At 43.6% G+C, this 60,151-nt stretch overlaps 2 protein-coding genes and 1 long non-coding RNA gene across 5 annotated transcripts; all 3 read right to left on the reverse strand.

The window, feature by feature from the left end:
* Window positions 1-380: 380 nt before the first annotated feature.
* On the reverse strand, window positions 381-18,659 carry LOC308386375. 2 transcript variants are annotated; one of them, XR_013969784.1, is made up of 5 exons: window positions 18,313-18,652; window positions 17,840-18,025; window positions 1,123-1,411; window positions 924-983; window positions 381-850 (listed from the first exon to the last, which is right to left on the reverse strand). It is a non-coding gene; the product is annotated as an uncharacterized lncRNA (long non-coding RNA). The 2 variants fall into 2 exon arrangements; XR_013969783.1 differs by having other exon boundaries at window positions 924-1,411; window positions 18,313-18,659.
* A 1,538-nt stretch (window positions 18,660-20,197) lies between these two features.
* chrnd (cholinergic receptor, nicotinic, delta (muscle)) lies at window positions 20,198-33,530 on the reverse strand. Its single transcript, XM_080865855.1, has 12 exons — window positions 33,395-33,530; window positions 31,442-31,587; window positions 31,275-31,319; window positions 31,034-31,143; window positions 29,946-30,101; window positions 29,677-29,789; window positions 28,617-28,817; window positions 28,056-28,167; window positions 27,079-27,193; window positions 25,621-25,831; window positions 25,229-25,347; window positions 20,198-22,197 (listed from the first exon to the last, which is right to left on the reverse strand). The coding sequence occupies exons 1-12, from the start codon at window positions 33,450-33,452 to the stop codon at window positions 22,015-22,017; spliced, it is 1,569 nt and encodes a 522-aa protein (XP_080721981.1). The 5' UTR covers window positions 33,453-33,530; the 3' UTR covers window positions 20,198-22,014.
* Window positions 33,531-35,571: 2,041 nt separating this feature from the next.
* cip2a (cellular inhibitor of PP2A) lies at window positions 35,572-54,513 on the reverse strand. 2 transcript variants are annotated; one of them, XM_080865845.1, is made up of 22 exons: window positions 54,386-54,513; window positions 54,062-54,194; window positions 53,696-53,843; window positions 49,034-49,146; window positions 48,377-48,471; window positions 48,171-48,267; window positions 47,814-47,936; window positions 47,262-47,407; window positions 47,111-47,186; window positions 43,398-43,619; window positions 43,094-43,256; window positions 42,215-42,362; window positions 40,452-40,551; window positions 40,210-40,328; window positions 39,938-40,118; window positions 38,645-38,719; window positions 38,309-38,419; window positions 37,657-37,853; window positions 37,067-37,180; window positions 36,893-36,975; window positions 36,443-36,582; window positions 35,572-35,869 (listed from the first exon to the last, which is right to left on the reverse strand). In XM_080865845.1, the coding sequence occupies exons 2-22, from the start codon at window positions 54,161-54,163 to the stop codon at window positions 35,723-35,725; spliced, it is 2,700 nt and encodes an 899-aa protein (XP_080721971.1). In that variant the 5' UTR covers window positions 54,164-54,194; window positions 54,386-54,513; the 3' UTR covers window positions 35,572-35,722. The 2 variants fall into 2 exon arrangements, with proteins under 2 accessions (XP_080721971.1, XP_080721972.1); XM_080865846.1 differs by having other exon boundaries at window positions 54,062-54,183; window positions 54,386-54,486.
* Between the last annotated feature and the right edge of the window lie 5,638 nt (window positions 54,514-60,151).

The following is a 60,151-nucleotide window of genomic DNA, read 5'->3' on the forward strand; positions in this document are numbered from 1 at the left end:
CCACATACAAATGATTTAACTCCAGAGTGGATGAGCTGATGCATTTTTAACCTACTAATCCCAGTAAAAGAATTTCCACACAGATCACAGACAAATGATTTACCTCCAACATGGATCATATAATGTCTGTTAAAGTGAGTTTTTAGAGTAAAAGACTTTCCACACTGATCACAGCTGAATGGTTTCACACCGGTGTGGATCAGCTGATGTCTTTTTAAGCTGGCTCTATGAGTAAAGGTCTTCCCACATTGATCACAGCTGAATGGTTTCACCCCTGTGTGGATCAGCTGATGTGATTTTAAGTGACCAATCTGAGTAAAAGACTTTCCACACAGATCACAGCTGAAAGCTTTAACTTCAGTGTGGATGACCTGATGTAATTTTAAGCTCCATCTATGAGTAAAGGTCTTCCCACATTGATCACAGCTGAATGGTTTCACCCCTGTGTGGATCAGCTGATGTGCTTTTAAGTGACCAATCTGAGTAAAAGACTTTCCACACTGATCACAGCTGAATGGTTTCACACCGGTGTGGATCAGCTGATGTGATTTTAAGTTGCATCTTAGAGTAAAGGTCTTTCCACACTGATCACAGCTGAATGGTTTCACACCGGTGTGGATCAGCTGATGTGATTTTAAGCTACCAATCAGAGTAAAGGTCTTTCCACACTGGTCACAGCTCAAGCTTCTCTCCTCCCCGTTGGCGCGCTTGCGTCTTCTGGGCTGCTTCATAGCAGGAAAAGTCTTTTCCACAGGGATCGCCGCTGGCTCATCTTTACTTTCTGGTGCTGGATGTTTTTGGTTGATGTCATCCATGTGCTGAGGTTTCGGCCTGCTTTCACTTCTTTCTCCTGTAATGACAAAGAACCCAAACAGTGACATCAGGTCTATACCTTCAGCTCATCCACAAGTGCCCCCTCTTACCTCACAAAGATAAACAGTTTCACCATCTGCCAAACGTCTCAGGTGCCTGGGGACGCTATGCTGTGGTAAACATTCGAAGTGAGCTCATTTTGGGGATAAAAGTAGTAAAAGTTCAAGATTGTGAATAAAATTTTGGCTTGTGTGACTTCAAAGTTTTTTAGTTTTTACTTTGTTCAAATTTGAAGAACATCACACTTACAATGTGCAGTTCAGGTTGTATGTGTGAGAGCTGTACAACCAAATCCACACTGACTCAGATTTCCCTCTGATTAACCACGAGGGTGACACACAGTTATCAAAGTCTGCAGACACTGTCAGCTGCAATCAACACCTTTGTGGTGGAGGTGTGGTCCGGGGCGCGGCTGCAGGGGAGGAGTGGTGCAGTGAGCTCGACGGGGCGGTGCTGGTAAGAACAGCTGATGGCGATTTTGGACTGATGGTGGTTTTCCTTCCCTTTATATAGTGAGGCGGAGAGGAGTGCAGGAGCGCTAAGGGAAAAGAGACACACATCAGCTGGGATCGAGAGCTGTCAGTCTGTGCGTCATATTGTCTGCTGTGTAAATATCAATAAATGTGGTTCTTGGCAATACGGATCTGCGTGTGTGTGTGCTTGGGCCTGGTATACTCCACAAGTGGTGCCGAAACCCAGGAGCCTGCCGGTGTGGGGATGTCCGACCCGCAGGCTGCGCCGCCCGCCCAGCCTTTGCAGTATTTGGCGCAGATGCTGGCGGAGATGGCAAAGATGAGCCACGACCAGGCACGACCCGCCGAAGCCCCCACCGCTGTCGGTGGCGGTGCCCCGGATGGGGGACGGGGACGACCCCCAGGTTTTTCTGGAGACTTTTCATGCCACGGCGGAGGCCTGCCAGTGGCCGCAGGCAGAGTGGGCTCCGCGTTTGCTGCCTCTGTTGTCAGGGGAGGCTCGGACGGCGGCCCTGGGTCTGCCGCCGGCTTCGAGGGGCAGCTTCCAGGACGTGAGCCGGGCGGTGGTGGACAGGTTGGGGCTCACCGCTGAAGATCATCGCCGGCGATTCCGGGCCTGTTGGCTGGCCGTGGCGGATCGGCCGTTTGCTTGGGCCCGGAAGCTGCATGACGCGGCCGTAGGCTGGCTGCAGCCGGGATCGTCAGAAGGCGAGACGCTGCTGGTGGGCAAAGTGGTGCTGGAGCAGTTTGTGGAGGGGCTGCCTGCAGAGACGGCGAGATGGGTCAGGTGCCACCGTCCCGCGAGTCTGGAGGTGGCGGTGACGTTGGCGGAGGACCACCTTGCCGCTAGAGCGGGGGAGCCCCGGGACAGCGGCCGGAGGCCGAACAGACAAGCCCCGGTGCCGGCACCGAGGCGCCGGATGCCTGTGCCAGGGCAGGCAGAGCGGACGCTGGCGTTGAGCCCTACTAATCCTTTTGCTGCGTTTGTGCCTTCCCAGGGACCGGACCTAAGCAGCGCTGCCCCTGAGCCACGGAGAGCAGCACAGACGCCGGGGCAGGAGTGCTGGAAGTGCGGACAGCCGGGACACCTGAGGAGGGACTGTCCTCTGATGGAGGTGGGGCAGGTGTTCCGCGTTGCCGGTGCTCCAGCGCCCTCTCCCGGTCCGGGAGGGACATACAGCATTCCGGTAAGGACTCGAGGGGGTATACGCCATGCTTTGGTGGACACAGGCTGCACGCAGACCCTCGTGCACCAAAGTTTGGTTCGCCCCGGGGCATTGCTGGAGGCAGAATGGGTGGAGGTGAGGTGTGTGCATGGTGATGTTCACAGGTATCCCATAGTGCCGCTGTTATTGAAGTATAAGGGTAAAACGCATAGAATAACGGCTGCGGTTAGCCCGCGCCTGTCGCATCCCCTAATTCTGGGCACAAATTGGCCGGGGTTTTGTCATCTGTTGGGACAGTACGCGGGGGTGCGGTCACGACCGCTAGTAGCATGTAGTGTCTGCGCGGCGCTCAGTGGTGACGCGGGGTTGTCCGACACTGACTCTGGGGAGGGGGAGACGGCGAGTCCTTCACAGGTAGTCCCGCCGGCTCCGGAAGTTCCCCCCACGGGTGATTTCCCACTGGAGCAGTCTCGTGACGATACCCTACGCTCAGCCTTTGACCAAGTGATTGAGATTGATGGTCACGTGGTGCGCCCTGAAGCCGTGCGGACCTACCCACGCTTCATTTTGTCGAAAGATAGGTTATACCGAGTGAGTCGTGACGCTCGCACGGAGGTGATGCACACCCAGCTGTTGGTGCCGCAGGGCCGCCGGGAAACGATTTTCCAGGCGGCTCATTATAACCCCATGGCAGGGCATATGGGATACGAAAAAACTCTGGAGTGAATAACGGCCCGATTTTATTGGCCGGGCATCCGAGCGGATGTGCGCCGCTGGTGCGCGTCCTGCCCGGACTGCCAACTTGTTAATCTGCCGGCCATACCAAAAGCGCCTTTGCGTTCGCTTCCACTCATAGAGGTCCCGTTCGAGCGCATTGGCATGGACCTCATCGGGCCGTTTCACCGGAGTGCACGCGGCTACCGCTTTGTGTTAGTCCTGGTGGATTATGCAACGCGGTACCCGGAAGCAGTCCCGCTGCGCACCATCTCTGCAAAGAGTGTGGCGCAGGCACTGTTTCAGGTCATCTCCCGAGTCGGAATCCCGAAAGAGATACTGACTGACCAGGGCACGTCGTTTATGTCTCGTACACTGCGGGAACTATACGAATTACTGGGCATTAAATCTATTCGGACCAGCGTCTACCACCCTCAGAAGGACGGGCTGGTGGAGCGGCTGAATAAGACCTTAAAGTCCATGATTCGTAAGTTCATTAACGAGGATGAACGCAATTGGGATCACTGGCTAGACCCTCTGTTATTCGCAGTGCGGGAGGTGCCCCAGGCCTCTACGGGATTTTCTCCCTTTGAACTGCTGTTCGGCAGGAGGCCACGTGGGGTGCTCGACCTGATTAAAGAAAGCTGGGAGGACGGTCCGAGCCCCGCCAAGAATGAGATTCAGTACGTGTTAGACCTGAGAGCAAAACTCCACACTTTGGGGAGGTTGTCACGGGAGAATTTGCTCCAGGCTCAGCAGCGTCAGCAACGCCTGTATGACAGAGGGGCTAGACTTAGGCAATTTTCACCGGGAGACAAAGTGCTTGTATTACTCCCTTCTTCCAGCTCGAAGTTGCTCGCCAAGTGGCAAGGACCCTTTGTGGTCACACGGCGAGTCGGGGACGTTGACTTAGAGCTGGGCGATAGAACGATAACGATATGTATCGCGATATAACTTTTACTCGATAGAGAAATTAAGCTATCGCGATAGACCTCGCCGCTCTTGTCCTCTTAAAAAAAAAAAAAAAAGGTCAGCCAATCCAAATTAAGTAGCACAGAGCCGAACCAATCACAGCCGCAGCGTCACGTCGCGTGACTTGTTACTTACAGCACACGTGCCAAGCCGCACGTGTGTTTGTTTGGGAAGCAGCCAGCGGGTAATGGAGCCAGCGCGTAATGGAGGAAATGAGTGTGCCAACTAGAAAAGTCAACCGAGCGTGACCGAAGAGAAAACAGATGATGGTTCCAATGCCGGAGAGATTGTCGAACGGAAGAGCCATAGAAGTTCCGTAGTGTGAAGGTATTTCGGCTATTTCAAGTCTGACAAAAAACAGAGTAGCGTGCACTGTAAATTGTGCCGAAAGCAAGTCTGGAAATACAATAAACTGGTGCATGCGTCACACTATTGTCTGCTGTGTAAATATCAATAAATGTGGTCCTTGGCAATACGGATCTGCGTGTGTGTGTGTGCGCTTGGGCCTGGTATACTCCACAACCTTTTATTATAATGCACAGGTGATGTTGTGGATAGGTGTAGCTTTGGGTCACGTGGTGCCGGTAATAGTAATAGTGATTGCTATATCACCTGTTCACATCCCGAGGGAATTTTTGTGAATGAGTGGGTGATGGAGGAAGTCGACCATTGCTGACCGCTCAAGCTTAGAATGTTTTTTTGATCACTGTTTTTCTACAGATTTTAAGGATTTGATAACAAACAAAGAAGTTTTTAATCTGGAACTTTGACATACGTTTTGAACTGCGGGCGCGTCAACATTATTCCCCTATTCAGCTGCTCGGCAACTCAAAGGCTTGACAGTCGCCAATATTTGTCAGCAAAAACGTGCGACGGCAATGGAGCCTCCCGCAATCAGCGCTGAATAAACGCCGACGCGAGCCCACACGCCATCGCCACTACACCCATAAAATCGGCTAGTCTGACAGATAAGGAGAAGACGACGGTGGTATGTAAACTGTGTTATTGTGCTGCGTGTTGTTTGTTTGAACGCAGTTTGGATTCTGACCATACGAAGATGTTTTCGTGACACGCCCACCGCTACGTTTGCTGTTGGATTTGGTGTGTGTGTGTGTGCTGTGGCTCTGCAGGCATTCAACTGAGTTTGAAGGAATCGCTGTTGCCTTTGTTTTGGATTTTGGCATGCTGCTTATGTTGAATGCTTAAAATGACTGGATCGCAGGCTGCATCTGTTGTTGGAAAAACTGAAAAGGATAAAAGATTAATTTCCCTCACTGAGAAAGCTCTTGCAAACAAAATTGAAACCATCCAAACAGATCGGAAAAGGCATGTAAACAAAATAAAAAGTGTTATTATGGCACTTAAAGAGGTAATGAAAGGTGATAAAAATCATTCACAAGTCAAAAAACAGTTTGATGAGTTAACACATCTGTTTAAGGATGCCAGTGCATTGCATGAATCTTTACTTTCTCTAATCTCATTTGATGAGAAAGATAAACAAAATACATGGTTCTCAAGCATCGCTAAATACAATAAAGGGTTTATGGAGGATGTTAAGATATGGCTTTCTGAAACGTTCGGGGAGGCCATCATCTGACAAAGCACAGTCACAGGAAACTTCCCTGGGAGGAGAAGTGGAGGTGCGAGAACACATTGGAAAATCAAGATGGCGGCGCGCACGGGTGCAGCTCTCCAGTTTGGTGCTCATTTTTACTTTTAATGTGGATATTTTTTAATGTTTGCAACGCCGCCATCTCTTACAGTCGCCAGAACCTAATTGACCTAGGTTTTAAATATAGTTTGTCTGTTTCTGGCGACTATCAGCGAACACAAAACATCCTGGAGGAGATAGCGAGACCGCCGGGGTCACCGTGGATGGTCTGCCCGCCCAGCAAGCGTAGAAGGCGACGGAGGGAAAGAAAGAAGAGGGGATGCCGGTCGGGCTCAGACGCTAGGCTACGCAAACATCCACACCGGCCAGCACTTCCGAGCCTTTTCCTATCGAACGCCAGATCCATCACCCACAAATTGGAGCTACAGATAGCCACCACGAGCTTTGCACGTAACTGCAGCATTATTCTTATTACGGAGACGTGGCTTCACCCGCTGATTCCCGACGCTGCAGTCGAGTTAGCAGGCCGCACGCTACACCGGCATGACAGAAACAGCAACTCAGGTAAAAGCAGAGGAGGGGGGCTATGTGTTTACGTGCATAACGAGTGGTGTTGTAACAGCAGGATCATTCACACACACTGCTCTCCTGATTTGGAGGTTCTGGCAGTCTCGTACAGACCTTTTTACATCCCGAGGGAGTTTAGAGTAGTCATTGTGATAGCTGTTTATATACCGCCGGATGCTAACGTTAGCACGGCTCTTTGCCTCTTGCTCTACACCATAAACAAACAACAGCTTGCCCACCCCGATGGGGTTTTTATTGTCGCCGGCGACTTTAACAAAGCGTGCCTAAAGACTGTGCTTCCTAAATTTGCCCAGTTTGTGGACTTTCCTACGAGAGGAGAACCCACTTTGGACCATGTCTATAGAGATTGACAGACCACGTGACTTTCGCGCATTGCAAAACAATCCAAGTACCGCATCAAATGCAAGCATTTGCAGCACCGCAAAACGTTCATTCTTCGGTTCCAATAAATTCTTGCTTTTTCTTTGCCCCCCAAAAAGGTATGTACAAAACGAAGGAGAACAATCCCGGTCCGTACAAAGACAGACTTGATGAAAAGTCAAAGAAAAGATACGAGGAAAAAAATCAAACCAGTGAAAGGGTTAGACCCTTACGAGCACACAGAGGGACAAAATACGTTAGCATGCTGCCCAACTTTCACCATGCTCATATTTATAATTATACGGTTCTTGGAGTGAGTGCATACACTCGTGAAGTTTAGTACCGTATTTTCACGACCATAAGGCGCACTGTGCTAAAAGGCGCAGTCTCAGTTATGTGTGCCCTTACTGTATTTAACACACACATAAGGCGCACTGGACCATAGGGCGCATACAAGTACCGTATGCGTATTTAAAAATAAAGCGGGAGCAAACCTGAATTCGGTACCTTACTCACATTTCTATTGCCGGTAATCGTCATCATCAACAACACACAAGCATACAAGTGTGCGTATTTAAAAATAAAGCAGGAGCAAAACTGAGTTTGGTACTCACATTTTTATCATCAATCAAACCCATCGAAGTCCTCATCCTCTGTGTCTGAATTGAACTGCTGCGCTAAATCTCCATCAAACATGCCAGGTTCACTGTCTTCACTGTCAGAGTCACTTTCCGTGCCGTGCGGCTCCTCGGAAACGATGCCGGCTTTTGCGAAAGCTCGAACAACAGTGCCAGCAGACATGTTAGCCCAAGCATCTACAATCCATTGGCAAATTGTGGCGTAACTCGCCCGGCGCCGCCTTCCACTCTTAGTGAAACTGCGTGGAAAAAACCACCTGGTCTCCTTACATACACCTCCCTCAGCCAGTCTTTCATCATTTCCTCATCCATCCAGCCCTTTTCATTTGCCTTAATGATGATTCCTGCTGGAAACTTCTCTTTAGGCAAAGTCTTTCGCTTAAAAATCACCATAGGCGGCAGTTTCTGTCCATTAGCATGGCAGCCAAGCACAACAGTAAAAGAAGACTTTTCATACCCGTTGTGCGTATCGCTACCGTGCTGGTCCCCTTCTTCTCCACAGTGTGACTCACCGGGATGTCAAAAGTGAGCGGGACCTCGTCCATGTTTGTGATGTGGCTGGGCTGGATGTTTTTGTCGCCGATGTGTTTGCTGCAGTAGGAGCGGAAGATGGCCAGCTTTTCCTTATAATCCGCTGGAAGTTGCTGCGCTACCGTAGTCCTGGTCCGGATGGAAAAATGGCACCGTTTCATAAAACGAAAGCACCAAGACGGACCTCCTTGGAAATGTTCAATGTTCATCTCTTCAGCTAGTGAAACTGCTTTTAGCCGAATGGTGACCGTCGAAACGCTTCTCCCGCTCGCTCTTTGCTCGATGATCCACCGCTCGAGTCTTTCCTCCAACTCGGGCCACCTCGCCTTATGTCCGCGGAAACTCAGCTGCGTTTTCTTGACCTGCCGGAGCTCGTTTTCCAGCTTCCTCCATTTGCGAACCATCGATTCGTTAATCTTAAATTCTCTCGCCGCTGCTCGATTTCCATGTTCCTCCGCGTAGCTGATTGCCTTCAGTTTAAACTGTGCTTCGTAAGCGTGTCTCTTTGCCATTTTCAGGGTTGTTAAAACAACGATGTCCTGCATAATGCACATACCTGTTCTTTTATACAGGTATGTGCGATTGTCCCGGTATATACGATCAACGCCCACACTTCACCCTTTAGCGTTCTCATGGTGTTCTCTACTACGTCCTCCTTACAACACATAGGGCGCACCGCGCTATAGGGCGCGCCGCACTTTTTGAAGAAAATCTAAGACTTTTAAGTGCGCCTTATGGTCGTGAAAATACGGTAACTTCAGGTCACTGCAACAAGCCCAGGTACAGTTTACCGACAGATGGGTGCAGGACCTTGAAATGCACCGTGTAGAACGAAAGACCATCGTACGTATCATAAGTTTACCAGTCTTACAAATCGTCGTCATAAATACACATTCGTTAACAGTTTATTAATAGGACCTTTGAGCTCAACAATAATTAATTAGTAGTGGAAATAATTTCTGGTACGCATCACAGAAATGTAGCAGTGACAAATATTGTATGCTGTAATCGTACTGGGCAATTAGTGATACAAAACAACTGTTTTATCCTGTGAATAAAAGTATATGTTTTTGTCAATGTACCATGGTAATAACAGAAGCGAAACGCAATATTGTGTCAGGACAATTCACTATTTATGCACAATAAACAAAGGAGCATAGCGCGATAATTTCTGTTCAGCGCCAGACTTGCTTGTAACCTATATCACTAATTATGTTAAGAAAAATGACGCATTAACTACAACAGCAGACTGACCTTTGTGGAAATGCTTGGAGCAGACTAACCTGTGAGCTGGAGTGTTCTGGGACGTTATATTTGGTCTTTGAATGGCTGTAATCCAGTCGCCTCTTTGTTACTTCGGAAACATGGCTCGAACAATTTCTCTTCAACGACGTAATCCGATAAAAACCGATCTCTTTACCCGTCGGCTTCCCGTGGCTGTCATGCGACCGGCTATTGCAGTTAATAATACAACAGCTTCTTGCCATTTTTTGTGTTTCTTTTTATCGCTGTATAACCGATTTCAATTGAAAGCCTGCGTGCGCTAGTACCTCTTGCCACGAGTTCCCAGAATTCTTTACGGTTTTACCCCTGAATGACGTCACATTTTCAATCTCTATTCAAACATCAGGCATGCTTTCAGAGCGACACCCCTCCCCCACCTGGCTGGATCTGACCACCTCTGCATGTCCCTCACCCCCACCTACACCCCCCTGCTGAGAAAAATAAAGCCCCAGACAAAGACAATAAAAACCTGGCCTGAAGGAGCCCTTTCTCAACTGCAGGACTGCTTCTCAACAACTGTATGGGATTTATTCTGCAGCCACAACCTCCAGGAGTACACGGACACTGTACTCTCGTACATCAGGAACTGTGTTGACAATGTCACCGTCAACAAAAGGGTCAGGGTGTTTCCAAATCAAAAACCCTGGATGAATAGCAAAGTGCAATCCCTCCTAAAAAGCCGCAACACTGCCTTCAAGTCAGGGGACAGGGCTGCATATAGGGCGGCCAGGGCAGACAGGAGTAGAGGAATCAGAAAAGCTAAGGCTGCCTATAGGAGGAGGATTGAAGATCACTTTGCTGACAACGACCCCAGAAAAATGTGGCAGGGGATCAATCACATTACCAACTACAGAAGCAATAACCAGGCGACATCTAGGACTGATGCCTCGCTGGCTGAGGATCTAAACCGTTTCTTCGCCCGCTTTGAGACGACCAGGCCCCCAGCTGCCACACCACTTCCACCCGCCCCCAGCACTGGCACACTAACACTCAGGGAGCATCAAGTGAGGTGTGTTCTAAGGTCAGTGAATCCCAGGAAGGCGGCAGGTCCTGATGGAATACATGGAAAGGTTCTCAGAGCATGTGCTGACGAACTGACCGGAGTCTTCACTAAAATCTTCAACCTTTCCTTGTCATCAAACACCATCCCGCCCTGCCTCAAAACCTCCACCATCATCCCCATCGCCAAGAAGACAGCTGTGGCCAGCCCAAATGACTACAGGCCTGTTACACTTACGCCTGTAGTGATGAAGTGCTTTGAGAGACTGGTCTGTCAGCACATCAGGGCCAGTCTGCCTCCCACTCTGGACCCCCACCAATTTGCCTAGAGGACAAATCGATCCACCGAGGACGCTATCACCATAGCGCTCCACACTGCGCTGAGTCACCTGGCGCACCAAGGAAGCTATGTGAGAATGCTCTTCCTGGACTTCAGCTCAGCATTCAATCATATCATCCCGGAGATCCTGGTCCAGAAACTGTCTCACCTGGGACTCTCCACCCCCATCTGCCTCTGGATCAAGGACTTCCTGACAAATAGACCACAGTCTGTCAGACTCGGCCCCCACCAGCACCATCACACTCAGCACCGGGTCTCCACAAGGATGTGTTTTGAGTCCCCTCTTGTTTATGCTCTACACATCCGACTGCTCCCCTACCCATCTCTCAAACACCATCATAAAGTTCGCGGATGACACCACTGTGCTTGGACTCATCTCAAGGGGGGATGAGTCGGACTACAGAGATGAGGTCAACAGACTGACTAAGTGGTGTTCAGTTAACAACCTCCAACTGAACACCACGAAAACTAAAGAACTTATCTTGGACTTCAGGAAGGACAGAGCAGACCCGGCCCCACTCTACATCCACGGGAACTGTGTGGAGAGGGTACACTCCATGAGGTTTCTGGGCGTGCACATCTCTGATGACCTCTCCTGGACTGCAAATACCACAGCGGTGGTTAAAAAGGCCCAGCAGCGTCTCCACTATCTGAAAGTGCTCAGGAGGAACAACCTGGAGGAGAGGCTGCTGGTGACATTTTACAGAGCCACCATAGAGAGCGTCCTAACGTACGGCATAACATCATGGTATGCAGGATGCTCAGCTGCGGACAGGAAAGTACTGCAGAGGGTCATCAACACAGCCCAGAACATCACTGGCTGCTCTCTGCCCAGCCTGGAGGTCACTGCAAACTCTCGGTACCTCAGCAGAGCTGGCAATATCATCAAGGACCACTCTCACCCCAGCAACCAACTGTTTGAACTATTACCGTCAGGCCGACGGTACAGGTCACATAAAACCAGGACAAACAGATTCAGGGATAGCTTCTTTCCCAGAGCTATCACCGTAGTAAATAAGCACAAAAACAATTGAACCATAGCTATTCCATACAGTCACTGTCATTATATTATGCTGCTATTCATGCTGTCATTATATTAATGCTGCTATCCTGTATATATTGTACATACTATTGTTTGAGTACTTACGATTGTTTTTTTTTTCGTACTTTTTATATTTTACATTTATATTTATTATTGAAACTTGCACCAAGGGAGTGGCACTCCAATTTTGTTGTACTCTGTATAATGACAATAAAGGCTATTCTATTCTATTCTGAAAAGAACCTCAATCATCTCTTAATCCCCAGAATGATGTTAATGATAAAGTGTCGCCATCCGACAGTGTGTCAAATAAAGGCAGTAGGTCAAGCTCAAGAGTATCATCTACTTCATCTGCACGTCTCAGGGCAGAAGCTGAAATGGCCGCCTTGCTCGCACATCAACATGTGCTGAAAGAAAAACACTCTCTTGAAGAACAAGAGGAACTGAGGAGAAAGAACAACTTCAGCTTGAAGCAGATATAGCTGCAACTGTTGCAAAGGTGAACGTGCTAAGAACTGGATCCACTATGCGGAGCGTCACTTCACGGAAATCTAATGGAATGGAATCATATTTTAAAACAAAGGGAAAACGGCCTTGAAATTCTTAATGCGGATGCAGAGACTTTTGTTCCACAGACGCTTACAAAAGGAAATGCAATCACTGGGAATGCAGAGCTTCAAGTAAAAACAGTGCAACAGAATATGAAAAGGGAAAGGCCTGCACCAGCTCTTATGGGCCTTCTGACGCTTTTGGATCAATTCCACCTTTGCCTAAGCCACAAGCTGCTCATCCAGTAGCCAATGAAAATCTGTTGTCCATTATGGAAAAACAAAATGAATTAACTTGTATGTTGGTCCATCAGCAAAGTCTTTCTTCACTGCCCAAAAGGGAGATTCAAACCTTTGATGGTGACCCTTTACATTTTCAGGCTTTTATGCGCTCGTTTGAACAGGTCATAGAAGCAAAGACTGGCGATGCTGGCGACTGCCTGCATTATCTTGCAAAGTACACCAAGGGGCAGCCCAATGAACTTGTTAAAAGCTGTCAACATATGTCTGGAAGTGCTGGATATGTAAAGGCAAAGACTCTGCTGTATGAGCACTTTGGGAATGGACATGTGATTGCATCTGCTTGTTTGAACAAAGTTCACTCATGGTCACTGATTAGATCGGAAGATGGAAAAGCTCTTCAGGCATATTGTTTGTTCTTACGTGGATGCTGCAATGCAATGGAAGAGATTAATGATCTCTCTGAATTAAATACACCTGCCAATATGCTTGCTGTGATTAGAAGACTGCCATATAAGTTAAAAGACAAATGGCGAACAGTACCATGTGACATTCAGGAGAGGCAACATCGCAGAGCCGCATTCATTGACATTGTTTCCTTCCTTGAGCGTCAAGTTAAAATTGCAACAGATCCTGTCTTTGGAAATCTATGTGACATTCCAGCAACACATCTAACAGCCAAGGGCAGCAATGGAGGGAAACGTTCTCCACATCTAAGAGCTAAAGGAAGTAGCTTTGCCACAACAGTCTCTGATGTTGAGAGACAGAATCAGACAGGGGCTCAAGATCGTCACAGCACTGTGAAGGCTTGTTTTTTTCTGCAAAGGCAGACACACACTGGAGTCATGTGCTCTGCTTGATAAGAAACCTCATAATAAGAAGATTTCTTTTCTTAAAAAGAATAGCATCTGTTTTGGCTGTTTGTATACTGGGCACATAAACAAAGAATGCAGAAAACGCCTTTCATGTAAAATCTGTGGTCTCTGACATGCAAGTATACTCCATATCCACCACAAAGAGAAGAATGAAGTCAAACCTAATAATGAGGCAGATAACATTCCTGTTACGATCCAGACTAGTGGTCTTACTGGGGCCGGTGAACAGGACTGTAAGCTTGCCATTGTGCCAGTTAAAGTAAAATCAAAGAGAGGTCAAAGAATAGTGGAAACGTATGCCTTTCTGGACCAAGGGAGTTCAGCATCCTTTTGTACAGTGGGTCTTATGGACAAGCTGAATTTTTCTGGGAGGAGGACAAAGATTCTCCTGCGCACCATGGGACAGGAGAAAGTGGTGGACAGTTTCATTGTACCTGAACTTGAAGTTGCTGGATTGGACAGTGACATGTACTGTGATATGCCTAACCTCTTCACTCAGCATAAAATGCCTGTAGATATTGGTAACATCCCAAATCAACAGGACCTGGATGACTGGCCACATTTGAAGCATGTTCATTTGCCAGAAATTAAGGCCAATGTGGAGCTTTTGATTGGCATGAATATGCCCAGAGCTCTAGAACCTTTGGAGGTCATCCGGAGTGTAGGTGATGGACCTTTTGCCATTAGGACTGTGCTTGGCTGGACAGTGAATGGGCCACTTAATCGAGAATGCTGTGGAAGGCCAGGATGTTTGGCAACAGTTACTGCCAACAGAGTTTCTGCTGTCAACCTGGACAAGCTATGGAAACAGCAGTTCAAGATGGACTTTCCAGAGAGCAGCGATGATGAACAGATGGGGCTGTCAAAGGAAGACTTGAAGTTCCTGGAATTGGCCAGCAAGTCGGTGACTTTGGGGGATTGGCACTACAGCATTGCCCTGCCACTGAAAGACCGAGACATAAGAATGCCTGACAACCGTGCAATCGCTGAGCAACGAGCCTTAGGTTTGAAGAAAAGGTTAATCAGAGATAAAGACTTTCACAAAGACTACACTGCCTTCATGACAGATCTCATATCTAAAGGATATGCAAAGAGAGTGCCAGTCGCAGAATTAGAGCGCAGTGATTGGAAGCTTTGGTATATCCCTCACCATGGGGTTTACCATCCTACCAAGGGGAAGATGCGGGTCGTCTTTGACTGTGCAGCATCATTCCAGGGTGTCTCTCTTAATGCGCAGCTCCTGAGTGGTCCTGACTTAACAAACTGTTTGGTTGGCGTACTGACGAGGTTCAGAAAAGAGCCTATTGTTTTGATGTCTGACATCGAGGCTATGTTTCACCAGGTGCATGTGCCAGAGGAAGATGCTGACCTTTTGAGGTTTCTTTGGTGGCCCGGTGGTGATTACAATCAGAGCATGCAGGAGTACAGGATGGGTGTTCATTTGTTTGGGGCAACGTCCTCTCTGAGCTGTGCTAACTACGCCCTGCGGAAATGCGCAGAGGACAACAAAGCATACTTCAGCCAGCAGGTGACTGACACCATTCTGTATAGTTTTTATGTGGATGACTGCCTTGCTTCAATATGCTCTGAAGAAGAAGCCATCAATCTTTACTCAGACCTCAGAGACATTTGCACCAAGGGTGGTTTCCACTTAACAAAGTGGATCAGCAATAGCCGCAGCGTTTTGGCAGTTATACCTGAGGAGGAAAGAGCAAATGAAGTTAAGGACCTAGACCTGGATTGTGACCTTTTACCTATTGAGCGGGCATTGGGAGTGAAGTGGTGCCTGCAGTCAGATGCATATAAGTTCTGCATATCCATCCCAAACAGACCATTGACTGGGAGAGCGATCCTATCCACAGTAAGCTCCTTCTATGACCCTCTGGGGTTCCTTGCTCCTGTTATCTTCACAGCCAAGAGAATCCTTCAAGATCTGTGCCAGAGGGGGATAGGATGGGATGATGCTATACCATCAGCAGTTGCTCAAGAGTGGAAAAGCTGGGTAGAAGAATTGCATCTGTTGAACAACATCAGCACGGGACGATGTTTAAAACCTTCTGATTTTGGACAGACGACCACTGCTCAGTTGCACCACTTTGCAGATGCGAGTGAGTGAGAAGGGCTATGGGGCCGTTACCTACCTGTTGCTGTACAACAGTCGCTCACAGATGCACAGTTCCTTCATAATGGGAAAATCCAGGGTGGCACCTTTAAAACCAGTCACAATCCCTCGCATGGAATTGACGGCAGCAGTGGTAGCAGTTTGCATGGATAGAATGTGGAGGAGGGAGTTGAGACTACCTCTCCTAAACTGTCTTTTGGACGGACAGCACCGCAGTGTTGAAATATATAAACAATGAGACTTCCAGGTTCCGTGTTTTTGTGGCGAACAGAGTGTCAGAAATCCTCAAGGCTTCTAGTGCCTCCCAATGGAGGTATGTGAACACCACACATAACCCTGCGGACCTTGCCTCCAGAGGTATGAAGGCAGAGACCTTTTTACGTGACACTGAATGGATATCTGGTCCTGCATTTCTTACACAGCCAGAGAACAATTGGCCTGTGAACCCAGAAAACTTGCAAGAACTTCCACATGAAGATCCTGAAGTTAAGGTGTCTGCTGCCATCGAGGTCTTACAAGCACACGATGATGATCATCCTCTGACCCTTTTAATCCATCGTGCCTCATACTGGACTCGTCTCATCAGGGTGATGGGTTGGATTTTGAGGTTCAAGACATTGGACGAGGAAGGGCTCCAAACTGCTCTTTGTGAAGTGGAGTCAATCCTCAACAGTAGACCCATTACGCTGGAATCCACTGATCCAAATTATTTGGAAGCATTAACACCAAACCATCTCCTTCTCAAGTCCAACCCGTCATTACCACCTGGCCTGTTCCGCCTGTTCTACGCACGTAAACGATGGAAGCAAGTTCAATATATATCTGACCTGTTTTGGAACAGATGGACTAAAGAGTACTTGCCACAACTTCAGCAGCGCCAGAAATGGGGAAGGATTAAATGCAACTTTGTTCCTGGAGATGTGGTCCTTATAGTGGATGATTCTGCACCTCGTGGTTCATGGATCATTGGGAGAGTCACCGGAGCTGCACCAGATGAAAAGGGGCTTGTGCGTCAGGTCTGGATTAAGACCCCAACCAGCCATGTGTGCAGACCCGTCACAAAGATATGCCTTCTTCAGGAGGCCTCTGACCCATGACGATGACATTTTTGACACAGAGTGACATAACTAACTTTGAATTGACTTTAATGTTATGAGATGTACATCACAGACTGACTATATTTAGGCTAAGTGCTGGTAACCTCTGGCCTATGAATGACTGACCGTGTGCAGACAGAAGAAAAGAAGAGAAGAAATGAGAAAATAACTTTGGTGGACTTTTGAGTATGTTACGTTGTCTCACTGGGTGTCTGTGATGTGATGAAGTGTGTCTGTGATGTGATGAAGTGTGTCTGTGATGTGATGAAGTGTGTGTTGTGAGTTATGGTGTTGGATGTGTAATTATTACTGTAAGAATGTAATAATTAGGGGCCGGAATGTTATGGATAGGTGTAGCTTTGGGTCACGTGGTGCCGGTAATAGTGATTGCTATATCACCTGTTCACATCCCGAGGGAATTTTTGTGAATGAGTGGGTGATGGGAGAAGTCGACTTTTGCTGACCGCTCAAGCTTAGAATGTTTTTTGATCACTGTTTTTCTACGGATTTTAAGGATTTGATAACAAATAAAGAAGCTTGCAATCTGGAACTTTGACATACGTTTTGAACTGCGGGCGCGTCAACATTATTCCCCTATTCAGCTGCTCGGCAACTCAAAGGCTTGACAGGCGCCAATAGGTGAGTTATAATGTATCTCCACTAGAAGATGGTCCCCTGTTATCTACTTTTTCACAGGCAAGCGTGGGTGAGAGTCTACAGCATTCTACCCCCCAAGGACACGTAGTCTAATGCCTTTATTTTTCATGACCATGTCCACTTAATACTGCACTATATGGTTATATGGCATTTTAGTTAATATACAGCATAGAATTGAGGCACTTCAAATATTTTCATCTCAACACCTCCTCCCTGGAGATAAGGAGTCTCACTATCTGCCTAATGTCTCATGGTGCCTGGGAGTGTCAGTCCAACTCACTCACAATACCCATCTGTGTGTGGAATAACATATTTGATGTTTTCCTATATGTAGAACAAAGTCGCACAAAATGTACTATAGATATTACTAAAGTGATATTGTCAAAACATATGATCAACACATAAAATAAAGAAATGTCCATCACAAGAGTTAGCAGCTTACACAAGAAAAGACGTCAGAAAGAATATGAAAGAAAAGTGGAAAAGGAAAACAGAGCATTATTAATGAAGTCATGATCACTCCACAGACATCACCTTCATATGAAGGGAAACAAAGAGTGTAACTCAAATGATAAAACATTAAGTTCCTGAGGCAGACAAACAGAGAGGCTAAACAGAAGGCAGAAATCAAACCAAAATGAGCTAAGAGAGAGAGACCCTGTAGAAAATGATGAAGTTAAGCAACCAGTGTAGTTATAACTGACTTACTCTGGATCTCCTCTCAGACTCAGGAGGGGACGAGCGGGCCGGCTTTGTAGTTGGAGTCGGACCAGCAGAGACAATGGGCTCACTGACCTCCACTCCCCAAGTCAGTCACCACGAGGACAAGTTCTTTGTTTAGAGATGATTTAATCCAAGCTCACCAACAACATCATTCAGCTGTCCTCGTCAGAACTAATGAAATAAAAGCAGTAACATTTAGAAACGTCAGTTTACTAAACATAAAAATATTGCTCTTTTAGCCTCGCTCACATGTTCTGTAAAGATTAAATGACTTAAATCATCACGTGGTTTACAAAAACACATTGTTAATCTCAGCAAATAAGTGCGCATCCAGAAATAACTGTTTCATCTCGTTTGACATGGAAACTTAAAATTACAAAGAGACACTGAACGCACCTTCCTACCAGCTGTAACCTAGCAGGAGAACGTACGTTCGTCTTCGCAGCTGCAATACATACCTGACAAAAAGCCGTTCATCAATTAGATTTAACACGACGCTTCTCCACAATACTTTGATGCGGGTTCTTCAAAAAGTGCCCTTTTTTTTAAAAAAAAAACGGCGGAAAGACACAGCAAAGAGCACAGTACGCACAACCCTTCGTCTTCGTCTTCTCCCCTGCTTCTTCTTCTTCTTCTTCTGCTTCTTCTTCTTAAATTCTATTGGCGGTTTGCAAACAATAAAATGGTGCGTTACCGCCACCAACTGGTATGGAGTGTCGACCCTCAAACCCTCCCCAAATGTTTACTCTCTTTTAAAAACTGGAATAAAGCCTGATAATTAGTGATGTGTCCTGTGTGTCGAAGCTTCGATACCTGTGTCGGGTAATCTCGGCGAGTTTTCGCGCCAGATTCAGTTCAGTTCAGTTCATTTTTATTTCAAACATTTCAAACATGTGCCTTCACGATCATTACAAAATATCATTCCATTATTTGTTTGAAAAGGAGTAGGCAGAAGTATTTACTTATTTGTCCCTACCCCCTCAAGTTCAATAAATTTATTCGAAATAAAATGGGCAGCAAAACACAGCTGATTTCCCCATCAGTGTTGTTGAACAGATTACGTACGTGTTACATAGTTACTTGAGCATTTATTGTTCGATGGAACCAGCAAGGAAGAGATTTTTTTTATCTCATCTCTTCTAATAAAGTATGCACACAGTACTAAATATCACGAATGATTAGTACCACAATATAAATAAACAACACCACATATCCTATAATCTGATTTCTGTCTTTTAGTTTTTTAAAAAGTGAAGCGCCACACACTAGTTTGTGTCATTATCCAGATGTACATAAGCATGATTACACAGTTACTAGGGGTGGGTTTTGATTATCGATTAAAATCGATTCTTGGATAACGTCATATCGATTCATTAAAATCCTGAATCATTTTTTTATATAAATGTATTTTGCCCGAAATGCCAGAATCTCAGGTTAAACCTCACAAAATTTCAACAACCACCAAACAGCTAAAGCAGTAAATGAGAGCAGGAACACAGATTCTGCACAAAGACGTAAACACAAAGCACGGAGCCTCCGACGGGTCAGAAGCAGTGAGATGTCGCCTTTCTCACCCGACGGCTCGTACGGGGATGCGGTCGGGACTGAAAGCCGACAGCTCGCTGATTCTAATGTTTCGCCGGGTCCGCGCTTTGTGTTTACGCCCTTTTTGCTCAAGTTCTGAAGCTGCAGGTTTTATCTCTCACCAAACAATATTGACCAAACCAGCAGCAAAAGAAGATCCAAACTACACTTCACATGGAAGAAATAAACATGATAATTATCTCGTTTGGCTCTCAGCGAAGGCGGTCGCACTTTTTCTCCTCTCCTCTCCCTTATCTTCCCTGCAATTGACACCCCTTTCTCAACGAGAAGTCTGGGCTTGGGTGAGCCTGAGTGCTGAAGATATCTACCTATTAGGAACCATGGTAACATTGTTCTGGTTGATCGGAGCTGGCTTGGCCCTGACTTATCGAAGAATTAAGAAAGCAGAACTGGCTGTTCAAACCCCCACAAGGCTGCCCACTGGGATTGGAATGATGGGAGAGGTGTGAGTTTCTCAAATGGGCTCATTGAGTCAGCACGGATAAGATCTGGACTTCTTTAAGTTGCTTGAAGACGTTTCACCTCTCATCCGAGAAGCTTCTTCAGTTCTAAGGTCAAATGGTGGAGAGTCCCAGATATAAACCTAGTGGGAGTGACCCCCCACAGAGGGACAAAAGGACCCCCTGATGATCCTCTAATCGCCTGAGCCAAGGTGGGAAACTGGGTGTGGGTCCCAATCAGCCAGAGTTTCGGGTGTGTTCATTGTGAAACCTGGCCCCACCTTATCATGCGAATTCCTGAGATCAGATGGCCCAGGATGTGAGTGGGCGTTAAGGCGTCTGGGAAGGATCTCAAAACTGGATTATAGATGGCAGAGAGTTGGTGTCGTAAACCCCCGCCTCTGTTCAAAGATGGTCGCTCACAGTGGACATAGATGGCTTCTTTCACTCCTCTTTCAAACCATCTGTCCTCTCTGTCCAAAATGTGAACATTGGCATCCTCGAAAGAGTGTCCTTTGTCCTTAAGATGCAGATGGACTGCTGAGTCTTGTCCTGTGGAGGTGGCTCTTCTGTGTTGTGCCATGCGCTTGTGAAGTGGCTGTTTGGTCTCTCCAATGTAGAGGTCTGGGCATTCCTCGCTGCACTGTACAGCATACACCACATTGTTAAGTCTGTGTTTTGGCGTTTTATCTTTCGGGTGAACCAGTTTCTGTCTGAGCGTGTTGCTGGGTCTGAAATGCACCGGGATGTCATGCTTGGAGAAAACTCTCCTGAGTTTCTCTGATACACCGGCTACATAGGGGATGACAGTGTTGTTGCGTCTGTCCTTCTTATCCTCCCTCGCTGGTGTCTGGTCTTCTTTTCTGTGCCTCTTTGCTGACTTTAAGAACGCCCATTTAGGATAGCCGCACGTTTTGAGTGCTTCCTTTACATGTGTGTGTTCCTTCTTTTTCCTTCAGGCTTAGAGGGAACATGTTCTGCCCGGTGGTGTAGGGTCCTGATTACTCCAAGTTTGTGTTCCAGAGGGTGATGGGAGTCAAAGAGGAGGTACTGGTCCGTGTGTGTGGGCTTCCGGTAAACTTCGATGTTGAGTTTGCCGTTCTCTTCAATGTGCACAGCGCAGTCCAGGAAAGGCAAACAGTCGTCCTTTGTGTCTTCCCTGGTGAACTTGATGTTTTTATCCACAGAGTTAATGTGCGCAGTGAAGGATTCCACTTCTTGTGTCTTGATTTTGACCCAGGTGTCGTCCACATATCTGTACCAGTGGCTGGGTACTCTTCCTTTGAAAGAGCCAAGAGCCTTCCTTTCCACTTCCTCCATGTAAAGGTTGGCTACAATAGGTGACACGGGGGAGCCCATGGCACAGCCATGTTTTTGTCTGTAAAAGCCTTTCCGCCATTATGACAGGTAATGTAGGACTGAAGTGTCCTAAAAATCACACTTAAACAGTTTTTTTAAAGGTAAAGTACATTCTCACATCATACGAGTTTATTATCCAAGTCTCAGAATCCAACAAAGTTACATCCACTTTACAGACTGTTGTACTAATGCTGACTAACAGCAGCACTTAACAACAGAAACATGCAGGATATCCTCACCAGCTCACCTTGATATCTGTGTCACTGGACAGCTTTCTCCAGAGTGAATCGACGTGGACACCAGCCGAGGTAAACAGCTGACTGACAGAGGAGTCACATCATAGACTTGTTTGTCCTGCTGCAGCTGGACATGCATTCGAATTGGGAGAGTTGCAAACATAGAATTTAACTGACTGCACTATGCAATCTAATAACATCTAGTGGTGACATTTTACACACCGAACCTTGGAGAGTTTAAAAAAACAGTCTTTAGTTCATGCAAAGAAAAAAAGGTTAAAGAGTGAAAGTGAATATTCTCTGCTGGTTCAATCATTGTGAACAGAAACAAATCATGTCAAAGATTTCTGATTATAAATCTTTATTCAAACCACAAACCCTGGATTAAATCAAATACAGACTTATTCATTCAACACAAGAAAACACACAGCTACAATATTTTGTCATACAGAGTAACAAACCTCAGGATATGAACACAGTAACAGCGCTCTCTGCTGTGTTGGGTGCTTTTGTTCATGTGCTACAGCAGACGTGCATGGTTCTCCATGTAGTCATGCGGGTCTCCTTCAAAGGGCAGACGTGGAGGACTGTTGCAGGCTCCCATCAGGAAGATGATGATGGTGCCAAAGATCATCACAGGAGTGATCAGGAAGAGGCAGAGACGGTCGACGGTGCGAGCGATGCCGCTCCAGTTATCTTTCTCCTGTGACGACACCAGCGAGGGCAGAGTTTTATGTTTCACCTCATTTTTTATTCAATAAAAACAATAAAGCCATAACCAAAGGAACTAATGAGCTTCTAGTCCTCTCATCAGATGTTGTTACAGTCTGGCCCCAGATCCAAGAATAATGAAGTCAACACAGCAGTGTTAAAAACTGCTGGTTTGGGGACTCCAGTGAACCACAGTGGAAGATTTGGAAGAGACGTGAATCTTCCCAGCAGTGGCCAGACTACCGAAATTACTCCAAGAGCACATCAACGACTCATCTAGGATGTCACAAAAGAACATCTAAAGAACTGCAGGCATCACTTAAGGTCAGAGTTCACGATTCAACAATAAGAAAGTGGGTTAGGGGTTCCCGCTCCTCCACAACCACCCACACATGCAGGGCCTTGGAGTGGGGGTATGTCACCAGGGTGCAGAGGAGGCTACCCCCCCCTGTCCCCTTCTGGCTGCCTCTGCCTCAATTTTATCCCACAACTTAGACATTCACATTATTCACACTCTCATTACACATACATATAGGATCTTGGGGGTGGGCACAATCACGGAGTCCAAATTACCATCAGGGTGTATACCTCACCCCTGACGTCGTTGCCCACCTCTCAATTTTAAATACACGTAGACATTGAGGGCTAGCAGGAGGGACTATGCGCTTACCTGCTGCTCCTTGGCAGGTAGCTCCATGCCCTCCTGGGTTTTAATTGCACCTTAGAACACATATGCATCAACACTACAATGAGCGGGTGGAGGGAGGTTTGGAGTCTTCTCCCACCCCCATTCTCTGCGGCCTGCTGGAGCGGGAGGGCTAGTAGGAGGAGTTGGCCGTCCGACTGCGGTCTGGGGTGTGGGGCCTCCCTGCTGCTGCGGAGTCGGGGTGGTCTGCCTCTCCCCACCGCAGGGAAAAGGGTAACACCACCTGGGTCTGGGTGCAATTCCCCCCTCCAGGGGCAAGGGTACCTAGACCCGGTTTGTAGAGTACGCTTGGGGAGTGTGATTGTGTGTACAGCGTCTCTTTATGTCTGTCTCCACGTTGGTTGAGTGTGGAGTGAGTGCATATGAGAGCATGAGGGGGGGAATGGATGTTTGTGTCTGTGTGTGCCTGTATGTCTGTGTCTATATGTCAGGTTGGGTATCAGACGCCACCTCTCTGGGGACATCTCAGGCCCTCCAAGGTTTGGAGGCCTATCTCCACCCACCACCACTTCCCCTGCCGGTGGCGGACTCCCTCAGGTGTCGGTGTGTTGGTGGTTCTTTGTGTCTGGGGGTGGGCGTCCGGGTACACACCGGCTCACTCCTTGGCGGCCGCTTGTCGGGGCCTGGGACCTGGGGCTCGCTCGGGCCCCTTTGGAGGTGGGGTGCCCCCGGCCTCTCGGCCTGGGGCTCGGTCACTCAGGCACAGCTGGGGGCCGGCGGAGCTCACGGGCGCGTCACTGCAACTCCCCCTGACTTCTGCTCCGCGGCTGCTGGGCGAGCCCTCATCTGGGACTCTCCTCAGCTCTTACTGGAACAGTGGCGCGGCTGCCCCTCTGTTGGTCTTCCATGGTCTCTTGTGTTCTGGGGGCCTCTGGATGTCTGGAGTTTTGATCTCCTCCATACCCGCTTCACACCCTGGAGGACGGGGCTGTGGCCCCCCCACACTCCCTAGCAGATCATTACATGGAGAAACCTTTGGAATGCAAGCATGCTGATCCACACAGGTATGCACACATGGGTATTCACAGACGCGGACTAAAGCTTTCTTGGCTGCTGCCTCAAAGCACACTGTGCGCTGTCTATCTTGCGTGCTGCACAATATCGTTTATTATTTAGTAAATATTGATATCTATGACTAGCTAGTTTATTGTGATGGTGCTTTGTTTTCTCTATTATTATGTTGCTCTTTGTTGTTTGCTGTCTCCTCTGTTTGTTTTTTTTGTTTGTTTTTTTTTTTTTCTCTCCATACAGGTGACCCAGGAGTTCTTTTTTTTTTTCTCTCTCTTCCCCCCCCTTCTCACCGTCTCTTCTCCCCTTTGGTTTTCTTTCTTTCTCTCCCCCTCTTTCTCTCATTCATTCCCCCTGTCCTATTTATTTAAAAAAAAAAAAAAAAAAAATGACAAAGGATGAACTGAAGCTCTGCCATCACGTAATGTCGCATACTGCTGTTTCTGATGTCATTTAGAAAAAAAAAAAAAAAAAAAAAAACAATAAGAAAGTGACTGGGCAAAAATGTCATCCATGGGCGAGATCCAAGACGAAAACCACTGCTGACCAACAAAACATCTGGATGATCCCCAGACTGACCAGATGTAACGGGTTTAAGTCCAGTTACATCAGGTTTAAAACGAATACAACTTTTCAATCAAACATGGAGGTAGTGTGATGGGTTGGGGCTGCGTTGCTGCTTCAGGCCCTGGACGACTTGCTGTAAATGAACCGTGAATTCTGATCTGTACCAGAAAATCCTGAAGGAGAATGTCCGACCATCAGTTCATACACTGAAGCTCAAGATCACTTGGGTTATACAGCTGGATGATGAGCCCAAAAAAACAGATGAAAGTTTAGGACTGGCTTTGGAGTCCAGACTAAAGTCCAATGGAGATGCTGTTTATGCTGAAAAACCCTCCAATGTGGCAGAATTCACACAATTCTGCGAAAAGGAGTGGGGCCAAAATTCCTCCCCAGTGATGTGTAACATTTGTTTTTATTTATTATCAATGCATGAACTTCCCCCCCCCCAGGTTGGCACAACCAGTTCTGAGGCTTAAGGGGCGATGACTTTCACACAGGGCCAGGTCGGTTTGGGCAGCTTTTTCTCTTTATCAATGAAACCATCATTTGAAAACTGTGTTTTGTATTTTCTTGGATTAACTTTGACAAATATTAGAATTTGTTTGTTGATTTGAAACATGTGCGTGTGGGAAATACTGAAAAAAATGCAAAATGTTGATGAAAACGTGCTAACATTTTTTACACAATTCAAAGCATCTTGAATCAAGCAGAGCATCGTCACGTTCTGGTTGTTCGCTCTCACCTCGTTGTATTCGTTCTTGTTGCGCATGTGTTTGATGATGTAGTTCGCTCCGTCCACAGCTGGCTTCATTTCAGAGTACAGCTGATCCGTCACACCTCCGTCATCCTGGGGTTTCACCACTACACACACACACACACACACACACACACACACACACACACACACACACACACCTCAATTTAAACATCCTCTCTGCAGGTTTTACTGCAGAGTCCACTGATCACGTATACGACCAAACAGCTGGCCCCAGCAGCATCAGACTCCAACACAAAACTACGTGTAATACTGATGTGCTGAAGCCTGGCGACGAAGGCCACATCACTACATCTGATTCTGATTTCCTGTCACAATAACGCAGCATCTTATAAACACACTCAGGCGACGGTGCGTACATGCTGCATGGGTGACTCGAGTGGTGAAGCCGTGTCTCTCCGATTGTTTCTCAAACATCAGCTCGCTGCGAGACTTGACGGTGTAGTACTCGTCCGCTTTGGCGATGTAACCCACTGAACTCGATCGTCGCGGCAACGCTCCATCCCACGCTGGCTCTGCCTCCGCAGGGTGGGACATGAGCAAGAGCCGAGGCAACCGTTCGAGGAAAAACTGGACGTGGAGAGAAACGTGTTTATTTACATAAAACTCAGAAAGTTTTATATTTTATACATTACTATTGCTGTATGGCACTATTACAGTACTACACTGCAGTGTGTCTGAAAGCTGACACTTTAAGTTGGCATATATTGGACAAACAAAAGTAAATCAAATATAAACAAATGAATTTTAATGCCATAAATATTCTTAAAAATGTAGTCATTGAATTAATGCTCAAATACGCCATAAATAGATATTTGTAGTATTTAATTCTGTAGTTATGTACCTTGATATTGATTCTCCTATTTTTGCTTTTGAATTAATTGTACTTTATTATTTTATTTTCAGCTGTGCTGCCTCAGCGCTGTCAGTGTGAATCAGTGAATACACATCAATAAGCAGCAAAGCATTAAAATAAGCTGGGAAAATATTGTGAGAGAAAGATGCAAAGCAAATAAAAAATTCTGCAGCTCGGGTCATAACTCGCACTCCGTTGAGAGCTCATATTACCCCAGTTCTTCAGAAGCTTCACTGGTTGCCCATAGAGGCCAGAATAAATATTAAAATCTTACTTCTTACATACAGGTGTATCCATAAATCTGCTCCTTCATATTTATGTGACCTGCTCCATATCACCACTGTTTCCCGCCTTCTCAGATCATCATCTGCTATTCATCTTACTGCTCCATCCTCACACCTTAGCACTCTGGGGAACGGAGCTTTCAGTCGCTCTGCTCCTCGGCTCTGGAGCTCTCTTCCTCCTCCTTCCTCCTGTTGACTCCCTCTCCGTATTTAAGTCACAGCTCAAAACACATCTGTTTAAACTGGCTTATTCGCTTTAATGCTGATTTTATCTGTTGTCAAGCTCTGTTTTGTAATTTTAACTTATTTTATGTATTTTATGACTATTGTTTCTTTTATTAATTCTGTTTTTTGTAAGGTGACCTTGGGTTTCTGAAAGGCGCCCTTAAATAAAATGTATTATTATTATTAGAAATAAGTTCTAAATAAATAAATCAGTTTTTAATACGTTTTTAAAACGTGCAACAGATATTTAAAATAAATGCACAGAAATATTCTTTGGCTGCTGCTTAAAATGTGTAATATGTTTGTGCATTGAATGGTATATTTTATAAATTCATTTCACCTGGACAGGATGTACATCACATGGTGTGTGTGTGTGTGTGTGTGTGTGTGTGTGTGTGTGTGTGTGTGTGTGTGTGTGTGTGTGTGTGTGTGTGTGTGTGTGTGTGTTTTACCCTCTTGGTCCACTCAGTCATGACGTGCGTGCTCGGCGTCCTGAAGTGCAGGTTGAGGACGACCACACAGTTTAAAACGACCACAGTAACCAGCACCATGATGAACATCAAATACCTGGGAGACAGTTTAACTTTAACTTTGATCTATTATTTCTTTCTTTTTTAAATTAAATATACACATTATTTTCTCACTTTTCATTTCTTGTTATTTGTCAGCGAGTGTTTACAGACTGGGAACTTTAAAAAACAGCAGTCCATATTTGGAGAGTCTTCACCCCAAACAGCAAAACTGTAATTCTGTAATTCAGCTGTGCTACACTTTACTGAACAAATGATGCGCTTCCAGTATGCAGACTCTTTCTCCAAGATCTCATTATTAGTTCAGTCTCGTTTGAAGGCTTCTGTCCTGCAGTCCATTCCTCTCATGACTCTCTCCTTTGAGGCTACAATTCCCAACTGTTGGACGTCACATATCTCAGTCGTTTTTCGTTTGCTTCCTGCCTCTGCCAGGCTCGTTCTGTCCTGCGTGTCTCTGAATTTCTTGACGACACTTCTCACTCCAGTTCATGATACACGCTGTGATACTAACTTTGAATATTCATCTCCTGCGTTGTGAGCATCAACGATTCTTTTTCTCAAATCTAAACAAATGTATCTGGTTTTGGCGTGACGCTTTCTCAGGTGACATGTTAAAGCCTTGTTGAAGTTTTTAAACTGCATTGCAAAGTTTAAGTACATCTCTGCACAGCAGTGGTTTGCGCTCTGGCTCAATAAAAAGGGCGTCAGAAGGCTAATAACACTGACCCTGGTAACTCTGACTGTTCTCTGAAATAATCGTGTTGCTGTGTGCAAACAGAAATCATTCATGTTTACTGAAGAAAACCAGCATATTATAATGAAGCACTTGGAAAAGCTTCAATCTGAATCTAAAGCTGATGTTTCCAGCTGTTGTTGGGAGTATGTTTTGCGTTTCTTACTTAACAATGAGCGGCACAGACATGGAAGTTTCCGGCAGCCTTTGAGAGATCAGCAGCAGGAAGACAGACTGAGCGAGCAGCACAGAGATGGACAAGGTCATCTTCTCGCCACCTGCACACAAAACGCACAAACTGTTTCAACAAGTGAAGGAAACCAGTTCAGACTGGGATCATTTTAAACCTCCAACAAAGTATTTCTGGGCAGTTTAAGAGCAAAGTGTTTGCAAAGTGTTTGCAGGTGAGCTCTGTTTACACTAAGACCAGAGGAATCGACAGGAGATTCCCAGTTACGGTGATTTCTGACTTTTTCCCAGATTAATGTTTAAAAATATAAATGATTTAATTATAATTAGTTTACAAATACATTTAATCTGCCTTGCTGCAGTTTCCTGTTGACAGCCTGCAGAAGATTTTAAGCTTTCAGAGTTGGCACATTTCTCTGTCTTATAAAAAAAACAAAACTGAGTGTGTCTCTGTGCATGTCGAGGAATATTTGCACAGCTCGGTAACACCACAGGTTACAGAGAATTGGTTGAAATTGCTCTTTAAACGTGCACTGACTGTCAGCGGGCAGGTAGTAGACGAGGCAGGCCAGGAAGGAGATGAGCACACAGGGAATGATGATGTTGACAATGTAGAACAGAGGTTTGCGTTTGATGATCAGGTAGAAGGTGATGTCCTGGTGCTTGTTGCTGTCCATGGGGATGTGCTTGTAGATGTTTCTCTTGGCTGGCCGGTGGACGATCTCCCACTCGCCGTTTTCTGCCAACATTAGTGGAAAACATGAGATGAGACCCAGACAGAAGAAAGTTTACATAACGGCGCTTCCTCCACGTTTGACTGCCAAACCTGACTGCGTCGTTTCAGCCTAAAGTGAAAAGATGTCTGTTCTTTGACATTAGAAGCACTAAAATGTGTTTTTCATGTCCATGTTTGTGAAAAATGTATCTAAATGCAGTGAAGTCCAAACTTTTTTTTTTTTTTTGCCTGTGCACACTACAGTAATTATACATTTTTTATAAAGATGCAATAAAAGTGTTGGAGTTTCAACTCTTCATATGAGGTGTTGATGTACTGGTGATGAAATAAAAGAGGCCAGAGTTGGGCTGAAAAAACTGAATAAACCCATCGAAGAAAGAGCAACACTTTCAGTCTGGTTCATTCATAAAAAGACGGAATCCACTGACCAGCTCAGGATCACCAAAAACCCAGAAAGACCACAAAAGACAATTAAAGTGGATGATGACAGAATTTTTTCCATGGTTAAGAAAACTAACTTCACAAGATCTAACCTTAAGAAGAGACTCAAAGAGGTAAGAGTATCACTGTTAGCAATCAAGAGACGCCTTCATGAATACAAATACAGACGGTTTACAACAAGATGCAAAGCTCAAGACAAGAAGACCAGCTACATGATCTTTATGTGCAAGTTAAATCCTGACCAACACTGTGGGAGGAGGTGTGGTTCTTTGTGGACAGGCGGCTGCACGGACACTTTTCCAGATGAGCCAGAAATATATATTTGGACAGGATCGAGTTACAGTACAGTATGGCATGGGCATTTCTGACAGGGAAAAGTAAAGTGTGAACATAACACTGGAGTGCAGAAAAGAGCATCTACCTGTAAAGCTAGCAGGGTCAATAACGACCCACTCTACTGTATAGTTGGCGACTTCTCCGGCGTATTCTTCTTTCAGGAGCATCCGGATCTCTTTGGCGTTGTAGGTCAGAGAGCTGCAAAGCACCGTGACAAACACGGATTAAATTAATCTGAGATCTTTCAGGAGAAAAACACCACAAAAACTTTACAGATTTGCTTCACAGCAGACTGTAAATTCTGATTTTGGATGCATAACTGTCAACAGAGAGCTTTAAATAATTCTTTCTTACGTGAACTTGAGCGTGCAGTTCTGCCAGTCGAAGGGGAAGTATCTGACGTTGATGGAGCAGGAGGAGCGGAAGATGGCCGGTGGCAACCAGTAGCAGAAACCATTTTCATACACCAGTACATTACTGTAGTAGGCCACTTCAAACTGGGCATCATTACTGAGGCATGGAGGAAGGAGGAAAGGACATACAGTTAGGAAAATCTGTTTTTGCCCAATGATTTATTTATTTTATTTGGGCTCTTTACTTCACCACAGTGGGTTTTACATCAGTGCAGACTTTCAGCTGTAATTTAAGGAGATCAACACAAAGTGTAACCTTAAAACTGATTTGGTTTTGCAGTACTGTGAAAAGGTTTTTGCAACACTTGAATGTTTGAGATCTTTAAAGACAACCTGAGTAAATAGAAATGTAGTTTTTAAATTATGATTTTAATTATTAAGGGGAAAAAACATTCAAACCTGCGTGAAAAAACCTAATAACATGTGCCAGCCTTACCGGCAAGAACTGCAGTCAAGTGTTTGAGATAACTGCCAGTGAGTCTTTCACATCACTGTGGAGGAAGTTTGGCCAACTTTACTTTGCAGAGTTGTTTTAATACAGTCACATTGGAGGATTTTTGAGCATGAACAGCAGCTTTAAGGTCACACCAAAGCATTTGACTCACTCATTCTCAGATAGACTTCCTGCTGTGTTTTGGATCATTGTCCTGCTGTATAATAGAAGTGCTCCCAAGGTTCAAGACAGCAAATTAATGGCCAAACAGACCAGAATTAATGGTTCCATCAATTACACCAAATCGTCCTGAAGCAGCAAAGTAGCCCCTCCACCATTCTTTTGCTGTTGGCTTGGTCTAACACCAGATGTAACAGGACTCAAACCTCCCAAAAAGTTCAGCTTTTGTCTCATAAATCCACAGAATACCAGCAGTGGTTTTCACTCAGGGTGGCAAAAACAGGGCCAGGCCTTAATGACTGGGATTATCATGACAAAATAGTTTTCATTTACTTATTTCATAGAGACGGACAAATACATTTAAAATTTTTAATTTTCCATTGACATAAAAATGAGGTTTTTTTGTGTGACCTCACTTGTTTTCCAGAACGATCTCCGGCAGCCACACCATGCTGGGCGGCAGCCGGAGTATCTCAATGCCACCAAACTCTGTGGAATTCCACGTCAGCCGGTAGTCAGTCCACGTCTGCCATAACACACACACACACACACACACACACACACACACACACACACACACACACACACACACACAGAAGTAAATAAAGAGCTGCAAGTACTGAATATGAAGATGTAAAAGAATGAATTGTTACCCACAATTTCCAGCCACACGTTCGTCAGCAGCGTCTCGTCTACTTCTTTCTACAGAGGAGAACAAAGACAAACATCGATGTTTCTGTTTGAATGTGTTCGATTTAAACCTAACGGACACATTAAAGTTTTAATGACAGGATGAACTACATAAACACACAGAAGCTGCGAACCAGAGAGATGAGGTTGGAGAGCGTGAGGGCGAGGTTAACATCGACAACATCCTGCTGCTTCTCGACGGGGCGCAGCTCCTTGTTGTATCCCATCTCTTTGAACACGTATTCAATAACACGCTCCTCTTCGTTCCTGCCATTGCACTCTAACACACACACAGATTAAAACACACACGTTTTACAACTGCTGTTCATATTCTCTAAGCTGCTTCTACTAAAGCTGGGAGAGATTATACAAAAGTCCAGCAGGCCAACAAAGGACACGTTTCAGTATTTAAGATGAGCAAACCAAACCTGCTGAGGAGACAGTGGGCAAAAAACTCTGTTGGAAATCTAGAAAGCAACCAGTACTGTGATGGAGGAATGAGACACTCAACAGTAAATCCATTTCTATAATTAAACATGAGTTAAAAGAAAAAAAGCAACTTTACTTTTTTCTACCTTTTTTCAAGTTATCTTTAAAATTTTGCACAAAGATGTCAGTTTTCATTTTTTTCTCATCACGTAATAATCTATTATTTAAACAGCTTTCCGATTTTTTGCTGTTGTTAATAATTTCTGGTTGCAGTCCAATGCTTTTCAGGATCTTTATGATTAGATGGGCCACTTTTTTCCTTGACTCGCTGCTCACGCTGACACTTCTGACCCTGCTCAGAGTGATTTTAATCCCAGCTCCTCTCGTCACCTTCCAGCCTTAAAGTCATTTATTGCCGAATATGGAAGGAAGACATGCATGAAAACACACACGCCTTTCATATTATACTGCTAATTCATTTCAGTTCAATTCAATTTTCCTTACACTGAGCTTAATCTCAACCACAGTCACTTCAAGGTGTTTTATATTGTAAGGTGAAGTAAACTCTTTGGACTGACCAGTGCTCAGAACAATGGGAAGGTCTAAAGATCAACTGCAAACATTAGAGGTGGATGCTGGGTGGGTGCAGCAGTGCTGACATCAGAGGGACAGGTGGGGTATGACGTGGATGAGGCGTGTAGAGAGTATGAAGCAGTGCAGCTCAACTCGGCTCCCTGCACTAGCTCAGACCCCCCCAACCAGCTTCTTTCTGTTGACGGTGTTTGAATTTAGACATGTTTACTCTTTAAATTAAAATCTGAGTCTTAAGATCAAAATAAATCAAACGGTATCACCAGTGACAGTTTGGTTTACAGTGTGGAGTCTGATCCCAGTATTAGTCCAAAGCTGAATCAGAGCGACACTTGAAAGCTTCAATGTTGCTTCCTAATGGGCTTCCAGCTCCTGTTTCCAAGGTCAAACATAAACTCATCTCTAAACTCAAAGAATGTGCTGCTCAATTTAGAAATCCACAATCCCACAAAGTCCAGGTGACATCTTTTTGTGTTTGTTTTTAGTTTGGTTTTTGACTAACGGCCAGGCCTAGTGACACAAATACACTGTAAACAAGCATGACATTCAGAGAGGAAAACCGACGGGATCCAAGCGCATGAATGCTTCATGCTGCTCAGATTTCACAGCTGCTCTGCAGATCCATCGACCACGACGGATAACCGGCTTCCCATCCTACAGCTCACCACACTGCAGCGCTTTGATTTTCACCAATCTGATTCAAAGGGAACGCTGCACATCACTGAGTTTACATTTTTCTATTTGAGATGATCATTTTTCACTAACGAGGTTTTAATTTGGATTTAAAAAAAACTCTGTACTGTCTCAATACCCAACTATTTGCTCAATGAGTCCTTCCTTAAAAACCCCCCCAAAAACACTTCCATTTAAAAAAAAGACTTGAAATAAGTCTGACACAAAAGTTTAGTCGGTCACATAACAGACCAACTGCTTTAGCTGTAGATTACATTTTCCAGTAAGAATAAACTTCCTGCTTTATGATTAAAGATATTTTCAACCTTTAAAATAAAAGATTTGCTTTGAAAACATTTCGTCAGGTTATCAGCTTAACGTTTTCACTAACTTACCCGACGACAGCAGTGTGAGCAGGAACAGAGTGGCCAGTGCTGCACGCTGAAGCTCCATGGCTGAGTGGAAGTGAGAGGTCCAGAGCCCTTTCACCCACCGACCTGCTGCCAGAACCCGAGAGGCAGAGTGACAAACAACAGCTGCAGACACACCGAGCAGAAAATAGAAAGCACAGAGCAGGCCTGAGCCGCCAGCTGCTGTCACCTCCACCCCGTACGGGAAACTGATAATAAACATGGAGTTTTAAATTATGAGATCTGAATAAGTTAAAAAAACAACAACAACACTCAGTTTGAGACACTTTTTTCACTCTTGGGTCTGTATGATGTCACAGACAGGCGATATTCAAACACCAATAAATATGAAAGCAGGTACAAATAAATCGATCATCCCTCTAATTTATATTTGGGCAGAAAAAAAATCCTGATTCCTGTTTCTCCCTGCTGACCTGCTGGATTCAAAGCTCATACCATTACATCGTTAGTTACTATTATTCTAATGTTTTCACAGTAAGCTTTAAGCTGTGTTTGACTCTCATGGTTCAAGGTAACTTTATTTATACCCACAGGCAAGAAAAATGACAGCATTTGGCATCCCTTCAAAAACACACATACCTAATAAAAATATAAACCTCACTGTAGCACATGTATAGTAATTTAAACATTTCGAATCAAAAACAAAAACTGTCCCTGTTGCTGTCACTGAATTAAATAAGCACTAAGCTGTTTTTATAACGCTTTGTCCTGCATCCCGGAAACAGAAACCTCCGTCCTGAGGAAAGAAGCTGAAATTCAGCCCTTAGAGGATGGGAACCATTTTTAAGGACTGATAAAGCCATCCTCTGTACCTGCTTAGAGTACAGGGAGGCTAAACAAGACTGTTAGGGATGCACCGATACCGATACTGGTATCGGGGCCGATACTGTAAATTGTGTGTGTACTCATACTCGTAAAAGTTAACCGATACCATGAACCGATACCAACTTATTTCATTAATCAGAGGGTGGCTTGTCATTTCTGTTGTAGTTTTTTAGATTGGCCACTAGGGGGACATCCCGTGCTAAACAGGCACAGGGTTAGGCGAGTGAGACTGGTGACTCCAGATTAAAAAAAAGAGAGAAACTGGAGGCTGCTGTAGCTAGGCTAAACAAAATGTCAGCAGTGTGGACCGGAACAGCCAACTTTAACTCAGGTTTTGGAAAAGCGATGAAAAATGTCAAGAGAAAATCCACGGGCAGTTAAAATAACAGAGGCTCTGACTCATTTTATCGCTCTGGATGACCAGCCAATGCCGGTCGTGGAAAACATAGGATTGCATCGTCTTCTAAGCATCCTCGAGCTGCGATATGAAATTCCCAACCGCCCATACATCAGGGAGGTAATGGTGCCAAAACTTTCTGAAGAGGTAAAGACAAGCAGTGTGTGCGCGATGTCAGTCCTCGGTTTAACGGCACAGTGGACTGATGATCCACGCGCAGATGAGGAGTTCGTTCGTCAATGCCAAATACTTTCGTTCTTTTGTTTGTTTGTTTGTTTACAATATGGACACTGCAATAATTTAAAAGTTTATTTTATTCGCAAATCTAATTTGTATTTATTTTATTCCAAACAGAAGTGTTTATTTATTATTCTGAAAGCTCGAGACTGTGCCAATAGTTCAGTGATATTTTGTAAAATTACAATGTGGAGACTGCAATAATTTAACAGAAGTGCTTATTTTTCACTTGAAATTTTTTTTGTGGTCATTTTTAGATTTAATTTTTTTATCGGCAGAGAATATAATAAAACCTGTCTTCCAATTAATTGTATTATAGTATCGGTATCGTATCGGTTTGAAAAAACTGGTATCGTTGCATCCCTAAAGACTGCGGCTCACCTATCAGACGACTGGACCATCTCGCTATTTGATCTGTTGGGAAGCCAGATAATATTCTGTTCACAAGAATTATGAAAAAATACTGAACAAATCAGAAACATCTGCCTGAAAACATCCGTCAGCTCTATAAATATGTAAATGATAATTAAAAATTTATTTCAAAAAGCAGGCCGAGGCTACAGTTTATTTTAGTTACGTTTTTAAATATTTTTTAAAAGAGGAATTTACAAAAACGATCTAGGATGTACACACATATCTATCATTTATTTACCAAATAAAAACACAGACACAGAAAAACTGACATATTTTAAAATATAAGTTGTGTTTAATACAGTTCATTAAGTGTTTTCTATAAAAAGTTTCCTGAAGGTTTAAAGCTCAAGCTTATAGTCTTGAAAGTTGATGGGGATGTTTTTCAAATCAGATTTTCTCCGGTGCAGCTCGGTCGCTGCTCAGAGCGACAGGTTGACGTCGCTCTTCATCTTGCCGCTGCTGAGGCTGTGGATCATGGCGATCATCGCAGAGTGTTTGTTCAACTCGTCCTCCTTCTGCTTCAGCTTCGTCTCCAGCTGACTCTTCTGCAGCTCCAGAGACGACGCCTGGAAAACAGAAAATGTTCTACATCAAGAAACCAGCCTGGGTTTATCTCCTGTCTGCTGCCTGATCATCGACTTAAACTGTGACAAGCTTGGATTCGTCTGTGGACAGAAGCTTTGGGACAGGCTGCAGGAATCTGTTTTTGACTCCGTCTCACGCCTCGATGGTTACAAGCTCTTCAATTTTGGGATTATTTTTTTTTAAAGATCTGAATCTAAAAGGCTGTTTTATTTTATTTTATTACGTTTATTAAGTTGTCAAAAAGGCGTTTCACTTTATGTGAATTTGGACATTTTGTTTTCCCTTTTTGGAGGATTTTAGTTTCTTTCTTTGTTCATTTTTCAAGCATCGTTTGTTTCTTATCAGCATCTCTTCACACACGTGAGAACAGAGAACGACTTTTCTGTCAATTGTCCATCAAATCACAGGTGCATGCATGAGCTAAAATTAAGGCATCAAATAAAAGAAAAAGAAGCCCAACAAAATACTTTACATGTTAAGGAAACAAAGGTATAGAAGCTGCAGGTGTAGCTTGGAGCAAACGTGTCGCGTTTGATCGGCACTCCTGTTGTTACCTTGATGCTGGCGTCCTTCCGGGCCTGCTCTGTTTTGTTGAGTTCTTTCCTTAAAACATCCACCGTCTCCTCCAGGTCTCTCCTCTCCTGCTCCTTTTCCTTCACCTTCTCCTCCTCAGCCCGGAGTTCAGCACGCAGACCTGACAGGAACAAAGCAAAGTGCTCCTGAGGCTCATGGATAGGTTACAAATCCTTTAGGTTGTCTTTAATCTCAGCGCTGATAAAAACATGTCTTATAATCTTGACTTTATCAGTCAGAGGCGGTTTTAGACAAACATTTGCAGGCGACAATAAAAACGTTCCTCTAATAAACAAATAAAAGTTACACAGATTTTCTCACATCTCTGATGAATGAAGAGTCTTGGGATCAGATTTCAGGGGGGAAAGGTCCTTTCCCATATTTAGGATACACACATTTGTCTGTTACGGTGAAATTAACTGAAAACCAACCTGAGATTTCACCGTTTTTCTTCTGTAGATCTGAATTAAGCGATCTGATCTCCTCTTCTCTCTCCTGCAACAATGACGCCGTCCTAACAAAGAGCAACGAGCGTCAGAAACCTCGTCTTCAGGTCAAAGGAAACAAGTGTCGCACGTGTGTGTGTGTGTGTGTGTGTGGCACACTTGTTTTGCTGCAGCTGGAGGGCTTCGTGGTTCTTCTTCAGGGTGTCCGTCTGTTTGGTGAGAGAAACGTGAGCCGCCTGCACCTCCTTCAGCAGCCGCTCCGTCTCATTGAACCTGCAGAGCAGAACTGTCACACATCTGCACGTCCCAATAAACCAGCCCAAAGTTTCATTTCCACAGCCTGAAATAAAGTCTTGTTATACACGTGTTATAAGATCATTTCTCTCAGGCGGAAACAAAGCAGGACAGTACTGGTTAAATCTGCAGCAGTGATCACAGATCAGGACTGTGGACTTTAAAAGTGAGAACAAAAAAAAAAACAGAAAAAAGAGACTTTGGTGGTTAAGAAGTCAAAACACGTTTGACCCCAGCGTCTGTAACTTCATCAAAACACAAAAAAAGTGTTTTTCCTCTTCTTACTGGCGTTAAAAGGAAATAGTGCAGATTGAACTGTGTTGGCTCAGAGAGCGAAGTGTGAGGAGAAAAACCTTCACTGTTTAACTACAGCTGTTATTAAAAAAAAAAAAAAGAGCTCAAATAAACAAACAAATAAATAAATCCCACCATGGTTTCACCAAAGTGCCTCTGACCTGTTGAGCAGGGTGTTGTAGGCTCCTTTCAGGGCCTGGTGCTCCTCAGAGTCCCGCTGTAGCCTGGAGTTGTGCTGCAGCAGCTCCTCCATGTCAGCTCTGGAGCGCTCCACCTCCAGCACCTGGCCGCTCAGCTCCACCTTCAGCTCCTCGCGCCGCCGCTCGGCGTCCTTCAGCAGACCGCCCAGCTTACGAGCCTGCGGGCAGAACACGGGGCAAAATTAACATACAGGAAAAGTGGATTTTACTAAAAACAGCGAGGATCAGTGATTGAACTTCTAAGCAAAGATGAACTTTCCCATGGCTTGATTTAATTTAATGATTTTAGGAGGTGCTCACACTGACACTGCTTCACATTTAACATCAGAAAAGCATTTGGCACGGACAGCGTGACGCAGTGCATCTGCAAACTACAACCTGGGACTGCATTAAACATCGTAATTACACGTATTTATTCACTATTAATCTTCTAGCACAAAATGTGAGAAAAAACAGGAAAAACAAAGTTTAAATAGCTCGTTATGATGTTTTGTTTTTTTTTAAATGTTTTAACATCACAAAAAAGATAAAGCACATGATCCTCACATTTAAGAAGCTGGCACTGCAAACAGTGTATTATCAAAATCTAAAGGAAAGAATAAAAACATGTTACCTCAGCCTCAGCCTGAGCTCTCTGAAAGCGATACTGAGCGAGGAGACGGTCGGCCTGAGAAAGAGCCAGAGCCTTCGCCTCCAACAAGTCCTGCAGACGGCTCTCCTTAGACTGAGGAGACACACAGAAACCTTCATCAGATACAGAAATGCTAAAATCCAGATAAAGTCTGAATGCTCCTGCAGAGGCTTCAGTGTTACATCAACAAATAACTCTCAAGAAGTAAAAATCAGACTGTTAAAAACAAACTGCAAACATATGACAGATTTTTAAACTGCGTGGTTACTCGTCTGCAACATTACAGCAGTGTTCATTGCTTAGGCCTGATGTACTCACCGCGTACGCGCCCAGCTTCTGTTCATACACGTCGATGATCTCGGACACGTGCGAGTCTTTGACCTGCTCCTGCAGCTGCAAGCATCAGACAGACTTCAGTGGAAACGTCGACGGGAAGATTGAAAACATTTATGACACAGTTTTGTTTGTCTGGAAATGTTGCCGACACCGTTTCCAGGGGTTACACCAAATGTTCCCAAACTTTACGACCTTTAAACACTTTAAATAATAAAATATTTATTTGTGAAACAGTTTGAGGCCCCGACGACTTTAAATTATCCAGGGAACAAAGAAAAGTGGAAAATAATATCAGAATCTAATATTTTAGTGTTTTTACTTCTGTGCATTATCTAATAAAACTGCACTGTGTGTGCACAGCCTGTAGCTACATTATAAAGTTTGATAAATCACGTTTGTTTCTGTAATTTAAGACGTTTCCTTTGTTAGCAGCAGTCCAAACAACGTTTTATTGTTTTGACCTACAAAAATCAAGCAAAAAACATTTTGGTCCTAAAATATTTCAAAGTAAAAGTTAAACATGGATGCAGGACACGCATGTGGTTGGGCACCACGACATTTTAGAGAACCCATAATCTGCAGTACGCTCAAAAGGTGATTTTATTTAAATTATTTTTATTGTATCAATTGATTTTAATTTTGGACATTTAAACAACTTATGGTTTCCGGTAAAATGTGAATATTAAAATGAAAATAAATAAAATAAAAGCCTAAACAGGTCACTGCTACCCTGGTGGTGTTCTTGGATAATTTACATTACATTATTTAATAGTTAATTTGAGGATGAAATTTAATTTGCATTTGTTAAAGTGCACCAAAAGATGGCGTCTTCCCCCTTTTGGTTGTGTTGATCTGACTGATCCTCATCATGTATGACTAATGAACGCAGGACTTCACGCTGTGAGCCACCGAGAGGCCACGATCCTTGACTAGCATCTGTAATCTAGTTTGTACATGTGTAGTCTGTAAAGCATGCTTCATCTGATGACAACAACAACAAACAAAGAAAGAGACTAACCAACCCAACCATCCCAGTTTCCAGGAGTCGATCTGAAGGCGTTTATTGTAAAACTTTTTCACCTTTTTTGGTCTTAAAACTTTAACAGCTTTAATAAAAATTAACCCGTAGAAGCAAATCACCTGAAGATCAAATCTGTTTGAATGAAAGAAGAAAATGCTTCATCTTGGTCTTATGTTCTGATCACAGCTGTTTGCCTCCCCCATGGAAATGTTCACGTTTCAACAGTCACAGAGAAACACTCTTGCACACTCTACCTCCAGCCCAGTCTGAATCTTCTCCACCAGACTGTGGACACTTTTGCTGTGGACACTGGAAGAGTCCAGCGTGCTGGTGTTTGTCCTGAGAGGCGGGACTTCCTGCACTGCCACGCGCTTCACAGACAGCTCGGCCTCTCGCTGGCGATAAGCGTTGTTGGCGGCGATGCTTTCTCCCAGACTTGAGAAAAAACAAAGAAATGTTGTCCACGATTCACAGAACTATTAAATATTTCTGGATAAAAATGTGTAGTTTGGATCATGAGACTCACACGAACGAGGGGAAGTCTGGGAGGGGAGTGGCTTCAAACAGCAGAGAGAGCCCGGTCTGCACACTGTCTCTGTGGTGGGACGTGAGGGCCAGAGAGAGCGGCGTCACAATCCTCTGGTCCTGAGGGATAAAACAGAGAGAATAACAACTCGTTTCAACTGAACACAAAACCCTGCGTGCACTAAAAACATGCAGTCAGTGAGAATGTACGGAAGGTAAATAACGTCAGCCTGTATGTAATACCTGCAGCATCCTGTAGAAGCTGGTCTCCATGTCCTTCACATGCTGTCTCAGTTTGCTCATCAACTCCAGGGTCTTCAGCAGAGCTTCTGCACACACCTGACTGAAACCACACACACACTTTAATATCTTAAAATACCTCAAAAGTAGTTAGAAAACTTTCATCAGCTAAATTAACTCAACATAATAACATAACATTATGTCTATGAGTTCTTTAATTCATCATGAAAAGCTGATTTAAGCTGTTTCAGGATCAGGGTGGCAGCTGACTTTTCAAACTTACATTTGTGCCTGAATGTTATTTGCAGCTCTGTGGGAAGGAAGCATTTTAAGGCCTTTCTAAGTATGTAAGTGGGCAAACGCCTTCGCTTAAATCCTGTTATCAATAGTAACAATACTAAGTATAGAGTGATCCATTTCACATGTGTCTGTTAAGTCACAGACACATCTATACTGGTGGTGTAAAGTGGCCCGTGTCAGTTGTTCTTTTGATGCACAGACTGCAGCTCTCTGAACGTCGTCTGTGCAGTCTGCACGCCAGCTGCAGAGGTCTGCAAGTGTGGTGTCCTTTTAAAAGGGCCTCATTACATTAGTTTCAGCGTTAAGTTTAATATGTTATTGTATGAAGGACAGTCTTGGGTCTGTACACAGCCAATGACTCAATAAACACGCCCACCAAAGCCTCATCAGCTAAGTTATGATACCAAACTGTACCAGATTAACAAGCAGTAACACTGAGGATATTTCCTGTTTTTATATTTTCATTTGTTTTTCGAGTTCCTAGAATAGCTTAAACTTTTCTCAAAAGTCTTGTTTGTTATATTTTTACTTGAATGAACTCAAATGTTTTTTCATATGTAGTTTCAGTTTTTAGTCTAGTTTTAGTTAATTACATAGTGGATTGCTTAGCGGATGCCTCTGTAGAAGTGAAGTGAATGACTGTAGCAAGTCTGCACAGCTCTTTAAAAATAAAAATAAACGTTGATACAGCATTTGGTGGATTGCTTTCCTTATCTGTTATGTAGATCAGCGCTGTGTCGCTCATGTTTACTCTTGCTTGTGGCTCTTTGTGTAATTGAGAATGGCCTCTTAAAGAAACAACAACAACAAACAGACGTTCTCCCAAAGCTTGTTGGGCATCATGTTAGCATTAGCCAGCTTATCCCAGCAGAGGATTCACCTGGGCTGCTGACATCTTTGGTTCAGCTCGTGGGCTGTGTTGATGGTTGGTTGGTGTTTTTCTCTACATATCAGAGCCAGTGGGTGAAGTTTCATAACAACCACCAACAGTGACCAATAAATGGAGCATGGCTGACTTGGCTCAGCACGGCTGTTTTAGGGGATTTTCTGAAATCGTTTCCCTCCATAATTACATTTGATTATCTCCACTGCACCTTTACTGATGAGGTTTGACACGTCAGTAAATATCAAAAAGATGCAGTTTGACAACACTAAGAATCATTTTCGGGTAGCTGCATGGGCAGAGACCACCCTCACTAACTTCTGATGCAAACACCTGAAAAATGGCAGAAACCACTCAGTTCAGAAAAGAGCTTCAAGTATTACTCATGGTAGACTTTCAAGGGGTAAAGAGTTAAAGATTTTTAGAGACAATGTGAGTACAAAGTACTGATCACATAAAGCAGTGCAGCTGTATTTTGCATTAATAATGCACGGTCTGGAAATCCCACTGCTTTTCTAGCATCTCTAAAAATCACTTGAACCCAGAAAAATCTGAGCAAAACATCGTCAGAGCTTTCACTCACCTGAGATCATCGTCAGAGCTGGGAAGCAGACAGCTGAGTGGATTGCTGCTATGACAACATGAGAGAAGAGCTTCAACCTGTGAGAGGCACAGCTGAGCGCTTATCTGACAGGACACCAAGGATCTGGTGGCATCCTCTGTGCACAGGAGTGGGAGAGTTAAGGCTTCGAAGGAATCAGACATGTGCAGTAGAGGTGGGAATCACCATACAACCCACGATACGATATTATCACAATATTTAACGCACGATACGATATTATTGCAATTTTTTAAAATATTTTGCGATATTCAGATTCTGTACATAAAGGTAAACTTTATCAATATTCATTTTATCTAATATCAAAGTCTCGCACTCAGTCTTTCTCTCATTTCAGTTTTATTGTTGACAAACTGAACGGTTTGTATTACAGTCTAGTCCAACTTAACTGAATGCAACAATCTGGTACAATTATAGCTATTCTGAACTATGCAATTTATGAAAACTATGCAGCCCATTCAGCAACTGAAGAATTAGAAAGTAAATTAAAACAAAATATAATTTTACATTAAATAAAGTTTTAAACTTAATTAAAATAAAACATGGCTTAAATTAAAATAAGCAAACTGTCATGTTTATTGCTGCAATAAAAAAAGTTAAACACATTTGGACAGTGAAGGAATGTCAGGATTCTTGCTCAGAAAAAGGATCAACATGCTCTGAAGTCAGAGTTCCAGTCCACGAAAACTTTTTTTGTAACAAAATATCGATTTCTGCTGTCCCTGTATCGATACATTATTAGCAAACAAAATATCACGATACTACACAGTATCGATTTTTTCCCCCACCCCTAATGTGCAGATACAGACAGACTGCAGGGCGGCAGGGTCACGAGAAGGATATTTAGCAGCAGGCTGGTGACGTAGCTGATGCGGAGACAGTGTTTTCTCAGGTGAGCATCTCCCTGTGAGAGATTGAGGCCCTTCAGCAGCCCTAACAGTGTCGGAAGCAACATTTCCACAAAGCTCAGTGTAGAATCAGGCATACTCTCTGCTCCCAGTGTCTCCTGGATGGAGAGGACAGGAAGAGAAGTGGGTGGACAGCTAACAAATTTTATTTTAATCATGACTACAGCTTCCAGGTAATCAGAAGAAAAGGTTCTGCCACTGTCAGACCGCTCCCCTGTATCCCAGTGGGGCTACCTTACCTCCAGTAGCTCGCTCAATAGCTGCAGGACCTGCAGAGAGCAAGATTCGCCACCCTCCACGGGCGAGCTCAGCCACTGCACCAGTGCCAGCCCACACTGCGCCTTGCGTCCACCGTCCCGTCCTGCGGCTCTGAGTTTAGGTCCCGCCGGTTTGAAAACCACCTCGCACAGGAGCGAGCGCAGACCTGAGACACTGCACATGGCAAGGAGAAGCTCCAACACCTGCGAAGCACACACGTAACACACATCAAGATGAAGGTTTGTAGCAGCTGAGCATGGCTTACAAAGGCTTTCCTTCCCCTTTATCCAAAAATAGGCTGCAGAAAAAGGCAAGTGTGCAATCATGCAGTAAAACTCAAGGTGGGCCGATAATGCTTTTCCATTTTCTGTCTTATATGTTAGAATGGATGCTGATTAAGAGTAGGAACAGTCTGATCATATTCACAGTAGACAGCAGAAGCATCTTCATGCATCTGCTTACAATCTTTAGATAAACTTCAGAGAACAAAACACCCAAATTTCAACATAACCTGTGAGTAATACGAGCAGCAGCTTCAAGCTTATAATAATCACAGAATTGACTAAAAATCGAATAAAACTGCAACAAACATCTGATACTTTTCTCAGTTTTGTACCACTGAAACTTGAATATCTATTTATTTATTGATAAATTGTGAACAGACGAATCTATATATAACAAAATTTTTGCAACATTATTATCATTATTAATAATATTATTATGGCACATTTGTATATTTATGTTAGTATGTATATAAAAAGTATCTATTTAAAAAAAATCTGTTGCCGTTGCTTTTGTGACACATGTCACGTTACACATTGTCACAGGTTTCACTCCTGATATTTTAACCCAAACCATGATGAGTTCCTAAACCTGCATTATTAGTTCCTGAGCATCATGGAAAAGGTAGCGAAAGCAAAACATGAAAGATGAAAGCAAAACTGAACAAGTTCGGTCTTGTGATATAAACCCATCGACCAAATAATAACCAACAAATGTCCAACAGCTTTTCAGCTGAGATCACAAAAAAAAGGTTTGCAAACCAGCTATGAACCAGTTAAACAACATAATTGTATTGCTTGTTAATATTAAAACTATTAACTACAGTTTTTACAGCGTTTCATTCTTCAATTCAAACATCAAAGGTAAAGTGCAACCAAAATGCCGTGAAGCTCGCGGTTTTTGATATTTTACAGCATCACGTTTTCATTTCAAGGAAACACACTGAGTGACTTTAAAATCAACAGTTTCCTAAATTTAAAAATCAATTTCAGTTTCTGTTTAAACTCCTGAACAAATGTAAGAAAACCTCTAGATCTGACAATTAAAATCGAAATTCAAGTTGAATCCTTTCGGGTTTTGGGACGTTTTATTGTTTCTTTTTAGTTCAGTTTAGTTCCAGTTTTTGATAGAAGATTTTTATCATTTCAGTTTAGTTTTTCAGTTTAAGAAAGTATGAGGTCATTTCTGCTTCTGTTCTTCCAGAATAACTAAAAATGAACTCATCATGACATTTAATGTATTGCACAGTCTCTTTATAAGGCAGCAGTTGATAAAAACGCTGACAGCTGCAGAATCGTTCAACTCAAACGTAACCACTTAAACCTGCACGCACAAATAATGAGAGAACAGGCTGTTACAAAAAAGCAACATTAACATTTTTAAAGACTAAATATTCCTTGCATTTATTTCCTGGTTTGTCGGCAGCAGCTCCTGAAAGCGTTGTTTCACTGTCATCAGTTAATAGGAGACACCGGTTTATCAGAAACGCTGCTGTCCAGTTATAAGAGGAAGAAAAAACATGTGAGTCTGTGTGAGAATAGCTTTCTTTAACTGCTGCACAACAAAACAAAACAACAACAGCAAAACCACACAGGAACACGTTTGGACCATCTGTACGCACGCTCAGTAATCCAGAGTGAGACTCCTTTCAGCTCTTGTGCTCACCAAGGACATTTCTGTCCGTTTGACTTCAGTTATTCATTTTGAGTTAACACAGATATTTATGTTAGAATTTCAACACCAGGTCCCAAAATAAGCTGTGAAACCAAACACTAAACAGCTCCACTGAAGCACATTACAGCCTCTCTGCAGTGCTGAAACAGCAGCTCTCCCTCTGTGACCCTCAGCGTTCGCTGGATCGATCGTTCTTCTGGTCAAACCTCAAAGGTCTTCAATGTCAGCCAAGTCTAGAACTTTGAAACTGTGATTCGTACAAGTGTGGTGTGTGTTGTCAAATTGATAACAATCGATTAAGTAACAGGATATGAAATACTTCTGTCTTATTAACGAGCAGTAAGAAATATTTAAAATAATTATTTGTCTAAAAACAAAAAAACATTTGTATTTACCTCAGAAATTCATTTTATTGTTTTATATGTTTTTAAATATATTAATTTTATGTGTTAAAGTGCAGAAATGAGTGAGTTTGTGTCTGTAAGCCTTGAAAGGAGAATGTGGTTCAGTGGCTGCACTGAACAGACGTGAGCATATCCTGAAGTTGCTCCGTGATTTGATGCAAAGCTTTTGTGCTGCTTGAAGACGCCGTGATGGTGCAGACGTTAACAATAATTCGCTGATGTTCAGACAGATGTCTCAGAGCCATAAAGACAAAACTAAGACTAAAGTACAGCTTTCTATCCCTCAGCCATGCTGAACGCGCTCCTCTTGTTGTCATTTGCATCAAAGTAGGTGAAACGGATCCACCCAGGCTTCTGCTTCTTACCTGGACATGCTCATATCCCTGAAGTTTAACTGAGTGCTACCTTTTGTTTGAGCAGGACTTGCTTGTTTGCCTTCATGTGCATATGAACTTGAGTGACAGCCCATTCTTCATTCATAGGGTCGGCCTTCTATCAGGTTGAGGTCAGGACTCTGTGCAGGCCAGTCGAATTCCTGCACATCAAACTCACTCATCTATGTCTTTGTGGACCTTGTGTTGTTTCTGGTGCACAGCCATGTTGGAACACGGAGAGATGATCTCCAAAATGTTCCCACAAAGTTGTGACCATGAAATTGTCCAAAATGTTTTGGTATCCTTGAGCTGCTTTCAGTGGAACGACGAGCCTGAGCACAACTCCAGAAAAACAACCCCACACCATAATCCCCCCTCCACCAACGTCTCTCCAGAGAACACATCTGCCCACTCTAGAGTCCAGTGGCGCCGTGCTTTACATCACTGCATTTTAAGCTTTGCGTTGCGCTTGGTGATGTAAGGCTTGGACGCAGCTGCTCAGCCATGGAAGCCCAATCCATGAGGCTCTCTATGCGCTGCCTCTGAGCTAATCTGAAGACCAGGTGAAATTTGGAGGTCTGTAGTGATCTCTGTGCACTGCTCCTCAGCATACGCTGACCCCGCCCTGTGATTTTACATGGCCTACCACTTTGTGGCTGAGTTGCTGTCACTCCCAATCGCTTCCACTTTGTGATAATACCACTAACAGCTGACTGTGGAATATTTAGTAGCGAGGAAGTCACATGGCTGGGCTTGTTGCACAGTTTGCACCTCATCACGGACCGCACTGGAATTTACTGTCTAAGAGCGACCCACTTTGTTGCCACAAGAAGGTCAGTGTTGACGTCAGCGGCATCACGTCTGATGCAAACTGTGTCACACGTGATGGTTTCAGGAAATACTGGGAACTTACAGAGTTAAGCACAGCTGGTGTGGGTTATCATATTTGTCGTCTCTCACCTTGGCTGCAGGGTCCGGGTCTTTCGAATGCAGCAGTCCTAACACTTGAGACACACATGCCGAGAAGTGGGGATACCTGGAAATGGACAAAGGCTTTCAGCGGAGTTTTAAAGCAGCTGTTCAGGAAAAGAGCTGTGAATTATCTGCATACCTTGTTAGGTAATCAGCTATTTTGGGGTTCTTTAACAAATCAACCAAAAGGTCGACTGAGTATTTTCTCGTCAGAGTACCATCACCGTTCACGATGATGTTGAACACAAGCTGGAACGTTTGATGGATGTTCTTTGCATCAAAGAGCTACGAGGAAATCCCAGAGATTAGAGACAGGATATTATGTGAATCAGCATGAATGTTGTTTACTGTTCAACAGATAAAAACGAGAAGAGAAAATAGGAACAAAGTAAAAAAGGAACAATTGTTTCTGCTGTTAAGAAAAAAAAATCGAGTCATGGCAGAGACCTGCAGAAGTCTTGAGTCTCATTTGATGACATTTTGTCAGATTGTCTTGTAATTTTTTATAAAAAGTGTTTTTTGAGCAAAAGTTCTCCAGGTTTTTTTGGAGTTCTTTCAAAGTTTTCTGATTTTTGGACGTTAGCTGCTTTTTCACTCTTTTTCAGTCCAGTCTGTGAACATTTACAGAAAGATTTCTTTGTTTCGTCTTTAGACACTTTGTTAAGCGCAGATCCCAGCAGAGTTCACCTACCTTCTCTCCAACCTTCTCATTCAGGCTGAGGCTGGCCAGTATAGACAACGTGAAGACCACCACAGTCAGGCTGTTGTGCGCCAGAAAGTTGATCAGTGTGCGATAAAACTGCTTCACGTTGTCCTACAAAACAACATAACCAGTTTCACTCCTACTGGTCACCAACAATAAATGCATGTGGCCCAAAAAACTGAATAGTGCATCTCAAAAACATTAGAGTATCCTATTATTGTATTGTGAAATATTTAAAGGCCTTTTTTGGTTTAATTTTGATGATTGCGGTTTACAGCTCATGAATTTCTCGGGCCTCCAATTCTTAGAACTCTTCCTCTTGTATGTGAATCAGCAGAAACTCACCAGAGACTTGATGTAGATCTGCACGGAGATGTTGTCGCGACAGAGATTGGCCAAGAGGCCGAGACATGACATGACAACCTCTTCATTTTGAGATTGGCTGTGATGAAAGACCGTCGGTAATCTCGTTAATTGAAACATAATGAATCAAAACATAAAGAGCAGTATTTCAGTATAACATAAAGGCAGAGATGAGATGTGTTTCTCACATGTTGGTCATGAGAAAAGTGATGAGCTCGTGGATGCAGCTGGCGGACTGGAAGATGCGAGTGTTGTAGGTCAGCTTCTGCAGAACCTGGAGGCACTGAAATACAGAGCAACACGACACAGACAGTTTTAGAGAAAGACTCAAAGCTAAAAGGTAAAAGTCTGTCGAGTAGATAGTACAGTCATAAATCTGCTTCAGGTAATTACTACATCTATATTAATAAAGATTTGGTTTGACCACTATTGGAATAGTTTTGGGTTTGTCTGCACAGGCAGAAACTACCCTCACGAGCTCCTGGTGCACACACAGTTTGTTCTGCTCAGTACAGGAAAGGGCTTCAGCGCTTAGTCCTTGTATGCCTTCAAGGGGTAAAGAGTTTCTTGTAAAACACAATTCTCAATTTTACATTTTGCTCATGAAATATGCTTTAACTTGTATAAATGTCAAGGACACCAAGAGCAGAAGCACCACGGCACTTTCTTTCTGTCTTTCTTTCTGTCACTGTGAACTGGCAGAGACATTTGTGCTCGCACAAGCTGACGGTAATGTTTAGAAGACTTCAGGGCTTCAGTTTGTGTGAAAACAGCTACGACGTTTCCTGTAATTGCTTGAGTCTCACCCCCAGCTAGCAGCACACCGACTGTATTGATGGGCTTACCTGCAGCACCAGAGCCTCCCCAGGTGTGTTGCTGTGACAGTGTATGACAGCAGCCAGGGTGCTGGTGAGGTTGTAGCTGCTGTGCAAAATCTCCCGGCTCTGATCGTCGCAGGCTGTGAGGAATGAGTGTTTATGAAGTCGTTAGCATTTAGATTTTCTGTCTCAGAAATCATAAACATCCTTTTTTTATTATTATTCTTACTACACTATACATTCTGTTTACTATTCTCTGCTTACTGATGCAGCAGTTTCCTGACCCAATACGATAGGATTCTTTGGGAGACAATAATAAACCTAACTGACCAACTGGCCTCTGATTATTTATGCATTCAAAGGTTAGCTTCCAGCACACTGTGAAAAGTTCGGCACACAAACAAATAGTTTGCTGTTATTATCGGAATTTTGTAAAAACAGTGGAAATCCACATACTGCACATATATTTGAGGCAGACATGATTTTACTCAGAACCGTAGGAGGGCAGCCATACTTAGTGCTGTAAGGAGATGAGCTGAAAGAGGGCCTGACATTGAGAAAAGACGGTGAAACCTCAGAGGACATACCAGGGTCTGAGAAGCCTGTGCAGGAGTATATATATATATATGTATAAGCTACACGTAGAACACCAGGCTGTGAACCATCCTTCTATGGTCTTAGCAGATTAAGGGAGACTTGTTGAACTATCTTTAAGAGAGGTCTCACTTTTCAGAGGGATTTATTCTTTCCCCCTTACCACAGACCATTTCTTAATTTGGACTCCCTTATATCGAAGAATCTGTCTGAACTGACTGAACTGGATAAAACCAGGGATGAGAACATCTGGATCCTAGATTACTGATTACCTGACAAGGTTCTTATTTCCCTTCTAGGAATCATAATACTTAAACTTCAAAGCCCCAGATTACACATTGTCCATGCTCAGGCTTCTCAAAACATTCCTGTTCTAATGTCCGGTCTTACAGCACTAGGTCTGACTCCCCTCCCCTCTGCCTGCAGTATGGACATGAGTTAAACATGTGAGGTAGTAAGAACACTGTAGTAAAGGGCAATGAATGAAAGTTTTGGTTTTGAATTGGAAAAAATTACTGTAGATTTCTGAAATCCTGAAATCAAAGTTAAGACTTGTTTTAATTTTGAAAAAACAAAACAAAAACACACACACACACACACACATTTTCAAGCCAGTGGCACCATGTATTTCTATATATTATGCCTGTATAATCAACAATTGTCAAGTATTGTTCGGCTCCATAAAATAACACTGCATCGCAGAAATACTTTGAAAGCGCGGAACGACAATATTTTATATAAAGCCGGAGATTTGATGTGTGAGCTCGAACCTGTAACAGTCTTTGTGGCAGTGAAAAACTCACTTTGTATGATGTCCACACAGCTGTAAACAAAGTTACTGATGCTTTAGATTTTCTCATGACTTCTTCCACATTAGTTCTCTTTGAATTTGATTTCCACTCAGTTTAATTTCAGTTCCAGATTTGCTCGTTTGAGTTTAGTTTTCAGTTTTAGTGTTTGGACTAAGGAGCTTGGAAAGAAAAGCGTCTGGACTTCTTTAAGTTGCTTGAAGACGTTTCACCTCTCATCTGAGAAGCTTGAGATCCCTTCCCAGACGCCTTAATGCCCACTCACACCCTTTGCCATCTGACCTCAGGAAACCACATGATAGGGTGGGACCAGGTTTCACAATGAGCTCACCCAAAACCTTGGCTGATTGTGACCTACATCTGTTTTCACACCTTGGCTCATGTGATTAGGTAAAGCATCATTAGGGGGTCATTTTGTCCCTCTCGGGGGGGGTTACTCCCACAGTGCTTAAATCTGGGATTCTCCACCATTTGACCCTAGAACTGAAGAAGCTTCTTGGATGAGAGGTGAAACGTCTTCAAGCAACTTAAAGAACGCTTTTATTTCCAAGCTCCTTAGACTACGATGACCTGGATGACTGAGAACCTTCACAGACTTAGTGTTTGGACCAGTTATACTATGAAAGGTTCTTGTCAACAGCTCAGGGAGGCATTGTAATCGCATGTGAAGTGCAGTTTTTTATGCAGAAGAGCATATCGGTCACAGGTGTGCACATTTGACTTGTTTTTAAGGTTATTTCACCACAGCGGTAAATTTAAATTGCTCGGCTATAACACAGGAAAAGTAATAAAACTTCAGACTGAATTAAAGAACAAAGTCATCTGTGTGCCCATCTTCATTAGTTCCTACATGGTGCTTACATTTTCTCCTCTCTTTTTTTATTCTTCCCTGTATGATAGGTCACCCCTCTGACTGCGATGCCATCCCTCTGCCTCATTATCTGGTGAATTTTGAATTGTCCCTCTATTCTAGCATTAACCTCAAGAGTTACACATATATCTGACGACTCAGGTGGAGGTAGGACTCATCCAGAGTAGAGCTGTTTTATTCCAAACTATTCAACCACATAGGAATCTTTGACAGTGTCGATGTGCAAAGAACACAAGATGTTATTTACACTCTGATCCTAACCCGTCCCTGTGCTGAAGTTACACATTACTGTGTCACATGCATAAATCGACACACTGATCTTTTTTCTTTATGTCATGTAATGATTGGTATTTCAAGGTAAAAAAAAAAAAATGCACACACACATGCCATATGTCTTCAGAGAAGTTGAGATCTGATGGCAAATGCCCTGTATTTGTATAGCGCTTTACTAGTCCCTAAGGACCCCAAAGTAGGGCTGGGCCCTATCATACCGTTCACGGTGATACCGGTGTAATGTTGGGCAATGATAAGAAAATGAAATATGGCGATAGAATATGGGTAAAACGCGCGTGCGCAGTGCCTTTGTTTACATACGCACATGGTGGCTACGCAGAATGAGAAGAGCGAAAGTGGATCGTTGAATGAAACAGATGAACCAGAACTGGTTTGTAAAAATTCTGCAACTTCAGTGGTGTGGAACTGGTTTAGCTTTCGTCCGTCAGATACACAACAAAGCACTATTTGTGGTAGAGCATGCTAGCGGGCCGCCGTTATTACCGTGTTGTTTGGAAAATACAGCACACTTAAAATCAATCCTTTGATTTTTCTGAAAGTTGACAGAGCCCCTTATAATCCCGTGTGCCTTATGTATGAACTCTGGTTGTGTTTACTGACCTCGAAACGAGTTTATGTGCACGGCGCTCAAAAATCTGTCACATGTTTTAGTACAACTTTGCTAAGCTACGAAGCCGCACCGCTTGATGGATTGTCGGAGCATCACGGCTATCGTGGGCAGGAGCCTCGCGGAGTGATATGTACTGTGCTTCAACATAGTGTTACGGTATTGTGTGTGTTTAACCTCTTTTTAAGTTTTGTGGATATTCTACATGGTTATGCTGAGGATATGTCGGCCAGTTTCCACTGGAAACGCCTTTTGGCTAAACTGTCAGCAAAGAATTTGCATTTGCACTGTTACATTTTTATATAACTTTAATGCACATAAAAAACAGCTGCTTGTTTAAGTGCAAATACATTGATGGTTTGGTTTTTTCCCCCACTAATAAAGTTGAGGAGTTGTAAAGCATTTTGTCTAGTGTCAATTATATCGTCAGTTATATCGTTATCGCAAATTTTCAAATGTACATCGTGATAATTTTGGTCATATCGCCCTGCTCTACCCCAAAGCGCTTTACACATTCAGTCATCCACCCATTCACACACACATTCACACACTGGTCATGGCAAGCTACATTGTAGCCACAGCCGCCCTGGGCGCACTGACAGAGGCGATGGCAATTACTTTGTGTTCTTCTGCACATTGTACAGATCAGCTGTTACACACAGATGTATACGGTGGGACAGTTTGTGGTAATACAGCTGTCTTCAAGATAAATCCTCCGCTCCACCCAAGTCTCAGACCTCAGGACCTTATAACAGTCCCTAACGAATTCTATCAGATAAGTTCAACCTTATAGAAAAATATATTGATTGTTCTTCAACCTCCTCTCATTTGTCACACCGTTTTCAGAGAGGGACATGTGTAAAACCTGCGTGTTCACTATATTACTTTTGTTATAGCATCCCTGGCTTCAACAGACTCCCTCATCGGGTGTGCTCATTTCTGAGCCACTAATCTGTGATGCTCTTTGCAGATAATTATTGAAATGAACTGAATGCAAGAAATTAGTACACCGTTAGTAGATCACCTAAAGAATTTTCCGCTCCCATGGGATTGTTTTGTAAAACCACTGTCACATTAATCTGCCCGGCAGCTTTCAGCCACAAAACTGACACGGTGCCTCTTTGGTAAACCCCGCCAGCAGCTTTGTGATGCCTAAAGAAGGCTTTACAACACTTTCATAATGACAACCGATACAGATTAAGTTGTCTGTGAATGTTTTAAATACTTTTGCTCTGGCAACTACTCCTCTGCTTACAATATAAACGCAATAGTTTATGCCATTTAGATAAAACTACATCCCTATGACATGATTGCAAAGGCCCCTAATGCTTGTTGGGTTGACAGAAGCAATCACATAAAGACTCAAATCTGGGACTTTTCTGGAATTTCACATTTCTGTGAAAAAACAAAGTTTTAGTTAACTAATAAACTTGAATTCAAAATGCCAGAGCACTCAGGTGATGGTCCATTACTGGTGCTGAAGTGTGTATAAAGTATGAAGAGGTCTTCCGTACCTAGCTGTGACAGCAGGGAGATGATGGAGCTCGTCAGGGTGGGGCTGGTGCTTGGGTTTCCAGCCAGCTCTACCAGCCCACTCACACACTCGCTGGGCAGAACCTGAGCTGAGGACAGCAGCTGCTCGCACTTTAGGCCCGAGAGCTTCTGCAAACACACGGCATGTACGTAAACTACACAGGGATACGATACACATATCCCCAACAGCATTTTGAGTTGTAATCACAGGCCAAATTATTGCACAGCAAACCCCTACTTTGTATATTCTACTCCCAAACCACTGCTTGCCTCACGTGGTGCCTCATAAAGCCACTCAGGTGTTATTCTCCAGTTTGACGGATGTATAAACTGAACAGTTAGCTCACCTCCACCTGTTTTTGTAGCTGCGCTGCGTGCTGCGCTGTCCTGCTGTCTCTGTACTGCTGTATAGCCAGCAGCAGAGACTTCAGACAGGTCGTCACGTCCATCTTGTACAACAAAAACTGCACTGTAAGGAGACTTTGTCAAAGAGAGAGACAAGAGAGAAACAACCAATGTCCGTGTTAACACTAGCTAGCCAGCTTATCTTTCATTGTAATGACAACAGAAAATAAACTAATCATAAAAGCCTGAAACTGTGACTCGTTTATTCAAAACATAAGATTAAATTACGATAAATATGATAAATGTCAATTCGATAAATAATATACCTGCGGTGCCTTTTCTTTTTTCAGAGAAACATCAACAACCGGCAACACATCGACAGCTTCCTCCCGCTTCAACTTCGAACGGGAAGGGATCGTACCATGTACGAGAAAGGGGGAGACAATAAATGAAATCAATATTAACGACATTATAATTGATTATTTGGTGCCATATTTACACAATTTTTAAAAATGAACAAGGGTTTTAAGAGCCAGATTGAAACAATGCTTAGGAATTTAATGGTAATGGCTTAAAATAGATTAAGCTGTTGAAAATGCACACCCTTATTACAGGGACGAGACCATGTGAGAATACACGTAACAAGAGGGGGCGGAGCAACAATTACCCGTAGTAGTTCAACAGTGAAAAGTGAATTAAATTAAATTAAATTATTACATTTATTTAAATGTAATAAATTTACATTGAAACATGACTTTCAGAAAATTTTATTTTATTGAATTACTTATCAACAAATGTAATTGATTTTTACACACAAACCCCTGTAAGGTTTACTCTAAAAGAAATAACAGCAAACTGTTTCTTCCACAGTATACTTTTCACCAAAAAATAGAAACCAAAACAGTGTGTGTGTGTGTGTGTGTGTGTGTGGGGGGGGGGGGGGGGGGGGGGGGGGGGGGGTCATCAATTTATTGAATCGTCATACAAGAAAATACAGCATATTTTCCTGTCCTGATGTATACCCTTGTTAGAATAGCAACAAGAGTATACATCAGTTTTTTATATAACCACCTGTTTTCTTCAACGTGGTCTGCACTTTCTTAGGCAACCATTCTCATCATTTCTTTCAGTAGTCTTCAGTAGGATCAGGGTCTGGAGAGGCCAATCCACGACTGATAGTGCTCCAATGTGTTTTCTATCCAGGAATGCTTTAACTGCATTGGCTGCAGTGTGTATGGGTTCATCATTGTGCTGAAAATGCCTCAAAACCAGTCTGTATTTTTCTATTTCCACAATTCCATTAATTTTGAAAAGATCAACATCCCTGGCTGAAATGCATCCCCAAACCACAACAGAGCCTCCACTGTGTTTTACAGAAAGCTGTGGAAATTAATTATTGTAACTCTCTCCTCCTGAATCCTCCTCCTCCTAAATCTGGATTCAGCACTCCACGACACCGTCTGTCACTGATGTTTCAGTCCAGTTCTTGTAGTATTTGTCATATCTCATCATTTGCTTCCTGTTTCCCTTCACCATACTCCTGGGTCTTCCAGTTTGATCATCATACACCAATGTGGCTTAATAAACAAACAAACAAACAAAAAAACATTAATCTGAAAACGATAAAGTACGAGTGACTGAAGATAAGTGGTAAAGTAGCCACTGAAATAAAAAGAAAAGAAAAGCTGAAAGACCTTCAGAGACCCTACCTACTGCTCAGACCGCTTTAAAAAATTACATTTGCATTTGCCTGGTTTCTTAGAAGCAGGCAAATAAATGATGCATGTTGTGTTATCATAATATGAGTCATTTAGTTAAACATACCAATTACAACACATCACTTTAGTCTGGAAAGGAGCTCAAGAACTGTGACCAAATTCCACAGAAAGAAAGAAAAAATAATAATAAATGACATGAACATAACAAGGTAAACATAAGGAAACATAAATAATGTCTCAAGGGTGATGTGACTAGCCGAAAGAGGATATCGAGCACTGAGGTTTCTTGTTGCCATATATAGGTTGCATGTTGTTTTTAGGACACATGCAGACGAAAAGAAGACTGCAAAATGCAGCACTTTGCATCCATCCACATGATGATGCATGTGCAGCTGACCTCAGCAGCCCATGCAAACACTATGAAGTCTAACAAATTAAAGAACACAAGAGAAGCTGCAGTGACTTTGATCAAATTAATTGAATTCTCTGCAGACTGCAGACAATGGTGGGTGGATGTGTGTGGTGTGCGCATCTTTTTGATTCAGTGTCTGAGTGTGGAAACTGTGGTTAGACCCTGCTGATGGTCTTAGGGGCCCATCACTGCTTTCTGCCGCGCTCTGTTCTTCTTATGTGTCTTTGGCGTTTTCCTGTCTGCAGGTTTTATTTTGAAAAAAGAAAAAAAAGACTGCATGTATTTAAACGGATGATGATGTTCAATAAAAAAAGAAATTGCGCCCAGTGATGAAACCCCAGCTGATCTCAGGCACAGCGGGCATTGTGTTTAACAAAGGTCAGTGAGGAACAGAAGCAGTTCGTGCTGAAAGGGTGTGAAAACAAACACAGGATGTGCAACTGCGTTTTGCCCGTGCCGACAACGAGGGTTAAGCCCTTCACTTTTCAGAGTTCAGAGTTTGAAGAAAGAAGCGCGTTTTGCACAAATGATAGACAATCACCGAATTACAGGCTCCTTTAAGACTGAAATTTAATGGCGTGTAACAGCAATGAGCAAACACAAAGGGTGAGGAAGTAAAATAGACAGATATGCAGATTAGGCGATTGCCTCCTCATTATAATCACATTATTTAAAACTCGTTTAATTTTAAAAAGGTTCCATAGCTTAAAAAAGAACTGCCACGTACAAAGGACAGCAGAGTTTTCCTCTGTGCTAAAAATAACTAAAATCATAGAAGCGATAACTCTGCTTGCGTGAGGGGAAAAAACCTGCGTGTAAATGTAAATCTTGTTTGAGATACGTAGCTGCAGAGATGTGAATCGTCATATTTCAGATTTTCACACATTAGCACCCAAAAATGTAACCAGCAAGTGCTGTGAAGTGAAAGGAGGGTTCACACCAACATTTCTTCTGCTTTGAAGCTCAAAAGGTTTCAGAAACAGAGGAAAGTAAGATCGAGATCAACCCTTTGTGTAGTGTTCCTGTGATTCTCACTCCCAAACAATACACACTGTGTAGATGGTTATGTGATGGCTAGATGTTAGAGCACATTCATGAACAGAAGTGTGATCAATTTAATAAAAGAAAAAATAACCATAACCAAGATATGAGGGGAAATCTTGGACAAATACAAGCAGACTGGAGCAGCCAGCGTTCGAAACACCGACATTCAAGGTAACAGAAGGTTCCCGAGCCACATCCACCCAGCTGGTTTCTGTGTTTCTTGTGTATTTGTGTACACTGTGACTTCATGGCTGTCTTGGGCTCCAGCTCTTGTTTTGGTGTCTCATTAATTTGATTTAATGTCCTGCTTAGTGATAACATCACTCTTGGCCTCCCTGCACTGGCTTCTAATTGAATTTAGGATTCATTTTAAAGTTCTTTTGTTGGTTTTTAAATCTTTAAATGGCGCCTGCGTATCTGTCTGATTTGCTGAAGCCCTATGTCCCCACTCGTTCGCTCCGGTCAGCTGAGCAGCTGTTGCTCTCAGTCCCCAAATCACGGCTGAAACTGAGAGGAGACCGAGCGTTCTCTATCGTGGCTCCTAAGCTTTGGAATAATCTTCCTCTTCACATTAGGCGATCGACATCAGTGCTGGTTTTTAAATCCAGATTGAAAACACATTTTTATTCACTGGCTTTTGACTCAGTGGTTGACTGACTTGTATTTTATTGTTTTTCGCTATGTTTATTATTTTATCGTATTTATTATTCTTATGGTATCTATTATGTTTCTATTGTTCAGCAGTTTGGTCAGCCTTGTGTGTTTTTAAAGTGCTATATAAATAAACAATGATGATGATGATGAACACAGTAACGTGTGTTGGGTTGCTCTGTCTTCAGACTCACTGTCAGACTGATTAGACAGTGAGTCTGAAGGTGAGAGTCCTCACTGCCCACGCCTGTCTTTGGGTCTGACCAACACCGTTTCCTGTGTGTCATTCCCCCCTCGCCTTCCCCCATCCGTCCTGTCTGCACTGACCTCTCCAATAAAGACAAAAGGCCTCATTTTCTGAAAACTCTTCCTATCCCATCACCTTCCGAAGAATCACTTCACCATGTTGATTAATAAGGACGGTGGGAATGGTTTGAAGTCTCGTCACAGAAAATGTGCCAAAGGCAAAGAATCTGAGCTTGAAATAAAATGAAATGAAAGATCAGCCCCACACAAGGGTTAAATTCAGATGGAAACTCTTATCACACAAAGAGAACAAGCGAATAAATATATCTGAGTGTGGCCCCTCGACTGTCACAGTGTAGCTGACATTTGATCTTATCATGTGTTAAAGCTATTTTAATTACTGAAGAGAACCAGTGTCAAACTCAGCCCAAGTATGGTTGTACGTTAATCCTTAAAGCAACAACGTTTTTAAAGTTGCAGCGTCATTTTTACACCACACCTAAAATCCCACTAATCGTCCGGGCTCTTCACCCTATGACCACACGCTGGGTTATCTAACGCCACATGACCCAAATGGAAACTATGTCAGCTGAAAAAAACCCATCGAAATGTGCAACACTTAAAACTTTGCCTAATTTGAGCATGGCTTCAAATACAGCCCTGAAAACAGACAGGCGGTCGTTGGCATTTCGCCCTCGTTCCTGAGAGACGATGTATCAGTCAACAAATGAACTACTGTGGCGTCACAGCTGGGGCCTTCTCTGTGTCGTTTATAACACAGAGAAGGACCCAGCTGTGACGCTGAAGTGGTAACTTTAAATTAGCTGTAGGTGTGAATGCTTGTCTGTCTCTCTGTTAGCTTTGCAACAGACTGGTGATATTCAGAGTGCACCATATGTCTGGTATTATTTCCCTTCCAAATTAGTGCTTCCTCTTAGTTGCTGGTCTAAATTTGTTTCCTTTCATGTTCAGGCCGTGTTAGTGTTGTCTCTGTGTGTGGCAGGTTTTGTCTCCATGTTTGTTTCACCGTCTGCCTGTCTGTCTCTGTATTCTGTACTTCTGATAGACGTCTAATTTTGCCAGTCCCTCTTTTTGTGCGCCTTGTACCTTGTCACTCTCTGTGACCGCGTCTCACTGTGCCAGTTCTCATGTATTTAGTCAGTTAATGGTGGTCTGAGTAACCCTCACCACTTTGTTCTCCAGTGTCTTTGTTCCTGTTCATCCTACATATTTTCCCCCATTTGTTATTTATTTCTGCTGTTTGCTATTTATATTTTATTCCTGCACAGTTTGCTTGAAGCACTCATATTTTGTCTATTCTATTCATGTGGATCTTATCTTTCTATTCCCTTGCTTCCTTTTCTGGTTACTTTTTTCTTGCCCGTGTTTCGTCCGTTTGCGATGTCTGTGTTTTTTTTATCTTATGGTCTCTTTTAAGTTTGTCTCTTTACTTCTTCAAACTGAATTCAAAGTGGAGAAAATGCTGCATAACATTCTCATAGTCTCATTCACACTAACGTTGGTTCTGTATCTTGTAACCAAAGGAAGTTTCAGCATGCAGACTGGAGCCAGCGATCAAAACACGTGCTTCCTATTTTATTTTGTTGGTTATGTTGTAACTGTCTCGTTACTCCTGATTTGTCCCTGCCATCTCCTCTTCCCTAATAACCGTCCTGTGTGTTTATTGTTTAATCTTCTTTAATCTTCTGGGTCCTCTTTTTTCATAACAAATGATCGTACTCCCCGCAGATTGTGATACTGACACCTCCAGGCCATGCTGCAACTCTCTGAGGTGGCTGTTTGACTGAAGCATCTTGATGGGAATCGCCTAAAATCCTAAAATAAGCAGTCTCAAGGACCAGAGACGAACACAGCTTTAGCACAGTGGTGCAGTGGTTAGCACTGTTGCTTCACAACAAGAAGGTCCTGAGTTTGACTCCACCATCTGCCTGGGATTGACTTCACAGTCCAGTCCTCTGCCTGTCAACCTTTGATGCATCCATGCACCTCCTCTGTGGTCT

Source organism: Rhamphochromis sp. 'chilingali', assembly GCF_963969265.1.
Source record: "Rhamphochromis sp. 'chilingali' genome assembly, chromosome: 18".
NCBI classification, from domain to species: domain Eukaryota; kingdom Metazoa; phylum Chordata; class Actinopteri; order Cichliformes; family Cichlidae; genus Rhamphochromis; species Rhamphochromis sp. 'chilingali'.

Bases quoted from the DNA above. Each gene is read 5' to 3' on its own strand.
- chrnd (XM_080865855.1), bottom strand. From the start codon at position 33,452: ATGGAGCTTCAGCGTGCAGCACTGGCCACTCTGTTCCTGCTCACACTG. The intron at 31,144-31,274 runs GTGGGTAACAAT...GTGTTATGGCAG, and splicing joins CGAACGTGTGGCTGGAAATT to ACGTGGACTGACTACCGGCT. The intron at 25,348-25,620 runs GTACGCACCGTC...GTGTGTGTGTAG, and splicing joins TCGAGTCACCCATGCAGCAT to TGGTGAAACCCCAGGATGAC.
- cip2a (XM_080865845.1), bottom strand. From the start codon at position 54,163: ATGGACGTGACGACCTGTCTGAAGTCTCTGCTGCTGGCTATACAGCAG. The intron at 47,408-47,813 runs GTAGGTGAACTC...ATTTCCTCGTAG, and splicing joins ATGAGAAGGTTGGAGAGAAG to CTCTTTGATGCAAAGAACAT. The intron at 42,363-43,093 runs ATATCCTTCTCG...TAACTCTCCCAC, and splicing joins CGTCACCAGCCTGCTGCTAA to TCCTGTGCACAGAGGATGCC.